General features: G+C 39.5%; 2 long non-coding RNA genes across 6 annotated transcripts; both read left to right on the top strand.

The window, feature by feature from the left end:
* Positions 1 to 53089: 53089 nt before the first annotated feature.
* Positions 53090 to 55537, top strand: LOC110912104. Of its 5 annotated transcripts, none has more exons than XR_004881359.1 (8): positions 53090 to 53347; positions 53493 to 53560; positions 53683 to 54015; positions 54364 to 54539; positions 54670 to 54718; positions 54837 to 54912; positions 55052 to 55110; positions 55216 to 55537. It is a non-coding gene; the product is annotated as an uncharacterized LOC110912104 (long non-coding RNA). The 5 variants fall into 5 exon arrangements; XR_002577701.2 differs by having other exon boundaries at positions 53094 to 53347; positions 53520 to 53560; positions 54341 to 54539; XR_002577700.2 differs by having other exon boundaries at positions 53094 to 53347; positions 54341 to 54539; positions 54849 to 54912.
* Positions 55538 to 56546: 1009 nt separating this feature from the next.
* Positions 56547 to 58397, top strand: LOC118487318. The gene is made up of 3 exons (XR_004881358.1): positions 56547 to 56747; positions 57260 to 57326; positions 58156 to 58397. It is a non-coding gene; the product is annotated as an uncharacterized LOC118487318 (long non-coding RNA).
* Positions 58398 to 72089: the final 13692 nt, after the last annotated feature.

The raw sequence follows: 72089 nt of genomic DNA, 5'->3' as shown, positions 1-72089 counted from the left end.
CCCCTGAAGATATGATATCCCGTTTACCGTGATCCACGTTAATGCACCGTAAGAATGTCAGGTCCGTATAAATAGTATTCTCCACAATCAGAAAATCTTCATCGGAAAAACAAATCATCGGGAATGTAATCCGATCTTCGAAGCATTCGTCCACAATCAGATTCATCTCCTCGGATAATCTAGATCTCAAAAGCTATCATCCACGCTCACTCTCAGATCTCTGATGCTTTCGTCCACGATCAGATATCAACACCTCGGATCATCTTGATCTTGGAAGCTTACACCCTCGATCAGATTCACATTCCCCCTGACAATTGGAAGTCGAAACTACCCGAATACAGTTGCAGTGTCACGAATTTTAAAAAATGCCGGAATTTCAACATACGACAGTGAAATTTTTATTCCCCCTCATTTCTGCAAATTCTGACGTCTTTATCCCCGAATTCCCCCTCAAACTGAATTCAGTTTTCAATTCTCTTCTCCAAAAAACTTGACCAAACTAGAATATCACAATGTTCGCCACAATTGTCAATTTTTCGTCTTTGCGGATTATACGTTTTGGCCCATAAATAGTCAGATACCCCGAAAGATAAAATTTCTGCACCAGTATCATGACTACCCCACTAATTTTCACAATCCGTGATCGCATCATCAAATCTGTACACTGAAGCCCCAAACGGTGTCCCCGAACAACCGAGCTTGTTCGTTAAAAACTCGAAAAAATTGTCAATCACCAATTTTTTTCTGCAAACTCTCCTCGTCGTTGCATTCAAAAAATGCCTTTTTTAGGCATTTGATCATCTGGTCGAATGGCATGGATTGGATGATCATCTGATCGGATTGCCATCCGATCGGATTGTCATTCAATCGAAGGACAAAGTGGGTAAACATGTGTTTTTGGATCGGATGTTCATCCGATCCGATTGCCATCCGATTGGATTGTCGTTCGATTAAAAACAGCTTGATATTCAATACGCGTTCAAGCAAGATAGTGATATGGATCGGATGCTCATCCGATCGGATGGTCATCCGAACTGATTGCCATCGGATTGAAAATGTTCTAACAGCTCAAGAACACTCCAAATCACGTTTTTTCGATCCAGAATCTTTATTTTTGTGAATTTCATGATGAAACTTCACAAGATTGTGCGCTATACAATTCCGAACAGAATGATGTCTTCAATTCCAAAATCCATCCGTGAATTGACCTTTATTTTGATGATTTTCTCTGTTTCACGTCAAAACTCCCATTTAACCCAAAATTGATGTTGAGACTAGAGGCTGTCATGATTGTGCTTGTTTGCATGATTTAAACATTAAGTGCAGCGGAAATGAACATCAAACTTTGTAAACACAATCAAAGAGAGAAATAGATTTGATAAACACATGATTTGCATTCGTCGAAAGATTACAAAGTCAATCAAAAGATTACAAAGCATGCTTACAAAAATTAAACTCCCCCTCAGCCTGATGCTCCAAGGTTGATTACACAAGATGAAAGGATTAGACTAGAGGAGAAAAACCCACTCTGTCAATCAAATGTAACAGTACAGAGTACTGCTCCATTTATAGGCAAACCAAACCACTGAGGCATCTCAGCTGACGTCACCATGAAAGTGACATCTAACAAACTAACAAACTCTATTTACTGTTCTATAACAACTGACCATACAGACACTGATTGCATTCTAAACACTGATGTATAAACACTGATTCTCCATTCCACTAATGTAGTCAACCACTGTTGTTTGAGCAACAGTGCTTTCTTCAAAGGATGATCAGACCTTGATTGAGCAGTGCTTTAATTCTTCAGCAGTGCTTGGATTCCATCAGTAGATTGACCTTCAGCCTTTAAACTTCATCAGTGCTTTCGCTTAACAGTAGATTGAGGATCAGCAGTTGTTGATAAGGCAATACTTGGAGCATATCAGATGTTGGAGTCACTGTCAAGGGGAAAGCTTAATGTAGACAGCTGCTTATGACTAATCCACTGTAGTGATCCGGTTTTGGGTTTCATTATCTGTTCCTCTGGTAGGCTTCAATCCCAACAATCTCCCCCTGGAACAGATAATGCCAAAACCCTTCATTATTCTGGATTTTTATTTCTCATCAAAAGTTCCCTTACTTATCTTTTAAAATCTGCTTCAAAGTCCTTGGAACTTGAGTCCTCTTCATCCCTGCATAGTGAAAGTTTAAGGAGATCTTGTAGATCTTCAACACCAAGGCTTAGTGCTTGTCTCCTTGATATGTATTTCACTTCACCATTGGATCTGAGCAAGGTCAATACATGGGTCTTTTGATCAGACATCCACTTTAGTATTTTTGAATCCAATGGGTTTCTTGGGAGAGATTTATTCACTGATGAGATTGGAGATATTGGCCTTGAGAAAAGTTGTGAACTTTCAGCAGACATTTGTTTGAAGGCCATTTCGATGACATCATTTGATGCAGCTATATCTTCTGCAGTCACTTTTTCAATCTGCTCTTGTCTCTTTTGTTGATCTGGCTCAATGTCTGATATTTCTGCTGAGTTATTTGGTGACGATGGTTTGTTCAGAACCTTTTTGGCAAGGTCTTGAAGCTTTGCTGATCTGTCTTTATCTAAGGCCATTTTCTTGATGGCTTCTTCAAAGTATTCATCTTCCTTTTCCTTTTCATCTGCACTGGTCAACAGTTTCCCTTTTTCTTGGTTTATCATAAGGATAGGGTTATCTGCTGATGTGATCAGTGGTTTAAGAGCACTAATCTGCTGTTCTAGCTTTTTGTAGTCAGGCTTCTTTGGAGTGTCTGAGACTGTTATCCTCCTTTTCTTAAGCCTTTCATAAGCCTCATTGGTATACTGCTTGGTCCATTTTGCTATGGCTTCAGCAGTATCTACCTTAGCATCCACCAGCTCCTGCTTCTTTCTTTTGTACTCAGATGTAAGGTCAGCAATGAGCTTTTTGTATTTGTTTCAATTTGGAGCTGTCTTCTTCTTTCTTGGATCATTTTTAATCCTTTCAATTCTGTTTGCCTCATGCTTTAAAGCAACTATTGGCCATTCTTCAAATTGTTTTTCTTCAGCAGGATAGAATTTTTCTTTCATGATGTATGCAAGATATTCTTTTCTCATTTCTTTTCGTAAATCTGCCTTTTCTTTGCTCAGATCTTGTGCATAGTCTTCCATCTGCTTAACTTTAGTGAGCTAGAAATCCAATTTTTCAGAAATGGCTTCGTCACTTTGACCTTCACATTCAATTTTGGCTCTTATCTTAGCCTGCCTTGCTTTGAGCTTGAGATATTCATCCATATTTTCTGGGACTATGAAGCCTATGAGAGAAGGAAATCTTGTATTTGAAGGATCATCGTCGGTGTAGAATTATCTCATCTCATTTTTTATAGCTTCCAGTTCCAGTGGATATTTTGCAGTAATAGGATCATATTTGTCCTCATTTGCCTGAGTAGTTTTCCTTTTTCTGGTGTAAAGCCTTTTTGGAGAAGGGAATTTTGGTTGTGATGTGGAAATATTGAGAGTAGTGGTGGATGGTTGACTGACAGCTGTTGGAACAACTAGTGTTTCAACCTCTGTTGTCATTACAACTACTGATGTGTTAGTAGATGTCTTCTGCTTTTGAGCAGGTGTTGAAATGGCAGTGGTTTGAGTGGTGGAAAGTATCTGACTAACAGGTGTTGAAACAACTGGTGTTTCAACCACTGTTGTCATTACAACAGATGTTGTAACATCTGTTGTCTTCTGCTTTTTGGCAGGAGGAGATGATGGGGTGGCTGTTTTTGGTGGTGAGTTTTGTTTTGGTAGTGGTGATGTGATCATAGATGATGATGGTGGTAGGGCAGTGGTTGTGGTGGTGTGTGGTGATGTGGTGTGTGTTGATACAACAGCTTTGGTTTGGGTATCTTTTTTAGGTTCAATATAGATACCATCTTCAATTCCCTTTTTCTTCCACTTGATCTTCTCCCCCTTTTTGGTATAATCTGGAAAGGGTTCATTCATGAAAAGGACAGTGGGAGGAACTTTTCCAGTGGTACTTTGGATGTGTGCCTTGATAGCTTTAATGTCTGACTGAGTATCTTTAAACCTTGACTCCACCATGTTTGTCAGCATTTGTACATGTATTGCATGCTGCTGATCAGCCATTTGTTTTTGTTTTTCAAGCAAGGGTTAGAATACATTCCAAAGCTCATTTGCAGCAGGTGCAGGTTGTGCAGGTACCTGAGCTGGAACAGCAGTGGATTGTGCTTTTTGTGCTTTTAACAGCTGTTGCACCATATCCTTTATTTTAGCAACTGAAGTTTCAAGATTTTCAACTCTGCCCATCAATTCCTGATATTTTAAATCATCACCCAAGTTAATGGGATCATCTGATTCCCCACCAGCAGTGGTTGTACCAATGTGTGACTTAGGAACTGAATCCCAAAAGTCATTCATTAATGCCCCTTGTTCTTGGTACTGGGGACTTCTTCCTTCAGCACTTGATAACCTTTTGAAGGTACCGGTGGGCATAACCAACTCACTAGTGGTTCTCAGAAGTGCTATTGAAGAAATTGCCTTCAAGGAAGTCTTATGAATGTAACCACTGTCCAAATGTAAACTAGTGGGTTCAACATTTGTAGTGGCTGCTTCACTTGAACTACTGATAGGAGTTACTTGTAACTCCTGCAGTGTAACCTCCTCAGCTGTTGCTGGGATAACAGAGGTATAAACATCAGACGCAGTCACTTGTGGGAGTATACTCTCGGTGATAGGTGATTGAGAGGAACTGGTTTGTATCTGAGCTATATCAACTGCATGCAACAAAGGTAGCATGGATTGTGGTAATGTGAGGGGTGAAGATAAGGGCGTTGAAAGAGACATGTCCTTGGGATCAGGACTGAGGAAAATGGATTCGAGTGGGTCCAGAGCTTCATAATGTGGGGTCCCTGTGTTTACAACCTGGTCCTTTTGTGAGGATGCAGGAGGAGTTTGAGGCAAGGGTGGAGATCTTTCTTCCATCTGCTGTGAGGAAGTAGCAGCAGTGGTTATTGGTGACATTTGTGTTGTCACCGGTAGTGGCTCTGGGATCTCATCTTCCAGAGGTGCCTTTGTTTTGGGTTTGGGGGGCTTTCTGGATGTTTTCTTTTTGGTCTTTTTGGTAATGGCAGGTGTGGGTTTCAAAGCAGTGGTTGTGCTGCTATGATCACCTAGAGCAGTGGGCTCAACAACAGATACCTGAGGAGCAATTGTACCTGTTAAATTCTTTTCAGGCACCTCTGCTTTTTTTTTCAAATGTGTTAACATTCTTGAGAATGTCTCAGGTGTTAAACCATTTATTTGAAAATAAGTACCTTGTTTGAGCAAATTTTTATCTTCTTTTCCAAATTCTTTGTTAGTGCATAAATGTCTATCGCCTTCGTCAATCCGAGCCGTAGCGAGAAACCGAAGAAATCAAGTCTTTATAGTGTCATATCTAGTTAAAAGGCAAGGTGGCAATCTTGTAATTAATGTAAAGTTTCATTAAAGCCTTGACCTTTAAATAGGATAGTTATGACATAAGTTAGAAGACTTTTGCTCCATTTGGTGATTTAGTGATTCAAGTCTAGAGAGAGAAAGTCTAGAGAGAGAAAGTATACTCTCGACGTGATTTTTGCTTGTACACGTCATCTTCATCAATAAAATCACGGTTCTAGTACGTTATTGTGTGTTCGGTCACGCACGTTCACGGATTCCGCACGTCGAAAGTTCGTTATGCAATCGAACGGCGTCAAAACCGGTCCTACAAGTGGTATCAGAGCTAGGAGCTCGATTGCACGATCAAACACATTGATTCGTACCAGATTTCAGCGATTTCAGATCCGAATTTCATCATTTCTTCATCTTCTACCTATTTTTCACGTTTTTTACTGAAAAACGTCAAATTGAACGGGTTTTTACGGTCCGAATCGGCTGAATTTTTGATATGTTGTACGAAAATCTTTGATCTATAACCCTACCAAGTTTCAGTTCAAAATTCCTAGCCGATTAGGAGTAATCGAAGATTTTCTGTAGTTTCGCTTGTGTGGTTCGCTCATAGTGTCATATCCAGTGAGGTCCGCTTATTAGTCAGTATGGTTCGCTCATTTGTCAGGTAATTCAAGGTGATTTGTTGAGCATCGGATACTCACCCGAGAGAATCTCCACTCGATCTGTTGTTGCCTAATTTTTGATACTCAATCGGATAATCATTTGTTTGTGTGAAATTTTGAATTGTTTGAAAATTTGTTGTTGTGTATTTTTCAATACCAAAGATGGATTCTGAAATTTATATTGCACGGAACAAATTTGATAATTTTACAGGTATCAAGGGAGAATCAACTGATGAGTTGATCGAAATGTATGTCAAGTTATATTTAGAGATGGAGAGATTGAAGATAACCAAGACCAATGAGGAATTGAAAGACAAATTGGCAAACACATTGCTGTATGATGAGTGGAGTACTTACTTGATGATGTTGAAGAACAATTCAAACTATGAATTTTTCAATTTGAGTGCGTTCGTTGAGAAGATTCAAATTCAAGAAATTGAATTCCAAAAGATTAGAAAATTGAAGTCTGATTCAGGAGAAAAGAATCAGAAATCGGCAACTGATGAAGTAAAAGTCAAATCTGAGGAGATTTTTCGAGAGGTAGAGGAGCAGGTTAAAGAAATTTCAGCTATCAAGGTGGAGACGAAAGCTGAAGCTGAAAAGATGATCGGAAAGTGCTTAAATTGTGAAAATCTGAAATCTGAAAATGCCAAACTCTTGAGGGATTTAAAGAGTTTGTCATTAGAAAATGAAAATCTTAAAAAATCAGAAAATGTTTTGAAAAATCAAAAACAAAATTTAGAAAATGAAAAATTAAAAATGAAAAAAGAATTTCAAAATCAAATAAAAATTCTTGAAGATGGGAGAGATGTGTTTAGCTAAAACAACATCGAAAAGCAAAAAATGATAAATTCTCATCTTCAGAAGATTATTCAACTTGAAAAAGAAGGTGAGCAAGCTCGAAAGAAAATCAACGAGCTTGAAACGAAATTGAAAGGTTTTGTGACTTCTTCAGAGTATTTGAATATTCCATGTCCAAAACCGACCAATTCTGTTCCAATAAGTGACGATGTCACAAACTATGACAAAGTCGTAGTTGAAGATTGTGATGAGAAATCTGATGATGAAAATGAGAAAACTGAGAAAAGAAAAATATTTTTAGAATTAAAAGAAAAATTCAAAAATACTGTTTTGCAATCTACTGAAATAGGTGAATGCTCAAAGCAAAAACCTGTTAAGAAGATTGTAGAACAAAAACAAATTGTTAAAAAGCCGAAAAATGTTCAAAACAAAAATAAAAGCTCATCAGATCAATCATCCAATCGCAATCAAAAACCACAAAAATTGAAAAATGAAAACTCAAAAGTTGTTGGTAATAAGTGGTGCAGATCGGACCACAGTGCTCAAAAGTCAAATCCAGCAATCAAGAGGAGAAAGGAGTATCACCAAGCCAAACAATGCTTTGACCTGAGCGTTTGGGTTGAAAATGGTGATTGGTACGATAACAGAGTGTGTTACAGATGCGGCTATCAAGGACACATTGCTGTTAACTGCCAAAATTGGAGGTTTGAATCAAGAATATGCTATAACTGTCAAATCAAAGGCCACATTGCCAGAGATTGCCCAATGAGATCAAATGAAAGATCGAGGGTTGTATCTCAGAAAAGGGTGATGAAGTCAGTCAAAGTCAAAGAAAAGCCCAAGGAACTGAAAGTTTCAGAACAGAAAGTCAAAGAACAGAAGGTTCAAGAACCTAAAGTTCAAGAAAAGAAAGTGAAGCTTTCTCAAGGGTAAAAAGACAAACTGCGAAAGAAGAGGAAGAAGGCCAGAGAGTATCTTGAAAAGATTTCATCCTCGGGTTCTCGGGACAGATCGAATAAGAGTTCTGATGAATCAACTCCCTCGACTGCAAAGTCAAGCAAGACGAATTCATCGGATACAAATCCGAGGACGAAAGAAGAAAAGAAGAAGAAGAAAATGGTCGGCGATGAATCTGACAAGTCAAAGTCAGACAAGCCACCTTCAGGCGATGAATCTGACAGGTCAAAGTCAGACAAGCCATGTGCAGGCAATGATTCTGGTTCGTCAAAGCCAGAGGAGCCATTAGTTGAGGTAAAAGTAGAGAATTCTGGTTTAACAATGGATGATGCAAACTTTCCACCATTGTTGAACAAGAATTCAAAATCACCCAAGGACAGTCAGGTTTGGTGAAACTATTCAAATAGAAAAACCTGACTTGCCGGAGTTCCCAGGTTGGTAAGCGTGGAACATGAATCAGCACATTTCTTGAGAATTTCACTTCGGTGATATTTCGACTTTCAAAAGATAAGTTAAGGACATTAAGTTGTACTTGATTCATCTTTCCTACAAGTGGTAATTTGAAGAACAAGGTGATGAAACCCCTAGTTTATGAAATGACACACAAAATTAATTTTCCGGAAAAACCATTTTGATTAAAACAAACTTAAGTGTTTTGAAATCATAATGGGAAAATAGTTTGTTGTCAGGGGGAGTTCTGATTGTTTACGCCAGGTGGATGGAGAATTGAAGTGATTCTCATCAAGTTGTCAAGTTTGTACAGTTTGTTTCAATTTTTCTCAGAAAATCAAAATTGAAACATATTTTGATTTTAGGGGGAGAAAAATTTTTAAAAAATTAGAAAATTTGAAAATGTCAAAAACATTGAAAAATCAAAATGAGTTTTTGTTGCATAAAAGAGGAAATGATAGTACATCAGTGGTCTATCACAACACGCTAAAGATATGTAATGTTTAAAAGTGATAAACAATCTTACTACGGATGTGTCGGTAGATTTTTGCACACTTAGTAAATTGAAATGAGATATAAACCTAAATTCAAACTTGCTTAATTCGTGGGTAACTATTCTTGGATATATGGGTAACCCCCGAAATCTTGTTTGAAAGATCCCTCTTTCTGAGATAGTAGGTCTTTATACTCAATGATATCTAGGGTATTATTCCGGGACTTCTGCTGTATGGAAATACTGACCTAGTCCCCGAATAATACTTTCTGCAAAATGCTTTGAAATATAAGCGCAGCCCTCAGCAAGTTGATAAAACAATAAAATTGATAGTCACTGCTGTTGTAACAAAAGATCCTCTAAAGGGGACCCACCTTTAAGTCGAAGTCGTCATCTCTCTGCGTATATGGAAGTATCGACCTGAGCTCTCACGGCCCTCGCAATTTACCCCTTAAAAGATATCAGCTGTTGTATACTCACCTGTAAGACTGAACATTGGGATCTGGATTCGGGAGTATATTCAAGTGGAGTGATACACATTTAAGTTCAAGTTTCTAAAACACTAATATCGTATCTCGAATCAATTGAAATTTGTATGAAAATTTAAAGTGGATCAATATACTGACAATCTAGGTAAATTGTTTAAAACTTGAAATGTTTAAAAGCTTAACGGTGTTGGTGATATGTCTCAAAAACTGATATGATCCTCTTGCACAAACTCACAAAAATATGTTTGTACATATTTCATTTCTGCATTTAATTTCTGCTATTGCATTTATGTTTCATAGTATGAAAAATCCAAAAAGATTTTCGACAACTGATGGTGAAAAGCTGATATTCAAAATCTCAAAGGCTAAACAAGATGAACAGTTGGATTGGTTAATTGGTTTGAAATGTTGAATCAGAATTTGGAATGTTTCAAATTTTGTTAAATTTTAAATGTGAAAGATCCTCAAATGTTTAGTTGATTCATTTAGTTGAATCACAATATTGTTTGTTATAATTGTGTGTTTGAGATGTGTAGGTCTCTGATTCTGTTGCTACGGAAAGCCAGGCGTCGATCCCAAAAGCACGGAAGCTTAACAAAAGGGGGAGCCTGAAGAAAGAGACTACCGAAAGGGGGAGCAACGGAAGCTCGAAGACAGATCCACGGGGATTCTGTTCAAGAAAGAGAAAGACAAGACGCTACGAGATTGACTGCGGCAATATCCAAGGGGGAGATTGTTAGTGCATAAATGTCTATCGCCTTCGTCAATCCGAGCCGTAGCGAGAAACCGAAGAAATCAAGTCTTTATAGTGTCATATCTAGTTAAAAGGCAAGGTGGCAATCTTGTAATTAATGTAAAGTTTCATTAAAGCCTTGACCTTTAAATAGGATAGTTATGAGATAAGTTAGAAGACTTTTGCTCCATTTGGTGATTTAGTGATTCAAGTCTAGAGAGAGAAAGTATACTCTCCACCTGATTTTTGCTTGTACACGTCATCTTCATCAATAAAATCACGGTTCTAGTACGTTATTGTGTGTTCGGTCACGCACGTTCACGGATTCCGCACGTCGAACGTTCGTTACGCAATCGAACGGCATCAAAACCGGTCCTACATTTTTGTTCAAAATAGTAACTTAAAAACCTTGGAAAAAGCAAAAATGATTTGCTATCAACATTTTTTACCAAGTCATTAAAGATCTCCTGGGAGTAATTATAATTTTTATTATTTAGAATAGCATATCCCAGACATTGGATCTTCAATGGTATTTCGTTAAAAGCAGTTGTTTTATTTGAAACACACATCAAAAGAGTGTGAAATAGAAACCTTGGTGCAGAAGGGAAATATCCTTTTTGTAAGGTATCTCTTTTTCGTTGTTCTGCATAAAGTTTTACCTTTCTGATCATCGAGTTTAAAGACTTCCGAAATGGATTGTGGAGTAATTTGAATTGCTTTACCCTGTATAGAGGAGTTAATGGCTATGACGATGTCATCTTTTTTTTTAAAGAATGGCATTTTTCCAGAACTCTCTCTGGGTTTGTTGGTAAATGGGAGCATCTGTTGTTAGCAAAGTTTTGTACTTTGATGCAGATAGGGTTTCGATGATGGAGTCGAACGTGTTGGTGGTAGTGGGTTTTGTGAGTAGACCCAAGTAGTTGTGAGGGGCTTTGTATGGTATTTCGATGGGTTCAGCGGCCATTTGAGTGGCGTCTTTGGAAACAGTGGAAGAAGATGATTTTGATTTTGATTTCGATTTCGATTTTGATTTCGTCATTTTGATGAAGAAGATCGAAGAATGATTTTGGAATGAAGAGTGGGAAACTGCTTTGAGAAGAGAATTTTTGGAATTCAATTTGACAGTGAAGCCCTGTTTGGGGTTTTGGTTAGGGTTTTATTTAGGGAAAAAGTGAATGCTGATGTGGCAACGGTTACAACGATCTGATGGCTAAAAACTGAACACATGTCAACCCCAGATGAAAGATTAAATAATGGAGGACAATTGTTTTGAGAGCCACTGATGGATCAACCTTCAGTAGATACAACGGTAACAAATGAAACAGTGGGTGATTTTTACTACCAGTGGATAGCATATCAGTGGATAGAGCACTGATTTTGAACAACAGTGCTTATCAAGAATATGAGAGAGCAGGGGTTGTCTTTTAGCAGTGGACAGACTTTAGAAAGCAGATGTTTGGGCACAACAGTAGTTAAGGGAAAGACAGTGGTAAGAAAATGAAAGACCATTAGCTCAGCAACTGTTAGTGCAACAGTGTTTGAACTTTTGACAATTAAAATTTGAGCATCTGCTTGTTTAGATGTGGAAATTGATTTTGTCTTGTGTAAACATAATATCATGTCCAACACCTGTCAATCTGCTGAAATGCTATACTTAACAAATTACATTTTAGATGCAACTTATCAAGTTTAATTTGTCAGCAGTTTTTCAGGGATTTATGTTCAAGGTTTTACCACATGTTTCCTACAAGATTTGAAACTTTTATAAATTCCTGACAGTGGTTTAGTATCCCAGATGATGAAATTCTTTTTACTAAGGCTACTCATTTTGTGTCTAATTATTTGAATTAGAACATGAGTATCTCAGTAGTTTAAAATCTGTTAGCAACCAATTTTTAGTCTGTGACAAAACAAACTTGAGGTTGATATGACCTTGGTACTAGTACCTTTTCCTTTTGATCAGTTTTTAAGGATAATATCACCTACAAAAATAGAGGTTCTATATCCTGACAGGAGATTGATATTTTTACAATAAAAAACAAGTAAAAATACAAAATATATTATTCTAAAAAATAAAGAATAATATATCCTGTTTTATTGAGAAAAACCTTTTCAAAAATAATTAAAGGTTATTCTGAAAACAATCATCAAAAGGAGTTCTGGTATATTTTCCAATTAAAACTCATAGTCATATCAGTCTCAAGTTTTAAGAAAATGGTCAATGATTTGAAATGACTATTTTGCATGACCATTTCCTTGTTAATTGATTGCAAGAAGAGGAAACATGTGAGGAGATTTGTCTAGTCCTCTTATCAGTTTCATCATTGGTGATACCATTGTTACCTGAACTTCCTTGAATCAATGAATGCACAAAATTGCTTGATGACCACTGTTTACCCAACTTTGGACTCTAAAGTGTTTTATATTTATACTCCTTTCTTTTGACTTCAAAAGTTTTGAGATAAACACACTTTTGAGTTTTGTTAATTTTCTTCTTCCCTTTTTACCATTCTCATTCATAAGTACAAAAATACTTACTGGGAGGTTTTATTGAGGAGATATCCAGACCAGAATCATTTTACAACAATGTTTGGAGAGACTTGGACATTTTTGCATAAACTTATGTCAAATCTCACATCACGTATGATTTAACCTATTTTTCATCTGATTTTCTCGATGTGTTCTTAACAGAATTGATTTGATCCTTTTTAGCAAAAACACTATAGTTTTAATGAAACTAGGTTTTTGTTGACAGGAGGTTCATACCTTAGTATTCAACATGATGGAAATAGCACAAACTTCATATTAACACTTGAAATCAATTATGCAAAGGAATTATACCATAGTTATCGGACATATTTCCAGATCTGAGCACTATAGGTGTTTTATGCATGATATCACTTGTTATGTGAAATTTGTGTGTCTTATGACATCTTGGTTGTTTTACAGAGTTTATGAGTAGTAACTTTGAACGTCCATACTCGTTACTCTGTTTTTCAACAAAATACAAACAACCTTAGTATCAATGAATTTTGAGTTGAACTGTTATGTCAAATTGATTGTTAGATCAAATTTGACTGTCCGAGCTCTGATACCAATTGTTGAGACCAGTGGCTGTCATGATTGTGCTTGTTTGCATGATTTAAACATTAAGTGCAGCAGAAATGAACAACAAACTTTGTAAATGCAATCAGAGAGAGAAATAGATTTGATAAACACATGATTTATATTAGTCGAAAGATAACAAAGTCAATCAAAAGATTACAAAGCATGCTTACAAAAATTAAACTCCCTCTCAGCCTGATGCTCCAAGGTTGATTGCACATGATGAAAGGATTAGACTAGAGGAGAAAAACCCACTCTATCAATCAAATGTAACAGTACAGAGTACTGCTCCATTTATAGGCAAACCAAACCACTCAGGCATCTCAGCTGACGTCACCATGAAAGTGACATCTAACAAACTAACAAACTCTATCTACTGTTCTATAACAACTGACCATACAGACACTGATTGAATTCTAAACACTGATGTATAAACACTGATTCTTCATTCCACTGATGTAGTCAACCACTGTTGTTTAAGCAACAATGCTTTCTTCAAAGGATGATCAGACCTTGAATGAGCAGTGCTTTAATTCTTCAGCAGTGCTTGGATTCCGTCAGTAGATTGAGCTTCAGCCTTTAAACTTCATCAGTGCTTTGGCTTAACAATAGATTGAGGATTAGCAGTTGTTGATAAGGCAGTACTTGGAGCATATCAGATGTTGGAGTCACTGTCAAGGGGAAAGCTTAATGTAGCAGCTGCTTATGACTAATCCACTGTAGTGATCCGGTTTTGGCTTTCATTATCTGTTCCTCTGGTAGGGTTCAATCCCAACAATTGATGAGCTTTGGGTGATTTAACCAACTGTTAGATCGATTAAATCAGTACCGTAGCTCTGATACCACTGCTGATTCCAGGATCCGGCGAGTTTGACGGAGCTTCGGTCCCGAAACAACGTGTTCGTTGCGTTTATTACGACTAAGAAAGGAGTAGAAGATAGATACAACACCGATCAGTCACTTATAATCTGGTCTCTATTGATTATTCAACGTTTACAGCACTACGAAACCAGTTGGACAGCATGTCCCCTCTAGGAACCAAAAGCTTGTCCAAATGGGAACCCTAAGCCCCTATTTATAGACAACTCACACTATGTGTCCATCCGATCGGATTGCCATCCGATCGGATTGCCATCCGATCGGATTGCCATCCGACCGGATGGTCATCCGTCCGGATGGACCTTTACAATATCAAAACCTGTCCAACTTTCTCCTATTCTATACAATATTCAACACACGCTCTATCTAGCTATTCGCACAGTGGCAGACGTACGAAATATGCACCAACATAAACATATTGCACCCAAAAGTATAAAATGAAAAAGGGTGTTCGAGTATACTCACAATATTGCAACAACTTTCCGATTATCCATGTATTGACGAGTTGATGAGAATAGGAAAAATAAGGTGTTTGGGTGTTTGGAGTTTATGGAATGTTTGGGTTCGGAATTAAGTATAAAAGTATATATATCTCGTCTAGACACTTGTTTGGAGACTAAGTTTTAAAGTGTTTTCATGGGTCCTAACGTGCCCATTAGAATCACCTAAGAATCCATTCGGTGAAACTACATGTAGTAGAATACTGAATATCCAAGAAACGACGTTTGCTATCTGTGTTTTTTTTTTAACTTTTTTTTGGCATTTGAAAGTGAGTGGTATATAGGAAACATGGCGTTTGTTTTTGGGTGTGATTAATGGAAGGTGCTGAGACGTTTGTTTTTATAAGATGTTTTGGCACGCAGTTTAGGCGGGATTTCATTATAATAAATGTTAGTAATAAAGTATCAGTCGTTTCAGTTACTGTTTGTATTTACTATTTTGTTCGGCTTTATCTGTTAAGGCTGAAACACGTCCCATCTTTCAAGTTTGGCGTTTTGTAGACCAAGATGATAAAATACTAATATGCACAAAATGCAACATATAAATTACATCAAATATGGCATAAAACTACCCCTTTTTAAGTACTAATGTTGGAAAAAGTGTGCTTTTGTCTTCCTTTTGTATTTTCAGGGTTAAAAGAGCTTAAACGAACAAAAGAAGGAAAAAGACAGCCAAATCCAACATAAATATAAAGAAAAGGAAGAAACGTGGCATGCCCGACTCCTCAACAGCATCTCCCAAAGCAAAAACAAGAAGAAAGCTGAGCATGGGGCTGTGCCCAGCTGAGCATGGGGCTGTGCCCAGCTCAACACGGGGAGTGTCCAGCTCAACACGGGGCGTGCCCAGCGAACACGGGGTCATGGTCAGCCTTGGCACAAAAGACAAACCTATAGAAGCTTCCATCGCCCACTACGGGGTCGTGCTCAGCGTACACGGGGCCGTGGTCAACTTCCTGCAGGCGCATTTATTGTAACTGCGAATTACAATTAATGAAGAGAGAGAGTCAGATGGACACGGGGCCATGCCCATCGGACACGGGGCCGTGCCCAGGCTTCTGTTCAGCCTATAAATAGGAGTGCTTGGAGCTCTTGCAACTCATCCCTTGGCACAACACCTCTCTCACACTTCACCCACCACCATCACAACACCATCATCCACCACCATCATCCATTGTCCATCATAGAGTGTGTGAGTCGTCTCGGGATCCAAGATTGATCGTAAGAGTTCTTGACAATCAAAGGCCATGTTTGCCTAAGTCTCTTACATCACTTGGTGAAGACAAGTGTTTAGTGTAATACTTTTTATTTTTAATCTTTTGCACTTTTTAATTGGTTTTGTATTAATGACTTTAATTACTAGTTTCTTATGTTGAAGGTGATTCTTCCTTATCGTTTGTCCGTGGTGTCTTGGCATTATTTTACTGTCTATATAAAATAAAATATTTTCACCATTCATATCTCCACGGTCTATATAGAGGTATGTTGGCTACCTGGTCGGGGGTTAAGGGAACGATTTGGTAAGAGTCTTGCCATTGTTCAGTGTATAGATCCTGCAAAGGACCTAGGTCAAATTTAGTAGGATCTCCTTCAATACCCAAAGGTATTGGATGGCGGGGGTCCAAACTCTTTGATCCCCTCATAAGTTAAACTACTATTAAAACTTTAACCCAGCTACTTAGGACTGTATCCCTGCTGACTCAGACTACTTAGCTGAGGGTAACGTCGCCTTCAAAAGAGGGGCCTACCACATTATGCATTAATAACTTAATTAATTATCTTTCAATAATCTGACCCTTTAGGATTGTATCCTTCCTGACTCAAACTACTGGGTTGAGGGTAACGTCGCCTTCAAAAGAGGGGCCTACTACAATAACTAAGATAATCTCTTAAACAAGTGCAAAAGTGCGAAAATAATCAAAGGATACACTACACACGAGTCGGATCCAAGTGATTCATCTTGTCTATCTGTTTTATTTTTATTTTATTTTTCAGCATTTTAGTTAGTTTTATTTTCTTAGTTTAAAAGTCTTTTTCTAACATTGTGATTTGATTAGACGTTGAGGATAAACCGGTACTAAAAGCTCTTGTGTCCTTGGACGACCTCGGTATCTTACCAACACTATACTACGTCCACGATGGGTGCACTTGCCCATATGTGTGTTTAGTGTTAGTAAATATCGTGTTTTATAAATTTAAAACATGGCTAAAAAGTGTAAAAAGGGCTTAAAATATACATCTAAACATATACACACTGGCACGCATCAATACACTAACTAAAACACAAAAGAATTACATAGAAAAAATATAGTTTTTTTATTATTTGGCGTTTTGTATTTAATGGCTTTTGTGGCATTTTGGTGTTTTGTAACTAAGGAGAGAAATATAGTATTTTATTATTTGAAAAGTACATAACAAACACAGAAAAAAATACACAAAAGAAAAAAAAATTAAAACTCCTCGTTTCACTCCCCTCGTCTTCTTCTTCGGATTGTTCTTCCGGTCTCTCATCCAAGTCATCAATTTTACTTTCATTGGCTTCTTGTTCTTGAAGATTTTGAAGCCTCCATTTGAACATGTCCTGCAACAACGGCAATTTTAGGTTCATGTCTGTGTTCAAACATGTGGCGTTGTGTAACTCCTCCAGGACCCAAGACCCTTTTTGGTCATGATGTCTTCAAGCATGTAGTCTTCCTGCTCTCTACTGTCACATATAACGGTGACCATGTCTGTGTCACATATAACGGTGACCATGTCTGTGTCTTCATCAAAACGCCATGATGTGATGACTGGGTCCATTTTTGCATTTGCTTTGTTTGGTCCAAATTTTCTGGTTAATCTTCTTATAATCGTATGTGTTTTATCACAGTGGTTATCAAGAGGGACGCCAAGTGATAGGATCCCCCTCTGTACTTCTTCTTCCATGTTCAAAATGGCTTTGATTGTTTTAACAAACACTCTTCTTCTGTTGTCAAAACAGTTCACGAATCTTCTGATTCTGAGGGTGTATCTCCATGAAAAGATGGTTGCCATTTTTCTTCCTTTCAGATTCTTTTTTTTTTTTTTTTTGAATTTGGCGTTTTGACAAAGATGACATTTTAGTATGATCAATGGAAGTGATGATTGAAGCGATAGTAATGTCGTTTATATAATGATGTTTTTGGCGCGTAGTTTAGGAGGGATTTTTTTCGTAACAAATGTTTAGGGCTGTAAACGAGCCGAGTCGAGCCGAGCTCGACCCAGCTTGAGCTCGGCTCGAACTGAATTTGAGCTGGCTCGGCTCGAGCTCGAAATTCAAATCGAGCTGGGATTTGAGGCTCGAGCTCGACTCGATTAAAATTCGAGCTAGCTCGGCTCGGCTCGATCTAGATCGAACTAACAAAAAATCGCAAAATTTACTAAATAAAAAGCCCTAAAAATGAATATTTTCATATACTAAGGGCCATATACGCAATTTAATTTAACCAAATGGCTAAATATGCTAATATAAATAGTTAACTCACTTTGTACATTTTCTTTACCTTCTTTTATAGGGGAAATACTACCTCAGTTTTTGTCTTCTAAGCGATGTGGGACAAAAAAAAAGAAGGATGTAAACCTTATCGAGCTGGCTCACGAGCTCACGAGCCGAGCCAGGCCAAGCTTGAGCTCGGCTCGTTTACAAACCGAGCTGAGCCGAGCTGGCTAGTTTACAACCGAGCCAATTTCGAGCCAAGCTTTTTTCGAACTTTTTTCGAGCGAGTTTCGAGCGAGCTGCGAGCCACGAGTTTTTTGAACACCCCTACAAATGTTAATAATTAACTTTTAGTTACTGTTTGTTCCATTTGGCAGTTAAATCTGCAACGCGTTTTATCACTAAAGCTTGGCGTTTTGTATCAATGGTGTTTTAGTCGTTTAATCTGGAAGTGACTGATGTGTATGGAACGTAGGTTATGGCGGTAATTTTTGAATGGCGTTTTGCTCATTAGTGTGGCGTTTTGAATTAGAGCAGTAAAAAGACCCTTTTACCCTCAATGAAGCATGTCCAAATAATAAAGTTGATGTTATTTACGAAAACGGCACCGCGCCAATGTAGTCCATAGATTGTTTTGATCCAACGGATAAGGGACGTTCTCACCATTTTCACACTTTTAGGCGTTTTCCCTAAATCCTGCCCCTATATATATTATAATAAAACTATAATAACAACTTTTTCATTTATAAATATTTATATATTTCATCCGAAACCATTTTTTTTTTACATTTTATCTTTTTTAATCATTTATATAATATGTATAAATCATTTGTAAAATATATCCACTATATTTAATACTAATATATATTTAGGGGTTGGTTAACGTATAATATTCCTTAACGTACGATGTGAACGAGATGAAATTACGCACGTTATGAAACTCAAAAACCCTAATCACGCATGTTGAAACCCATAATCACGCTTGTACAAAATCAGAAATGATGTATGGGGTAAAAACCCTAATCATGCATGTTATAAAATGAATCACGCAGGTTATATTTTCACAGCGTACGCAGTGTATGTTAACCCATATTGTACAATGCACTTTCTTAATATATATATATATATATATATATGTATATATATATATATGTATATATATATATATATGTGTGTGTGTGTGTGTGTGTGTGTATACTATATATGTCAGGGTATACACACACAACCATAGTCACCATCCTCAACCACTTCAACCACCACCGTCCTAAACCACCGTCACCATCATCTCAAACCACCAACACCGTTCACCACCACTGTTCACCACCACCATCCTAAGCCACCATCACCATCCTCAACCACTTCAACTGTCACACCCCAACCGATGGCGGAATCATCGGGGCGCGGCACTGAGCGAAACAGATTGTCCAGAAGTTTCCACAACAACTATTATTACAAATTCAGTTAAGTGATACGTCCCATACCGTATCCCAAATAAATAAAAAAGTTATCATAGAATACAACTAAACAAACAGTACTATTCCGACAACTCAGATTCAATTTATTACAGACCAAATGATTAAAAGTACTGCCCAGAGTCATTAAGACTCATCCGGACAAGATCTACAGACAACTAATGCCATAGATGCTTGATCGAACAACTCCAACGGCTCCATGGCTAGAGTTTATTCGCTTCTAGAGACCCCTAGGTAGGCTACGACCTACAACTGCTAGATGGGCTCTAAAGCTTTATTATTGCCTCGCTTTCCTAGCAAGCTAACACCTTAAACACCTGTCACATACGTTAAAATAAAGTCAATACATAAAATGTAAAGGTGAGCACACAAGTTTAGTAATAGCATATAGAGTTCGAATAGTTTATGCATAACCAGGCACGTACACAGAGGAAAACAATGCATGTTAATTATTGACATGGGACCATCGATACCAACGACTGCGGGTTGACCGTCCGAGACGGTTCGCAATACATGATTACCACCGTAATCCATGCAAGTATTTGTCCTTAACAACCCCCGTGTGAACGGGTGCTGAGTCCAAACTATAGTACTATGTTGCTAAGGCAGGTAGATAACATTCCACGTGTAAACATAATAAACAGCATTCATTTAGTCAGGTAGCACATGCAAATGGTCAGCGTTCAAATAGTTTGTCTTTGATTGTGATTTGATAGGTAACGTATGTAACACCCAAAAGTGCTAAAAGCAAAAAGGGGTCGAGTATACTCACAGTGATTGATTGTGGATTGAAGGGAGCGCTGATAGTAAGATTAGCCTGAATAGTTCGATAGCATAACAATAAGTAACGCGGAAAAGTAAACAAGTATGGATGGATCGAATGGGCTGGTCGATCGAACGGCAGGTTGGATCGGACGGCCTGTTCGATCGGCTAGTATATCCGATTGGACAGTCCTGTTCGATCGGCCGGTTGGCTCGATCGGGTGGACCATTCGAGTGGATTGTTTCTTCCTCTGGTGTGTTTGTGTTAGAGGATTTGAACTTTTGAAGTTTTTGTTGCAGTATCTGAGAACACTGAAGTGTTCCTACCTTTCAAGTCGGTCGATCGCTCGATCAGCTAGCTCACTCGATCGGCTAGCTCACTCGATCGGCTAGGAGTTTCAGGATTAGTCCTCAACTGAATGTCACTCGATCGAATAGCCTATTCGATCTGCTGGCATTCCCTACTACGATCAAGTTGTGAAAACGATTAAGCGTTGAAGCATAGTATCTCATGATCCGAACAATAATGTTTACCCATCGAGTGACCCATTCGAGTGACCCATTCGATTGATCATTACTTCGTCAATACTATACTTCAAAAGTTTGGAAGTGTGGGACCATGTGCTAACCGATCGGCTGGCCCGGTCGATCGGCTGGCATGTCCGATCGGCTGGGCTGTTCGAATAGCCTAGCCGTTCGGCCAACATTTCTGACCTGGTCGGCCTTTCGTCTAACACTTGGTTGTTTGTTTATTTGTCATTCTTTCAAGGTATCTTGACAACGTGTTGAACTATGATAACCTTCGTTCCTACCTGTTCCCTTGGCTTGAATAGGAATCACCCAAGTCCGGCCGATTGAACGGTTCGGAATGTCGGTTTAGAGTTTAACCCGAAATCGGTGAACCGTGTTCATAGAACCCGAATCTTGAACCTTTTTAATCTATTTGAATGATTAGTTAGCCGGTTCAAGCTCCGTTTCTATCGGTTTGAAAGCATTGAGTGTAAAAGAGTTGAAAGAAAGTCAGAAATCCTTCTTTCAATCCTTCACATCATGAAAATGTTTAGATCTATGATGGATCTTAACTTGTTTATGTGGAAATCGGTTAGATCTAAGCTAATCCTAGTGGAATGAGGCCAAAACATGATGTTCTTTAAGAACACCATGATGACATCACCCAAGAACACTTAGATCTTGGTGATTTCACGGTTAGAATCCAAGTTTTGAAAGATAGAAAGGTGTAGAATCAAGTAATGATCAAGAACGTACAAGAATTAGAGTGAAAACTTACCGGGATTGAGAGAAATCTGAGAAAAGGTGAAGAAGATAGCTGGTTCGGTCAGAGCTTTCCAAAAATGGAAAGTATGATAGTGACAGCCCTATTTATAGGCTTCCAAAAGAGGAAAGTGGCAGCCGATCGGCTGGGAGATCTGATCGAGTGGGCTGCTCGATCGGCTGGCAAGATGCGAGCCGATCGGCTGGCCTGTTCGATCAGGATGTTTCCTGTTCGATCCGCCACGCACTTCGAGTATTTTGCGACGATTTTTGACGCTTCGATTTCGATGGACGGTGATACGGATACGACCGAGTTCCTAGTCAAATTACTTTTAATCCCAACCACTATATCTAACATACAATCTTCCATAAGTCACGTTTCGATGTCGGTTTCGATTGAGTTCGATTGCTTTTCGACTTTCGATTCGATTTTCGATTGATTTACTTGAATACCACACCAAACATAAAGTAAGCACACACAAGTAACACATAAGGCACACACACACGTATAACAATACCACAATTCAATAATTCGAGTCTCAAGTTTGATTGATTGTTAGATCGGTTTGATTACTGATTAGGGTAACTTTTTCGCATTGTTACTTCCTGTCATTCACAGTCGTAGATCGATTCGCCTTAAAACACGTTCGATTACTTCGATTCTTGCTGATTACAACACTTACTCCACATAATACAACTAAAACACAAAATCGAATATCTACAGTCAAAGAAAGTCAAAGTTGACTTGGACTTTGACTTTAACTTTGACGTTCGAAAACACGGGGTGTTACAGCCTCCCCTTGTTTAGGGAATTTCGTCCCGAAATTAGGCTCGAAGGCTACACGACACCGTGATTTACCAATTTGATGCTTCAGGTCTATTTATTTAAACAACTGCGGGTACTTGGCCTTCATGTCGCTTTCGAGTTCCCAAGTGAACTCCGCGCCTCGTTTGCCTTCCCATCGGACCTTCACGATCGGGATGCGAGAGCGCCTGAGCTGCTTGGTTTGGCGATCCATGATTTCGACAGGCTTTTCCACGAATTGTAACGTTTCGTTGACCTGAAGATCGTCGAGTGGTACGATTAGATCATGATCAGCAAGGCATTTTCGGAGGTTAGAGACGTGGAAAGTCGGGTGGATGTTACTGAGTTCCTCCGGTAATTCGAGTCTGTGGGCGACTTTTCCGATTCTTTCCAGAATCCTAAAAGGTCCAACATATCGAGGCGCGAGTTTCCCTCTCTTACCGAATCGGACTACACCCTTCCAAGGTGATACCTTTAGGAGTACGTAGTCACCAACTTCAAATTCAAGGGGCTTGCGTCTTTTATCGGCGTAACTTTTCTGTCTGTTCCGAGCTTTTACCAAATTGTCTCTTATCTGGTGGATTTTTTCAGTCGTTTCTTGTAGAATCTCGGGACCGGTTAGTTGCGAGTGACCGATCTCGTGCCACACAATAGGCGATCGACATCTTCTACCATACAAAGCCTCGAAAGGTGCCATTTGGATGCTGGCATGATAGCTGTTATTGTACGAGAATTCGACCAATGGCAGGTGTTTGTTCCAACTACCACCAAAATCTATAACACACGCTCGGAGCATGTCTTCAAGAGTACGGATCGTTCTTTCAGTCTGTCCGTCGGTTTGAGGATGGAATGCAGTACTTAGATTAAGCGACGTACCAAGGGCCGCTTGAAATGTTTACCACAATCGCGAAGTGAACCGAGCGTCGCGATCTGAAATGATGTCACGAGGCGTACCATGATTACGAATGATCTCGTCGGTGTAGATTTGGGCTAGTCGCTCCACCTTGTAGTCTTCTCGTATAGGCAAAAAGTGGGCTGACTTCGTTAGACGGTCGACTATGACCCAAATACTGTCGTGACCTGATGGCGTGGGCGGGAGCTTTGTTATGAAATCCATAGCTATACTCTCCCACTTCCATATAGTTATCGGCGGTTGTTCGAGTAAGCCAGAAGGTCTTTGATGTTCAGCCTTGACTCTTGCACAAGTTAAACAGCTTCCAACGTACAGAGCGATATCCCTTTTCATACCCGGCCACCAGTACTTATAACGAAGGTCCTGGTACATCTTATCTGCACCGGGATGAATAGAATACCGGGATTTGTGGGCTTCGTTCATGATAATCTTTCGAAAATCGGTCCGCTTAGGGATCCAGATTCGGTCCAGATAATAGAATATCCCATCTGGTTTGCTTACTAACTGAGCTCCATCGTGATAGATCCTTTCTTTCTTCAATGTACGCTCGTTAAAGCAAGCATGTTGAGCTTCTCGGATGAGGGTTTCGAGGTTGTGCCGTGCTTGGATGTTTCGAGTACTGAGCACGTAACTCTTTCTGCTGAGAGCGTCAGCAACCACATTCGCCTTGCCTGGGTGATAACGAATCTCACAGTCGTAATCATTGAGAAGTTCTACCCATCGGCGTTGACGCATATTAAGCTCTCTTTGATTAAAGATGTGTTGTAAACTCCTGTGATCAGTGTAGACTGTACACTTAGTGCCATACAGGTAGTGTCGCCAAATCTTCAATGCAAAGACAACCGCGCCTAGCTCGAGGTCATGGGTTGTATAGTTCTTCTCGTGGATCTTGAGCTGACGAGATGCGTAGGCTATAACCTTGTCTCGCTGCATGAGAACACAGCCGAGACCAAGGTTAGAAGCATCACAGTAGACAATGAAGTTGTCGCTTCCGTCGGGCAGTGTAAGAATCGGTGCGTTGCACAGCATATGTTTAAGGGTTTGAAAGGCAGTCTCTTGTGCGTTTCCCCACACAAAAGGCTTGTCCTTATGGGTAAGAGCGGTAAGCGGTACAGCGATCTTGGAGAATCCTTCGATGAATCATCGATAATAGCCCGCTAGTCCGAGAAAAGAACGAACTTCTGACGGGTTCTTAGGTGTAATCCAGCTTTTGACAGCTTCAATCTTCGCAGGATCGACATGGATACCCCGACTATTCACTATGTGACCCAGAAACTGAACCTCCTCCAGCCAGAATTCGCACTTGGAGAATTTGGCATAGAGTTGGTTCCCCTGAAGTAACTCGAGAACCAAACGTAGATGTTACGTGTGTTCGGCTTTCGATTTGGAATAGATCAAGACGTCGTCGATAAACACGATGACGAAACGGTCAAGATAAGGCTTACACACACGATTTATGAGATCCATGAAAACTGCGGGTGCGTTGGTTAGACCAAAGGGCATGACAACAAATTCGTAATGACCATAACGGGTTCGAAAAACGGTTTTGGGAATGTCCTCCTCTTGAATCCGCAGCTGATGGTATCCTGAACGTAGATTGATCTTAGAGAAGCATGCTGCACCTTGTAGCTGATCAAACAAATCGTCAATTCGTGGCAAAGGGTATCGGTTCTTAATGGTTAGCTTATTCAATTCCCGATAGTCGATGGACATCCGGAACGACCCGTCCTTCTTTTTGACGAAAAGGACTGGCGCGCCCCAAGGAGAGGTGCTTGGGCAAATAAAGCCTTTTTCGAGTAATTCCTGGAGTTGGTTCGAGAGTTCCCGCATTTCGGATGGAGCGAGTCGATAAGGGGCTTTGGCAACGGGGTTAGCTCCAGGAATGAGGTCGATTCGAAAGTCGATATCACGACTTGGTGGTAGTCCGGGAAGATCATCAGGGAATACCTGAGGAAATTCACGAACCACTGGAACATCTTTGACTTCAACTTTCTTTTTCTTTCCCTTCTCCGCTACTACGATGTTGGCCAAGAAGGCTCGGTATTCCTTGCGGAGATACTTGCTGGCTTGGATACACGACATACGCTTAAGCCCTTTCGACGTTGTTTCACCGTAAACACATAAGAGATCACCATTCGCAGGAATCGAATCATCTTTTCAAAGCACACAACTTCAGCATGATTTTCACGAAGAAAGTCCATGCCGATTATGACATCAAAACTTCCAAGTTGCATCGGAATAAGGTCGATCGGAAAGATGTGATTGTTGAGTTCGAGAGTACAATCACGGAGTACTGAGTTAACGGCAATAGTTCTCCCTGTAGCAACTTCGACTTCGAATGACGAGGATAGATAAGAGCGCTTACGACTAAGGAGCTTCTCGAATTCAAATTACACAAAGCAGTTATCGGCTCCAGTATCAAACAAACATGATGCATAAACACCATTCACAAGGAACGTACCATTAACCACGTTGTTATCCGCCTGAGCCTGGCGGGCATTGATGTTGAAAGTTCGGGCATGGGCTGCTTGCTGCTGCTGCTGAGGCTGCTGTTGTTGCTGTTGTTGCTGGGGCTCTTGCTTAACTACCCTGTTCGGGCATCTGTTGGTAAAGTGGTTAGGGTCACCACATGCAAAGCAGACTCGAGCATTGACTGCTGGTGCTGGAGCTGCTGGTTGGCCTTGAGGAGCAGGGAGTAGAGCTTGGTTGACAGTAGCTTGAGCTGGGGCTTGGCGAGGACCATAGCGGCAGTTCGCAGTGAAATGACCGTAGAGGTTGCAGTGAGCGCAAAATCGACAAGCTAGACCCACTGGATGATGATACGAACATGTCGGGCAGAGTGGGTGAGGGCCTGTGTATGCACGCTTTGCTGGCGGTGCATTGATCACTGGAGTTGAACGCTGGTGCTGCTGCTGTTGAGCTGGTACAGATTGTAGGGGAGTAGCGGTGGTTGCGGCAGCACAGCTCTTGTTGCTGGAGCTGTTGTTGTTGTTGTTCTTCTTCTTCCTTCTTGAAGACTTGGAGGATTGAGCAGATGAGTCGGTGGGTGTTGCAGTGACTTGATGCGGAGACATGGTTTGCTTATCCCAAAAACCAGACTTTACTCGCTTATCGTTGATCTCAGCGGCGAGTAGGTAGGTTTCCTCGATCGTTGCTGGCTTGGCGGCGTGAACAAAGTCGGCTACACAGTCGGGTAGGGCTCGGATATACTTCTTGATGGCTTGATCTGAGGTCTTGACTTAATCAGGACAGATAATGCTAAGCTGCTTGAAGCGAGCAGTGAGAGCAGCGTTGTCACCGTCCTTTTGCTTGATTCCCCAGAACTCGTCCTCCAGCTTTTGGCGCTCATGAGGAGGGCAGAATTCTACGATCATAATCGCTTTCAACTCCTTCCATGATAGCCCGTAAGCTGCATCATTTCCGCGCTTGTTTCGTTCGGCCGTCCACCAGTCTAGAGCACGGGACTGGAAGACGCCTGTTGCATTGAGTGTGCGGAGATGCTTAGGACATCCGCTCTGGCGCAGAGTGACTTCGACCGAGTCGAACCAGTGAAACATGGCTGTCGGACCATCTTCGCCAGTAAACTCTTTTGGCCCGCATGCTTTGAACTGCTTGAAGCTGAAAGCAGCCTTGTTTGAATCCTTAGGGATTTCAGCTCGTGATTCTTCAGACGACTTGCTAGCGTTCTCATACACCTCACTCACAGCTTTCGCCACAGTTTTGGAGATGATAGCAGCGAGACGTCTGTCCCTCTTTTCCTGGCGGGTAAGTGGGGCTCGAGGTCGGGATCCAGACGACGACATGGTCTGCATTAGACATCGTCACGAGTCTCAACATCTAAAGCTTAGAATCACGTCGAAACACATATCACGTAAACATATATGCACAAAACCACAGATGCACGTAAGCACAGAAGCACATAAACACAGAGGCACATAAACACGAAAACACGTAACCATTTAATCACAGAAGCAGGTAGCATCACGTAATTCCCTTACAAGCACATATAGTTTTCTGACTGCCTCAAGATCCTATCATTCAAAGCTTGCGTGTCGTTCGAATATTGCATCGAATAACCTAACTTAGTCGTATAGCACAATATGATAACGTCTAGATTCGCGATAGCTGGGTGTCGATTAGGGATAGAATAACAGTACGAGTCGCGTGGTGTGGATTAAAATGATAGCAGAATCCAAATAAAACAGAGGAGCAAATATAAACACAAAACAGAGAAAGCACACATAAACAAATAAAATCAACAAGTGTACCTGATGATTTGTCAAATTCGAGGATATAAAATCGAGAGATAGATTGTCTGCGGCTAATAGACATCGACTAACCAAGGCAACTCAACTATTCACAGTAGACTTGTCATCACTTCCGACTCTAGTGGTTGTGTTTCTGCCTCGATTCTTGGGCATTCCACACGCGCCTCCTAGGTCATACTTGTGAGTTCAGGTCGTTGGAGTCCATCGAAGCCTTGGTGAGATAAATAAAATCCAGAACAAACTGCCAAGGTCAGGGTTTCACCCCTTGGCTTAGCAATTTCTTCCTTGTTTTTGATAAAATAAAGGAGGTTATTCGTCAAAATATGGATTTCACTCCTGATTTGGCATAACCTCCTTGGTTTGTTGGTGAAAATAATGAGGTGAGCATGAATAAACGAATAGAATTAGCATAAGTCAGGCAGCTTGGTCAGGAATTTGTGGCTTTCACACCTATTCTCAACTAAATCTACCGACTTTTATTTGAAAACTCGAGTGCAGTGATAGGAAAAGAATTACAGAATAAGGCACACAAACTGGGTCTGATGGTTCCTAACTATAGTCTAGGTCTCTAAGACAGCGACCCGGACTAGGTCGTGTCTGCCTAAAACCCTATAGTTATGGCTCTGATACCAATCTGTCACACCCCAACCGATGGCGGAATCATCGGGGCGCGGCACTGAGCGAAACAGATTGTCCAGAAGTTTCCACAACAACTATTATTACAAATTCAGTTAAGTGATACGTCCCATATCGTATCCCAAATAAATAAACAAGTTATCATAGAATACAACTAAACAAACAGTACTGTTCCGACAACTCAGATTCAATTTATTACAGACCAAATGTTTAAAAGTACTTCCCAGAGTCATTAAGACTCATCCGGGCAAGATCTACAGACAACTAATGCCATAGATGCTTGATCGAACAACTCCAACGGCTCCATGGCTAGAGTTTATTCGCTTCTAGAGACCCCTAGGTAGGCTACGACCTACAACTGCTAGATGGGCTCTAAAGCTTTATTATTGCCTCGCTTTCCTAGCAAGCTAACACCTTAAACACCTGTCATATACGTTAAAATAAAGTCAATACATAAAATGTAAAGGTGAGCACACAAGTTTAGTAATAGCATATAGAGTTCGAATAGTTTACGCATAACCAGGCACGTACACAGAGGAAAACGATGCATGTTAATTATCGACATGGGACCATCGATACCAACGACTGCGGGTTGACCGTCCGAGACGGTTCGCAATACATGATTACCACCGTATGCAAGTATTTGTCCTTAACAACCCCCGTGTGAACGGGTGCTGAGTCCAAACTATAGTACTATGTTGCTAAGGCAGGTAGATAGCATTCCACGTGTAAATATAGTAAACAGCATTCATTTAGTCAGGTAGCACATGCAAATGGTCAGCGTTCAAATAGTTTGTGTTTGATTGTGATTTGATAGGTAACGTATGTAACACCCAAAAGTGCTAAAAGCAAAAAGGGGTCGAGTATACTCACAGTGATTGATTGTGGATTGAAGGGAGCGCTGAGAGTAAGATTAGCCTGAATAGTTCGATAGCATAACGATAAGTAACGCGGAAAAGTAAACAAGTATGGATGGATCGAATGGGTTGGTCGATCGAACGGCAGGTTCGATCGGACGGCCTGTTCGATCGGCTAGTATATCCGATTGGACAGTCCTGTTCGATCGGCCGGTTGGCTCGATCGGCTGGACCATTCGAGTGGATTGTTTCTTCCTCTGGTCTGTTTGTGTTAGAGGATTTGAACTTTTGAAGTTTTTGTTGCAGTATCTGAGAACACTGAAGTGTTCATACCTTTCAAGTCGGTCGATTGAGCGGTTTGCTCGATCGGCTAGCTCACTCGATCGGCTAGGAGTTTCAGGATTAGTCCTCAACTGAATGTCACTCGATCGAATAGTCTATTCGATCGGCTGGCATTCCCTACTACGATCAAGTTGTGAAAACGATTAAGCGTTGAAGCATAGTATCTCATGATCCGAACAGTAATGTTTACCAATCGAGTGACCCATTCGATTGATCATTACTTCGTCAATACTATACTTCAAAAGTTTGGAAGTGTGGGACCATGTGCTAACTGATCGGTTGGCCCGGTCGATCGGCTGGCATGTCCAATCGGCTGGGCTGTTCGAACAGCCTAGCCGTTCGGCCAGCATTTCTGACCTGGTCGGCCTTTCGTCTAACACTTGGTTGTTTGTTTATTTGTCATTCTTTCAAGGTATCTTGACAACGTGTTGAACTATGATAACCTTCGTTCTTACCTGTTCCCTTGGCTCGAACAGGAATCACCCAAGTTCGGCCGGTTGAACGGTTCGGAATGTCGGTTTAGAGTTTAACCCGAAATCGGTGAACCTTGTTCATAGAACCCGAATCTTGAACCTTTTTAATCTATTTGAATGATTAGTTAGCCGGTTCAAGCTCCGTTTCTACCGGTTTGAAAGCATTGAGTGTAAAAGAGTTGAAAGAAAGTCGGAAATCCTTCTTTCAATCCTTCAGATCATGAAAATGTTTAGATCTATGATGGATCTTAACTTGTTTATGTGGAAATCAGTTAGATCTAAGCTAATCCTAGTGGAATGAGGCCAAAACATGATGTTCTTTAAGAACACCATGATGACATCACCCAAGAACACTTAGATCTTGGTGATTTCACGGTTAGAATCCAAGTTTTGAAAGATAGAAAGGTGTAGAATCAAGTAATGATCAAGAACGTACAAGAATTAGAGTGAAAACTTACCGGGATTGAGAGAAATCTGAGAAAAGGTGAAGAAGATAGCTGGTTAGGTCAGAGCTTTCCAAAAATGGAAAGTATGATAGTGACAGCCTTATTTATAGGCTTCCAAAAGAGGAAAGTGGTAGCCGATCGGCTGGGATATCTGATCGAGTGGGCTGCTCGATCGGCTGGCAAGATGCTAGCCGATCGGCTGGCCTGTTCGATCAGGATGCTTCCTGTTCGATCCGCCACGCACTGCGAGTATTTTGCGACGATTTTTGACGTTTCGATTTTGATGGACGGTGATACGGATACGACCGAGTTCCTAGTCAAATTACTTTTAATCCCAACCATTATATCTAACATACAATCTTCCATAAGTCACGTTTCGATGTCAGTTTCGATTGAGTTCGATTGCTTTTCGAGTTTCGATTCGATTTTCGATTGATTTGCTTGAATACCACACCAAACATAAAGTAAGCACACACAAGTAACACATAAGGCACACACACACGTATAACAATACCACAATTCAATAATTCGAGTCTCGAGTTTGATTGATTGTTAGATCGGTTTGATTACTGATTAGGTTAACTTTATCGCATTGTTACTTCCTATCATTCACAGTCGTAGATCGGTTCGCCTTAAAACACGTTCGATTACTTCGATTCTTGCTGATTACAACACTTACTCCACATAATACAACTAAAACACAAAATCGACTATCTACAGTCAAAGAAAGTCAAGGTTGACTTGGACTTTGACTTTGACTTTGACGTTAGAAAACACGGGGTGTTACATCAACCACCATCGTCGTTCACTATCCTCAACTTGTCACACCCTAACCGGTGGCGGAATCATCGGGGCGTGACACTAGGCGAATCAGATTGCTCAAGAGAATCCATAACAACTATTTAGTGACAATATTTAAAGCGTTCATTATCCCATACTAATAAACAATATATCAGTAAACACTCATACAGATTGCATGTTCTCTCAAATAATACAAATCCGACAACCTAGATTTATTGTGAGTTTCTAGATTTCCTAGCTTGATTTCGAGATAGCCTGCGATTAATCTGCAACATACTTTAAAACGACGTCAATCCAAAAAGTATTGGCGAGTATACAGGTTTGAAATAGTATAAAGTAGATAAAAGGGCTGCGAATTTCCACATACATAAAGGAGATACACAACATATACACTACAAAACACATACTACCAGCTAAGTCACTCGAGGCTAGCTAAAGTGGGACGTCACGACTAGGAGTCCTAGCACATATGTATCAAGCATCACGTGTAAATATGTACGTTAGTAATTCACATGTGATAATAGTTTATAGTATAGACTGCGTTTTGATAAGTGTGTTTTAGATATGAACGTATGTTACACCCCAAAGTATGTTTAAAGCGTTTAAAAGGGGATCAAGTATACTCACAGTAGGTGTTTAACAAGTAAACACAAATTGATGGGATTGATTGGGAGCACGTCTGAGTTAGCCTGTGAACAATTGCGTAAGTCGTTGAACAGTGTGTAACCAGCGGGTCGGCTGAGATAAGTGTCGAATGGTGAGTCGATCAGGTGAGTACCCATTCGTTCGGATGGTCATCCGAGCGGATGACCATTCGGACAGATGGCCATTTGAGTGTGATGTGAGTGTTTGTAAATTGTTTCAAAGTTTTTAAAGTTTTCGTTGTGGTATTAAAACAAGTCATCGGGTCGGATGGTCATCTGGATGGATGGCCATTCGATCGGATGGCTATTCGATTAAGAGTTTGGTAGTGTGAAGTTTTGATCAAATCGTCTTGAAAAGTAGTGGTGTAAAGGACAGTTCACATGGTCGAATGGTCATTCAATCGGATGGTCATCCGATCGGATGATCATTCGAGTGGGCGATCTGTTCGCTAGGAAACTTTGTAAAATTTCTCAGTTAAAAGTTTGTAGTTTAATGGAGACGGCATGACGACGTGTCAAACAACGAAAACCGTACCAAGTCCAACTTAGTCGATCGGATGGGAACCACCCCATTCGATCAGACGAACTGTTCATGATGAAGTTTCATGTTCGACCCATGAATCGGTCGTCTTCTTTGGTGGAAAGCTGTTCTCAGACCGGTCCTCCACTAGAGAACGAGTAGAGAGCCTGAACAAGTCCAGATTTCACCGGTTTTGAGTATAAAATGAGGAAAAGTTGAAGAAAAGTTTGAATCAGTTGAAAAGTGTTTAGATCTTGTCGAAATCAGTGTAAAAACGTGTAGAAATCCGTTAGATCCGGACAAATCTTGATGAGATGAGGTCACACAACAGTTTCCATCGGAAACCGAGATGACTTCACCCTCAAAGAGTCCAAATTAGGTGATTTCATGGTGAAAAAGTATGATTTCAGTGGAGAGGATGATGAAAATGTGTGCATTGATGATGGAAGTACAAGATTTAGGAAGAAAACTTACGGAAATAGCCTTGAATCGAGTGAAAAGTTCTTGTGTTGGTCGGATAGAGCTACCACATCAATGACTGATGGTGTGACAGGTGAGTATTAATGGGTCGGATGGCCTGTCGATCGGATGGTCATCCGATCGTATGGTCATCCGATCGGATGGTCATCCGGACGGATGATCATTCGACCGAATTGTCATTTGATCAGACGAATAGTGCGAGTTGGTTTTCCAACTTTCGTTTCGTTTGACGTGTTTTGTTACGTTAACCATTGTGGATACTTTAAGCGTTATATCGAGATAAGTAGCGTCGTGTTAGGTTGCGTTTCAGTGCGATAAATTGAGTTACGCATGCCAGAGAGTGGGCGTTTAGATAGTTTCAACACTTTTATTATTAATATTATTATTATTATTATTATTATTATTATTATTATTATTATTATTATTATTATTATTATTATTATATATAACAGGTCATAGCATAAGTAATTGCATTTTCGAGTTTGCGTTAACGTTGCGTCGCATCACGACCATTGAGGGGAACAGCTTAAGTACTCACGTGATGTCGTCGTTAGCGTGATTGCGTTGCATCACGACGATCGAGGGGAGTAGTTTAAGTGTTCACCCGTTGTATTAGTATTAGTATGTATGCGTTGTGATGTGCGATATAACGTGTTGAAAGTATGCGAGTATATGCGAAAATATGTGAAGTAGCGTTGTAAGTGAAATAGTTACATTATGATCCGAATCCTCGGGTGCTAGGCGTAACGAGTGTAACGAGAGTAACAAGCACGAAAGTGCGGGTTGTTACAGTCTCCCATGCGTTAGGAAATTTCATCCCGAAATTAATCCACAAGGAGGGCTGCGGGAATTGATGCGGGAGCGAGTAGCGAGTATTGACACGAGTAAGCGGCAAATAAGCGAAGAGCGAACAAGTGATTGATCGAGGACTGACTAGCGAGAGCATCTCGACGGCATAGGGAAAGCGTTTAGTAAGGCGATTCATTTGACTAAAGGATGGTAATGCACGAGTTAGCGATCCAAAAATGCTTTGAGTTCTCGAAAAGTTTTATGGCAATAAGATTTTAAAGAAAAGTTTGGTTTTAGGAAAATTTTCGTACGGTGTGGCGTTGAACTTGAGTCGATGTTCATACCAGCATTGCCGAAAAAGGTTTTGTTGACTTATCAAAAGATCTTATGGAAAACTTGGTTTTTACGAAAAGTTTCGTATGACGTGGTGTTAACCTGAGTCGATTGTTAAACCAACGTTACAAGAGAGTTTTGTTTGTCAAAAAGGGTTTTAATTAAAATTTTCAGAAAATTTCCTTTTATTCTCAAAAAATTTTGTTTTCACAAAAACTTTTAAATGGTCCAAAAAGTTTTAATTAGCATCGAGCCCCACATGGCACCTTTCCACGAAAGTTTGTCACTATGGCTAAAACACTTATATATAGGAAGTACCAGCGGCGTATCCACCATGTTTTAGCCATATTGCCTCTGTCCCGTGAAGCAATGTCGTGTGTGTCGATATGATACGGATATATTTTGCGTCCTCGGTCCAAGTTTGGAAGGAAGTTTGAGTAAACTGAGTGATGAAGTTGTTTTCAAACTCAGTTTAGCGATGAGAGTGTGCGTCGAAGTAGTGCGAGCGTCAAGTGCGAAGAGCAAGAGATAGTAAGCAAAAAAGCAAAAAGCGTTAAGTTATCTGCGATAAACGGTAAGCGACAAGTGTTAGGCGACGAGCGTTAGGCGACGAGCGTTAGGCGATAGGCAGCGAGCAAGAAGCGTAAATCGATCAGCGATAAGCGATGAGCGGAAAGCGAAAGGAGATAAGTGATAAGTGAACAGCGAACAACGATACGCGACGAGCGATAAGCGAATAGCGAGTCGGCGATGCGCGTTAAGCGATAAGCAATAAGCGATGCGAGTATTGAAACGTTGAGATTGACACATGCGATAAGCGTTTAAGCGATTGCGAATGTGAGTTAGATTCCAGCGAAGATGCGATTGCGTACATGTAGACTTGCGAAAAGTCTAGCGATGACGCGTTCGAGTTGCGATGAGATGTTACGCCTTGCGCATGAGTATAGCGTGTTGAAAATAGTCTCAATAGTATAAGAGGTCTAATAACGTTCAACTCCACATGGCACTTTCTTCACGAGAAATTGGTTAGCATGGCGAAGCACTTATATATAGGAAGTACCAGCGGCGTATCCACCATGCTTCCACCACACACCTCCGTCCCATGAATAGGTGTCAGACTTCCTCGACATGGTTAAGACGCTTATATATAGGAAGTACCAGCGGCGTATCCACCACGCTTAACCATGCTTTTAACGTTATGGCATCATTGAACTTACTACGATCTCTGTGTACTGACCAAAATAATCCCGTGTGCACCCGTGATTAGGTTGTTCCTTGCATGTTTATCGTAACTTATTTGAAGGACGCATAGTGAGGGTAAAACACATTACATCGTGATATAGTATATAGTATTAGTATTATTGTGTTGTGCGAACCTAGACTAAGTGCAAGAACGAGGGAGACAGAGAGTCAACGTTGCATCGAGTAATAGGATAAGTACACAAGATTTTTCATCGAGTATAGCATCATTACAACATTAATCTACGCCTGGTTGGTGTTTGGTGTTGTAGACTCCTGCTGGGATTGCGGTTGTTGCTGGAGCTGTGGTCTGCGTTGGCGGTGTGGGGGAGTACTAGCATGCCTTAAGTTCGCGGCCCTGTGCGGCAGTGATGGGTATGGTGAACATAACAGTTGCAATTGATGCAATAGTGACAGCCAGTTTCCGCCTAGTGGTGATAGGTACACTTGTGACACAGGGGAAGTGTTCCAGTGTAGGCACGCCTTGAGCGAACTAGAACTACTGGGAGAGGGTCTGGTTGCGACAGTTTAGTTGTTGAAGAGTTTAGGCTTGGGCTCTTCCTTTTGCGGCTAGCCTGAGCGTCTTGTGGTGGCGTATTATCATCTGAGGATTCGTCTGAGGGTTCGCCTGAGGATTCGTCTGAAGATCCGTCGGAGGAGTTGTCAGAGGATTCGATGACGATTGCTTGATTAACCTTCCTAGTGGACTCTTTGGAGAAGAATCCCGCCAAGACTCGCTTGTCATTGATTTCTGCGGGCACGTGATAGGTTTCTTCGATGGTAGCAGGTTTTGCAGCTTCGACAAAATTGCCCACACACTCGGGCAAAGCACGGATGTACTTCTTGATAGCCTTTTCGGGAGTGTCGACCTGACTTGGGCAAATAATGCTAAGCTGTTTGAACCTTGCTGTGAGATCGTGATTGTCACCGTCGATTTGCTTGATTTCCCAAAATTCGTTTGCTAGTTTCTGGACCTCGTGGGGAGGTCAGTACTCATGAGCTCCTTCAGCTCGTTCCAGGAGAGGGCGTAGGCAGCATCGTTTCCATGTTTGTTAAGCTCGACTGTCCACCAGTCGAGGGCTCTTGTTTGAAATACTCCTGTAGGGCATGTGGTACGAAAATGCTCGGGGTACCCACTCTGACGAAGGGTAACCTCGATGGCATCAAACCACTGGAGTAGTTGAGGTACACCTCCTTCACATGTGAAAACCATCGGGTCACAGGCTCTGAAGTGTTTGTAGATGAAGGTACTTTGCGGAGCGTTGGTCTTAGAGTCTTCCGAGGTTATAGAGATTGCTGAGAGATTGAACCTGTGCAACGATTTGAGGAATGACCCTGGCCACTTCCTCAGCCATGAGTGAGGCGATCCTCTTATCGGCGCTTCGTCTAGCTCTTCTCTTGGTTGTACGTCTCGAGGTGGAATCGTTCGAAGACATCTAAACGAAGAGAGATTTGGAGTGAGATTCGATCATAATGATTTTGAGTATACGATGCGATTGAGCGCGTTTAAAATTTTGTTGCGGGTGGTATAGTAATACGTATTCATATTGGAGCCACATAGGAGACACAAGATTCCTAGTTTCTCACGTAGAACACATACAATCGTATAATATATATATATATATATATATATACTTACATATATATTTGTGTAGAGTACGCGAGGACGCGATGAGGAGAGAGAGAGAGAGCGAGTTATTAGTCTTTAGTTTTGTTGCGTACATTCGTCTTTTGTTTTAGATTGAGATGGCTGTGCGAGTTGTGCGTATAAAGCGGGGAACGAAACGCGACAAATCGATAAAGCGGTAAAGTCGAAAATCGAAAAGTATAAAATCGTAAACTTGTAAAATTCGTTGCCGCGTAAAAATCAACGATTGCGGCATAAAATAGATGGAGCGTCTGGGGTGTTAGACATCGACTACCCAAAGTAGTTCAATTATTCCTACAAGTTCGAGCACACGCGTTGGCCTAGTGGACTATGCTCTCACCGGGATGCGACTACAGCTTTCGTCCTTCCAGTCACAACGCGGCTCGAGTTGTTGGTATAGTCGTGACTTTGGTGAGAGCTTTTGAAAATCATTTTAGGGAGTGGAACAGGTTATTAAGATGTGGGTTTCACCCCTGACTTAACAACTTCGCTCCTAGCTGTGGTTGTGCTCACCGAACAACTTCGGGAGTTCCAATAGATAGAAATGGAGATTTCCGTTGAGGTGTGGATATCACCCCTGACTTAACAAAAGGTTCTCATGCTAAGAATAATGCGCTGAGTGAGCGATCTCATCGAGAGTTCTTGGTTTTCACACCTAATCTCGACACAATCACTCGGTTGTGGTATGCGAGTATCGTCAAGCGTGTGTATTGTGTTAGCCTTAGGAAAGGCAAAAGTATGTTTTCAGCCTAGGAAAGGCTCCTTCATATGAAGCTGTATGTGCGGTAATTCGTACGAAGATGTAGTTTCGCGAGTTCGAATGAGAGTATAACAACTTTTTGGTTCGTTCAAAAACCCTACCGGGTTCGCACGAAGCAATAGGCCAGCTGTTCAAAGGTAGGTACTTAGACTATAGACTAGGTCAATTCTAAGACATCAAAACCTGGACTAGGTCGTGTCTTTCCTAGTTTCCTACAGTTATGGCTCTGATACCAATCTGTCACACCCCAACTGGTGGCGGAATCATCGGGGCGCGGCACTAAGCGAATCGGATTGCTTAAGAGAATCCATAACAACTATTTAGTGACAATATTTAAAGCGTTCATTATCCCATACTAATAAACAATATATCAGTAAACAGTCATACAGATTGCATGTTCTCTCAAACAATACAAATCCGACAACCTAGATTTATTGTGAGTTTCTAGACTTCCTAGCTTGATTTCGAGATAGCCAGCGATTAACCTGCAACATACGTTAAAACGACGTCAATACAAAAAGTATTGGCGAGTATACAGGTTTGAAATAGTATAAAGTAGATAAAAGCACTGCGAGTTTCCACATACATAAACGAAATACACAACATATACACTACAGAACACATACTACCAGCTAAGTCACTCGAGGCTAGCTAAGGTGGGACGTCGTGAGTAAGAGTCCTAGCACATATGTATCAAGCATCACGTGTAAATATGTACGTTAATAATTCTCTTGTGATAATAGTTTAGAGTATAGACTGCGTTTTGATAAGTGCGTTTTAGATATGAACGTACGTTACACCCCAAAGTGTGTTTAAAGCGTTTAAAAGGGGCTCAAGTATACTCACCGTAGGTGTTTAACAGGTAAACATAACTTGAAGGGATTGACTGGGAGCGCGTCTGAGTTAGCCTGTGAACAGTTGCGTAAGTCGTTGAACAGTGTGTAACCAGCGGGTCGGATTAGATAAGTGTCGAATGGTGAGTCGATCGGGTGAGTACCCATTCGATCGGATGGACATCTGAGCGAATGACCATTCGGACGGATGGCCATTCGAGTGTGATGTGAGTGTTTGTAAATTGTTTCAAAGTTTTTGAAGTTTTCGTTGTGGTATTAAAACAAGTCATCCGGTCGGATGGTCATCCGGACGGATGGCCATTTGAGCAAATCGTCTTGAGCAAGTAGTGGTGTAAAGGACAGTTCACCTGGTCGAATGGTCATTCGATCGGATGGTCATCCGATCGGATGATCATTCAAGTGGGCGATCTGTTCGCTAGGAAACTTTGTAAAATTTCTCAGTTAAAAGTTTGTACTTTAACGGAGACGGCATGACGACGTGTCAAACAACGGAAACCGTACCAAGTCCAGCCCAGTCGATCGGATGGGAAACACCCCATTCGATCAGACGAACTGTTCATGATGAAGTTTCATGTTCGTCCCGTGAATCCGTCGTCTTCTTTGGTGGAAAACTGTTCTCAGACCGGTCCTCCACTAGAGAACGAGTAGAGAGCCTGAACGAGTCTAGATTTCACCGGTTTTGAGTATAAAATGAAGAAAAGTTGAAGAAAATTTTGCATCAGTTGAAAAGTGTTTAGATCTTGTCGAAATCAGTGTAAAAACGTGTAGAAATCCGTTAGATCCGGACAAATCTTGATGAGATGAGGTTACACAACAGTTTCCATCGGAAACCAAGATGACATCACCCTCAAGAAGTCCAAATCAGGTGATTTAATGGTGAAAAAGTATGATTTCAGTGGAGAAGATGATGAAGATGTGTGCATTGATGATGGAAGTACAAGATTTAGGAAGAAAACTTACGGAAATAGCCTTGAATCCAGTGAAAAGTGCTTGAGAATGACTGAAAGCGTGTTGGTCGGATACAGTTGTCACATCAGTGACTGATGATGTGACAGGTGAGTATTTATAAGTGAGAGAGAAAGATGAGGCGGTGGACTAATGGGTCGGATGGCCAGTCGATCGGATGGTCATCCGGACGGATGATCATTCAACCGAATGGTCATTCGATCAGACGAATGGTGCGAGTTGGTTTTCCAACTTTCGTTTCGTTCTACATGTTTTGTTGCGTTAATCATTGTGGATGCTTTAAGCGTTATATCGAGATAAGTAGTGTCGTGTTAGGTTGCGTTTCAGTGCGATAAATTGAGTTGCGCGTGCCACAGAGTGTGCGTTTAGATAGTTTCAACACTTTTATTATTATTATTATTATTATTATTATTATTATTATTATTATTATTATTATTATTATTATTATTATTATTATTATTATTATTATTATTATTATTATTATTATTATTATTATTATTATTATTATATATAACAGGTCAAAGCATAAGTAATTGCGTTTTCAAGTTTGCGTTAGCGTTGCGTCGCATCACGACGATCGAGGGGAACAGCTGAAGTACTCACGCGGTGTCGTCGTTAGCGTGATTGCGTTGCATCACGACGATCGAGGGGAGTAGTTTAAGTGTTCACACGGTGTCATCTTTAGCGTTAGTGTATGCGTTGTGATGTGCGATATAGCGTGTTGAAAGTATGCGAGTATATGCGAAAATATGCGAAGTAGCGTTGTAAGCGGTATAGGTACATTATGATCTGAATCTCGGGTGCTAGGTGTAACGAGTGTAACGGGAGTAACAAGCACGAAAGTGCGGGTTATTACACAACCACCGGAACCTCCACCGTCGCCACCACCATCCTAAACCACTGGAACCATCACCGTCCTCCAACACCGCCTACAATCTCCCCGATAACCTTTGGCTTCACCGAAAGCATCAGGAAACTACCTAACCGTCTTCTCGAATGACGTTAATACCCCTATTTCTTCCGCTCCGATTTCCACCAGCAATACTAACTTAATGTCCTCCCCATTGCTTCTTGCCAACTCGACTTTAGATTTAGCTTCAATCAAATCATATTACTTTCAGTTTCCTAGGTACAATTCAATTCGTTTTTCACCCTAATTAACCTTTAGGTTTGTTTTATTTTGGGTTTTTGGTTGTCGGATTGATTTTGGGTTATTGGTGGTGAATAGTGGTGCTAATGGCTGTAGTGGTGGCGTTGGTGTTGTTCTAGTCGCCGGAAATGTGAAGGGGGCGGTGGGGGGTTATTAGATCTGATGGTAAACGGTTGGGTGGTGTTGGTCGTGGTGGAGTTAGAGGGCTCGATGGTGGTTGTCGCAGGTGGACGTGGACTCGGTGGTGGTGGTGGTGCTAATAGGTCGCCAGAGTTTTTAGCTTGGGGTGGGGGGGGGGGGTCTCCAGCAGTAGCTGCATTTGATGAAGGGGAGAGTGGTGGTGGGTCCCACTAATAATAATAATAATAATAATAATAATAATAATAATAATAATAATAATAATAATAATAATAATAATAATAATAATAACATTAATTTTTTAATGTAAAATAAGTGTTGGACTAAAACGGCAATTTAGAAACCATTTTTTGTTAATGCCAAAGATACCCCTAGTTATAACTAGGTTTTTAGACTGAGTTAGGTAATGTGATCAAAATGGCAAAAAAATAGAAAAAGACAGGACCCAGAGGAGAAAAAAACCTATTTGGACTAAAATGACAATTTAGGATAAAATTCAGGGACGAAAATGGCGATTTACTCAATTTAGAATTATTTATATAAAAAGTAGCATTTGCTGTAGGGATGGCAAAAATAGTCGAGCCCAACGGGTATACCCGAAACCCGACACATATGGGACGGGTATACTCGATACCCGACAGGTATTGGGCCGGGTATGGGATTAGTTTTCAAAATTTTCGCTGGTATGGGATTAGGTGATACCCGATTCGATTACCCGAAACCACATACCCATTTATCCGAATTATATATCCGAAGTTTTTAATTTATATTTTATTTTCCATTAACCCTTATCTATTAGTGATTTATTTTAGTATGTTCATAACTTGAAAAAATAAATTTTCTTTTAGCATATGTATTTGATAATAGTATTTATATTTTGTATGTTGTGAAGTGTATACATATAAGTGTATAATATTATAAAGTTATTATTAATTTGTGATAAAACTTATATGTATGTAATATATATGTTTAATTTATAATAGTTGTTGCATAAATAAAATTACATAATAATTATAATAGTAAAAAATGTATTTGGAAATCCCAATGTATATCTTTTAACAAACTAATGGGTATACCCGATACCTGCGGGTATACCCAGTACCCGACGGGTAATTACCCAACGAATACCCGATGGGTATTGGGTCAGGTATGGGACATGATTTTACAACCGGTATGGTTATGGGATTATTACCAATACCTGACCCAAACCCGACCCATTGCCATCCCTAGTTTACTGTTAAAAAACATTATAAAAAAGTAGGATTTGCTGTAAAAACATAGTGGAGTTGTAATAATTGTCAAAGCAAAACATTTGGAAAACCAAATTTTTATTTTCTGAAAGTTGAAAAGATATATACTATGTGAAGTTTAGTCGTGTGATTTCCCATCATCAAACTCTTATCTAATTTTTAAGGGACATGGTTATGTGTGTATGCCTATGTCGTTGTGCCTGTAATCCAACACTTGGCGTATTTGGCGCAACAAAGGGGAGATTATGCTAAATTCAGCAAGTAAGTGGTTAGGAAAGAAGATTTGATGTATTCTCAGTTTAGGTAACACAAAATTCCCATCTTAGTAAGGAAAAGAAAAGACTCAAAACCCTTTGTTCTTGTGTTCTATCATCAAAATATATATTGACGCAACACAAATCATATGCATCTCGAGATTTAAAAATACCATAATGACATAAGTAGTCCTCCATGTAAGATTAACTCAGACTTTGACCACATTATTGGATATTTACGGTGTTTATTCCTAATTTAATATTTCTCTACATTTATTTATTTCAATTTTAGGATAATTAAACTGAACTTGTGTTTAAATGAGAATTTATAAATACTTTATAAAATTAAATATTCCCAAATTAATATACTGAAAACAAAGATGTTGCATAATCACACCTTGGGATTGAATTGGGTCGAGTATGAGACATGTTTTGGTAATCATATTCGATTTCCTGATAATCAAAGTGGTATCCAGGTTTGTTGGTTTACCCCTCGATCGAATATGTCAAAGGTCACATATACTTGATGTGTTCCAACAATCCATCAAATGTTATAAACTTCACTTTCCATAATAGACATATTATTCATAGTAACACATTGGATGGTAAGGTAATCTCATGTTTGAAAGCATTTAATGGCTGTTGGTGAAGAATTATTTGATTATGGTATCTGTCAAAGCTTAGGCATGGTTGCTGTTAGCATAGCTGCTGATATGATTACACAAATGCTTCCTTTATAAACTTTATTTTCATTACAGCTGTGCGCATTGCATGTAGCCAAAAAACACAATCTGGTGTACGTATGCATGCTGCGAACTGTTGTACTGATTGGTTTGTTGAGATTTTCGATATGTACAATCACATACAGCTGGTTCCCATCCCATGCATGCGGGAGATGTGGTATTATTGGAAAAGACAATCTATTTCATCTTTATATTTGTATTACTAACCAATATATGATTATTTCTCATTTTAAAATAATTATTTTTCACCCAAATTTGGATTTATAGCTGTGAAAAGCTTCAATTATTAAAGTGGATTTTCCCTTTTTAACCCTATGATTCTATTGATGGTCTTTTGCACCTACTCCATCCTCTTTTTCAAGTAAACATCTTGATTTCTATAAATTTTTCACTTTCACTTAAGTTAACTTATGTAAAATCAAGTCTCTTTAACTTCAATATAACAAGTTGTGTAAAGAGAAATACTTCTTGTCTAGAGTCGATTAGTCGTATTTTAAACATGCATGTTTATGTAGCTTAAGAACAAACACAATAGTTTTCGATATATGACAGATAATGAATTTACTAAAATCGTATGTCAATCACATATATGCTCATTCTAATTCACAAGTGGATATGAAACAAGTTAGGAATCCAACAGGTAAAAATAGGTCATAATTCAAAACACGTCTTTTCCTTTACCCGACTCATGACACAAACCACATCCCATCGTGTCCCATCTCAACTTGGTAGCCAACCCTTCATTTGGAAAAAAGCAAACATGCCCAAAATTTATTCACTTGGACATTCAAGAAACAACTTGTATTATCACTACAAAGATTCTTGGGTAGAGGTTATAGCGTAGGCCGTAGGGGCCGAGTCTAGCATATAAATTGGGTTCGGGTTCAATTGTTTCTCGGTTTTGAATTTAAAATTAAAGTTATAAACAGTCATGTGTTTAAAGAAGTGTTCTTTGTAAAAAATGTACTTTTGTTCTCAAGTAAGAAATTCAATGGTATATGCCCTAACATATGCATATATGTCGTTGCTATTATGCACTCATTAGCAACAATAAATACATCGATCATAATTATAATCAAACCAGATTAGTGTTTAATATTAACGCGGTGACAATTTCATAATTAATTGAAAGATAGTAGCGATTATAAGGTGTAAAAGAGAGAATTCGCCACTTCTATTTACTTTTTTGCGTTAGATGCTAGCTCCACCAATTTTTAAACTTAGATAACTTTTATGTACGTTATTACATATAAAAAAGAACTTATCCACATGAATTCTTTTTCTTTTTATTACTAGTATAATATTTTATATTGCTTTTTCTTTAAATGACATCTTTAAAAGTTGTGATCCCTCGTACGACTATAACATTTATATGGTAAACTTATATCATTTTAGTTACATAATATGGATATGTGTATATGGTACACTTATACATTTTAGTTACATAATGTGGATGTGTGTAAACAAATTTATACGGTGTGGATGTGTGCAGTGCGGTCTCCGAGAAATCTCAAAACGTTTTGGGTCTGGAGCCACTAAAGATAAATCGGGCCCATATAATTTAAACAAAATAATCATATATAAAAAAACTATAATATGACACTAATTGTTAAAACAATCATCAAAATAAAAGTATTGTACCAAAATAAACAAAATCGTTGCTGCTGAACAAGGAACTAACCTGTAACGCGATTCCGAATCACTGATTTCGTGGCCGCTGCGCTGCTGAACAGTGAACCGATTTCAGATTTCTGGTTGCTTTGTGTGTGCGCTACCTGTTAAACCTCTGTCGTCGCTTCGTATTCTATTCCGGATTCCCGCTTATTACGTATATACGTCAATCACAGATTCACAGATGAAGGCTGATTATTATAATTAGGTTAACAGTTTAGGCCCAATAACAAAAACATATAGTATATAGGATATTTTTTAAAAACTTTGGGCCCTCAAAGTCTTTGGGCCTGGTTCCATTGCCCTACTTGCCCACATTTATCACCGGGCCTGGATGTGTGCCTATTTCTGATATAGGTTTTGATTACACTTTAACAAGGTTCAGTTATATCATTTTACACAGTCTTGACTCTAGTATGTATGTCGTAAACCTGTGTATATAAATGGAAGCAAATACCCCACACCCATTAAAGGCACTCATGTACACGCATCGTCACATCATTGTATCCGTTTCTTAGGCGAAATTTGCTTTGAACTGAAAATAGACTTCTCTACACACATATATTCCTTTGTTTTGTAACAAAGAGGTCTCAGGTTCAAGCCTTCCATATCTTGTTTTTTATTTGTTTTTTTAAGGTCCAATTGTAACTAAGGCTTTTAAACAAAAGGTAATACAACAAACAAAATCTAATTAAAAACTAGGGTTTTATTGTTTGTTTTCTAATGAGTAATACTATATATTATTACAACCACGGGGTGTCAATCCAGTGGCCACCGGCAACCATCTAAAACCGGTTCGGGAGTCCAATGTGGTGTGGGTTCGAATCCTACTTGCAGGCTCTTCACTCCCCTCGAACTCGGCTGGGTATTCACCACTAGGCAGCGTTGCCGGGTCGCTAGCTTGGGAAGAGAGATCCCTTCCGCGGTCAGGGGTACCGTGCAATTACCCTTTTTTACTATATATTATTATTATAATACTGTATTTTTTTATGTTCTTCGTCTCGTCCATGGGCGAAGCTTTTAAGGGGCGGGAGGGGGTGGCCGACCACCCGAACTTTTCGCTCAGTAGTGGAGTGTATGTAGTTTTCGTATAAATTTTTTTGGGTATATACGTTTTCGACCCCCGGTTTTATAAAAAAAATTTAGGTCCAGTGATTTCCGCCCTCAGATCGAAAATCTCAAACTTCACCACTGGTCCTGTCCCGACCTGAATGACGACCGGTCCCCTTTTTATAGTGTTCAACAAAAATGGTTTCTAACAGTCGCACACAGGGTCACACAAACTGTGAATTAATAATAAATAAAATTTGGATAAACAGGCCCACACTTTATTGCTATTCACCAGAAAATAGTTATAATAGCTTTGCATAATAGTCGAAATAATAAACAATTGAAATACATGACTTTTTATCTGGTGAAACTCGAACCCCACCAATAATACGTAAAGAATGGTATATTTAATGTTCTACGATGAAATGGCAGGAGGCCAGGCCATTAATTATGTGGGCCTGCGAGCTCAGTTTAACGGGCCTGGGTCATAAATATTCTAGTAATAACAGCCTAGTAGATTACTAGAGGAGTCCATAAGATCGGATCTTTCAAGGCAGCAAGAATCTTCAAGGGTTCCGTCGGCAACAACTCACTTACTCACGTGCGGGTACAATATTCAAAAGTGTAGGCAGCCGTTGGCATAATCTACAAAGATCATGTGGACGAGTCTGGTACACAACCACCAAACCTAAAAAAACGCGCCACAATTTTTTTTAAGGGCGAAACTTCTATAAAAAAAAAAGATATAAAAAAGGTGAGCTAACAAGAAGCTGAACCCGAATTACACTATTACATCTCGAATATTAAAGTCAGTCCACCTATCCCAGTTGAGATTACAAAATTTAGATCTAGAACTAATCAAAATAAAAGTGATCTCCTTGATAGATTCCGTCGTTCTATTAAAATTGATTTGCCAATTATTAAAAGTCTTCTCATTTCTTGCTTTCCAAATCTCCTAAGCCGTCACTTGAAAGACCGCTCCAATAATCTTCTTCCGTTGTTTCGATCCATTCATCTCCGACACCGTTCCCAAAATCTGGCTGATAGACTCCACATGAGTTGGAAACGGGATTAATTTGGGATTTGGGTTGGGAATTGTTGCTGGTGATCCTGATGTTTATGCAGAAGCAATGACCGTTACAATTAGGAAAAATGGAATTTGGGTTCAGCGGGTTCAACGTAGGTAAAAGGAAGTGACACTCTCTCATTCGTGGATTAATTTGGGTTTATTAGGTGAAGGCTAATTCCTTCTAACGCTATAAGGTGTGGTGATGGTCCTAATCATCATCACCACCCTCCATGTTATCGCTACATCACTTCATCCTCCATCACCAATGTATATGGTGTGGTGATGGTTCTCTACATCCAATTTCTATTTTTTATTTATTTTATAATCTAAAATTAATTTAACTTAATTTAATTTGATAAACAACAAATAAAACAAAATTATTTTATTTAATAACTAAATAATAAAACTCCCTAATATTAAAACAAGGAAATATGTTCAAAAAACTACGAAGAAAACTAATTGTCGGTGTCGATCCAATCGGCAAATATGTTCAATCAAATTCGTACAGAGGTTGTTATGTGTAGCCTCATTGTATAATACCCACATATTAGACTCTTGCTACCCTTCGGTACAACATTCTCATCAATGTTGTTTTCATCGTATTAACATATGGCGTTAACTTCGTCTTCGATAATCATGTTATACAACAAGATACAAGCATACATACAGTATTTCAATTGTTTGGGTTAAAATGCGCATGTAGGGTTTGCCACGATGTGCTATTTTTGTTGTAGAACCCCAAATAGTCGTCCAACATCCTTTCTAGCAAATTCTTGACATTTGACAAATTTCTTTCTTTTATCATCTTCCGGATACGATATAGTTTCAATAATCGTTGTGTAGCTTGGGTATAATCCATCGGCTAGATAATACCCGTGTTTGTATTCTACTACCAATACCATAAACCTCGAATCGGGTCTAGTACCGTTAATGATGTTATCCGACTGACCAACAAGGTTTAAGTCATTATTTGAACTAGGATCACTAAAGAAGGCATGCCAAACCCATAGATCATGTGAAGCTACGACTTCTAGAATTAATGTGGGGTGACCATGATCAACTCGCGTAAATGGACCTCGCCATGCGTTAGGGAAATTACTGTTAAATTGGTATGGAAAATGATCACAAGATTGCACAAAAAAAATAAACACAACAGAGATTTTGAGCGATCAAAGGCTACTCTTTTTCTTGATAGATAAAACTGAAAAACAACGTACACAAATCGGAAAATAGAACGTGTATCTACCACTACTCAACAATACTTACAATTAGCTAACAAACCAAAAACTCAAGACCCACTACTCCTGACTTATTCAACCTACAAAACGTAAACAAAACTAATGTAGTCCACCTAAGCTGCCACATCAGCTATTGTGACATTGACTTTCAACATCAACTCTCAATGTCATAGTTCACTAGCCACATCCTTGCACCATGCTTCAAAAGTTTTACTCCAGCTAAACTTTTAGTTAATGCATCTGTAACCTGCTCTTCTAAATCAACTGCTTTCAGTTCAGTTTCACCTCTTAAGACATTTTCTCTAATAAAATGATAATGAATTTCAATGTGCTTCGTTATTGTGTGGAACACTAGATTTTGAGCTAATTTGATTGCTGAGATATTATCACACCATAACTAAGCTGGATAGTTTACCTTCTAATCATATTCTTCTCTTCCTTAGACCAACCATCTATCTAGTTAGCCTCCTCGGTGAAAAAAAAGGAAAGAATTTTGAATATTAGCTCTTCTGGAGCACTCTCTTAGCTTTACTATCTACTAGGGAATCTTATCTAAAGCCTACGATATTTGTATCAAGTCAGGTATCCCAAGCTTTAGAAAAAAGAAAAGAAAATTGTGGTCTCATATCCAAGTTGCATCAATCAAGTCAGGGAAAGATTTTGAACATATAGAATACTCCTAATCGGAATCATGAATTGGATTCGAACCAATATCTCTATGCGACTTTCCCTTTAGTCGATCATGATGGGAAGATCTCGGTGCCTAGGATCTCGGCACCCCTTCCACCTTTCAGTGAGATATTAGCCTGACAAATTCAACTATTTCCCCAACTTGAATCTCGTTCAACCCATAAACACGTGCAATCCCATCTCCAACTAAGACCACTCGACCAATCTCATCCACTTGAAAATTCATTCAACTAGCCAATCACACTCCTAGGCTGCCATGGCTATAGCCCGACACTCTTCCCTAGTCATCGATAGTGATACGGTTGGTTGAAGTTTACTACACCTGGATATTAAACTTGACCCATATAGAAACACGTACCATGTAGTAGATCTTCTCTCGTCGAAATGTCCATCGTAATCAACATTAATAATAACCAAACATCTTGGGCTCATTTTTTTTTCTAAAACAAATTCCCTTACCAACAATTGCTTTGAGGTACTTTAGAACAATTTTTATAGCTATAAAATGTGGCTCTTTTGGGTCTTGTATAAACCGACTAAGGACTCCGACTACAAATGCAATGTCGGGTCTAGTCAAGATTATACAGATTAGGCTAGCTACTGTTTTGGTCAAAAATCACACAAGGATATAATATAACCAAATCTGATTTTTGGGAGGTTAAGTGCTTGGTTTAATGAACAAATGTATGAACAATTATCAAAAGAAAATGACAATGAACACAAGAATTTAAACGAGGAAAAAGCCCTTGATCTTTATGAGATCTCCGTCATAAAAAACCTTGGGTGATGGAAACTACCGATCACCGAATGTATAGCAAAGAATAACAATATATCAAGTACAACTTCGGAAGATAACGAGCTCAGTACAATGATTTGCTAAAGTGTATGTTTTTTGCGATTGAGTATCAAAGTGTTATGTGTTTTTGTGTTATATTCGACTTCTGCCTAAAATGAGCTCGTTTTCCCCTTTAAAGATAGAAAATATCACATAACTAACTTTTCGAAAAATATGCAAGTCACCCATGTTCTCCAAAACGGTTATTTTTCATCAAGCATGTGCTCTATATGAAGCATATTCGATGAGATTCCAGTAAAGACTAAGTCCATGTTGTCCATTCCCTTTATATAATAAGCATTAAAAACATGACAATTGTTAGAAATCATAAGTACTGTTAAGGATCCTTGATCCTCCGAGTTCCTGCACCATCCGCTAAGGATAAGTGATCCAGGCTACGCTTCAGGATACATGATCCATAACTATAAAAATCTATGCCCTAACACCTACCATCTTCCTGTAGTTGGTTGGATTCTGCCTTCAGTAGCATATATTTTTGTGCATCGGTCCATTAGAGTTGTTGCCGGGTTGCATGGCACCATCTCAAACTTGTGTAGTAAATCAACAGTATACTTACTCTAATGTAACACCATTGCATCTGAACTGTAGCTCAGCTCCAGGCCCAAGAAATGCTGAAGTTTTCCTAGATCCTTCGACTTGAACCGAGTACATAAATTACACCCGATTAATTCAATTTCTTCTTCGACATCACCTGAAATTATCAAATCATCTACATACACAAGAATAAACACTACTTTTTCACCAATAGGTTTGACAAATAGACTTGCATCAACGGAAGTAACTTGGTACCCATTCTGCTCTAAAAATTCTGTTATTTTACCAAACCATGCCCTTGGTGATTGCTTCAATCCATAGATGGCTTTTTTCAACTTGCAAACATATTCGGGATGTTCTTGACTTTCAAACCCCATTGGTTGCAACGTATGAATAACATGATCTAGTTCTCCATAAAATCGTGTTATTAACGTCCATTTGCCATAACTTTTAGTCTTTACAAGTTGCTAAGGCTAGAAGTACCCATACGGTTGTAATCTTGGCTACTAGACTGAAAGTCTCTTCACAGTCTAACCCATATTGTTTGAGAGAAACCGCAAGCTACCAGGTGTGCCTTGTACCTCTTAATTGTCTTATCATCATTTTGTTTCACCTTGTAAACCCATTTACAAATGATCGGAACAACACCTTATGGTTTTGGCACTAACTCTCATGTTTGGTTACGAGTAAGAGCTTCCATTTCAGCTTGCATCGCCTTTACCCATTCTACCATTTGGCTATACCTTTTAAACATTTCTTGTTCACAAATTTTGTCTTCAACTATAGCTACCCGAGCATACATTTGTGCATACCTGGGATTGGGTCGTTTTTCTCTTTGTGACCTTCGTAACCTTGTTCCTGTTTCTGATCTCAGTGGTTCAACTTGTTCATAAACCTGCTCCTCTTCTACAAGTGTTTCTTCACCATCACTGGCTTCGTCTATCGCTAGCCATCTGACTAGTAATGTATCTAACTTCTGAGCCAGCTTTTTAGTGTCTTCCAATAGTGAATTATCAGCCCCCCACCATGAAGATGTTTTGTCAAATACCACATTTCTCGACACATAATTCTTTTCCGTTATTAGGATTACAACATCTCTAGCCCTTTCTCTTCGGGTCATACCCTACAAATACACATCGTAGTTCCAATTTATGTCAGAGATGACTAGGCACAAACACGTAGCAAAATTTCTAAAATAAGGCAATCAGGCAACGACCGGGGGGGGGGCAACAAAATTTCGAAAACAAGGGGTAAGGGTGCCAGCGCCCACAAACCATAGAGGGTAAAATTGCAGTTTACTCAAAGTCTAAAAATGACTTTTCCTATTCTTATTCTTGAACAACCTCACCTTCATTATTTCTTCATTTCTATCCCCTAAAACACCATTTCACTTTTAGTTTAAATCTCATCCTCATTTTTCTCTGTATCCCTTTCAAAATTTAATCGTTTATTCTCTACCATCGAACCCAAATAATAAATGTGTTATGTGGGTTGAAGAATCAAGAATAGTTCATCTTGAAGGGTCATTGGAATGAAATTTTGTGAACATACCGATCGAACCCCCGAACCGGCTAAAGCGCTTAATCGTCTAATCATTACGAAGCGACCGATTTTTCATAGGTTAACGATCCGCCAGAACCGGACCGCTACCAGGAACGATTTCCGATCGAACCGGCCAGTCCGATTTGGTCTAAAAAAGGTTGCATTTAATCGATGCTACCAAGCATTCCGTAAAAGCATGTTTACTTTCGTTCGCGTCATACAACTTTAGGATGTCATTCTTTGTTGGTTTTCGCTAATACCTCTTACGGGATAGCTTGTCCACACCTTTGCAAAATTTGTACAAACTCTCTCGTGACGTTCTATCAGACATCTTCAAATATTCATCCCATGCATCACTAGTTGTACCGTAAGCTAATTAACGAATTACCAATGTACATTTTTGTAAAGTAGTAAATCCCCTTTTGTCTCTAGCATCCCACTTTAATGTACAAAACGGGTCAAAATTTGCCAAATCATCAGCCATACGCAGGAAAAGACGACGACTCATTCGAAACCAACGCCTAGATAGTTCATCGGTGTATTTTGAGTTTTCGACAAAGTAATCGACCACCGTCCTCTCGTGAACACCTATATATTGAATATAGATATTGACCACTATCCTATTGTGAACACCTATATATTGAATATAAATATTAGTTACACAAAAATTATCAATTACTTAAAAATTTGTAATTACCTTAAAAAAATTATTAGTTACACTAACAAATAGTAAGTAGACGAAAAAGATTAGGCTATAGGGCGTGGTCATGACCCTCATGACCACCATGACCCTCCATGCTAGTGTCATGTAACCTACCTCTAATCCAGCATCCAAAACCACTACCCTAAGGGTGTGGTCATGACCCAAACCACTAGCCCCTTATTTATTTTAATTTATCTTTGTCTAAAGAAAAAGGAAATGATTTGTTGAAAAATGGAAAGGAGGACCATGGTTGTGATGGTTTAATCCATGCAAACCATGGTGGATCAATCAAGGGGGTGGTGTAGCCTTCCATTCATGTTCATAGGTGGCAAATCATGTCCCAACCATTACCCTCACACCCTATAGCCTTAGTAATTGCACATAAGGCTATAGGGTGTGGTCATGACCCTCCATGTTAGTGCCATGTAACTTATCTCTAATCCACCATCCAAAACCACTACCCTAAGGGTATGGTCATGACCCAAACCATTAGCCCCTTATTTATTATCTTTGTCTAAACAAAAAGGAAATGATTTGTTGAAAAATGGAAAGGAGGACCATGGTTGCCATGGTTTAATCCATGCAAACCATGGTGGATCAATCAAGGGGGTGGTGTAGCCTTCCATTTATGTTTAAATAGATGTAAAATAGGATTTTCTTTTTTTTTTGTTGTATAAATCGGATCGTTGTCAAACTGTTAAATAATTAAATTCATCAAACCTGGATTGCGGAGAACGTGGGACGGATCGTTTGCAAACGGTCAAATAATTAAATTCCTTTAGATGCTTTACGTGTTTATCCCGTTTGCTTTTGATACTTTTGGTTTTCTGGCGCCAGAGGCCATGGATCTACTTAGTCGAGTTCAAAGGGTCATGCATAGTAATGTTATGACCTCGAGATCTATGGACGTAGTTTTCAAAATACTTAGTTTTGCTATTCAAAAAGGGGTAACGGTGCAGCTTGTTGTCCGTTTACCAACTATCTCCATGTAAAAAAAATTTTATAAAAAAAGTTTGTAGCATTCAAGATTCTGTACATATCAATGTTGTTATGCATTGTAGGCTTTTTGTGGTTTGTTTAAGTTTTTGATTTCTATTGGAAACAATGATATGAGTATATGACATTGTTGCATTTTTTGGTTTTGCTGATTTTCAGATTGTTTGTTAATCTGTTTGCTGTTTAGAAGAGAAGGCTTTTGAGGCGTAGAAAGAAGAACAATCCGGGTTAGTTGTCAATCTTAGTTGCCTTCCTTTATTTATTTATTTATTTTTTCATATTTTTTCAGCTCTGTAATGAGTTGAAATGTTCTAATGTGTTTTGTTTATTTTGGTATGTACTTGGAATGGCATTTGTTTTCGTAATTTGTAGTCGTCTTGAAATTCGTTTGTAATATAGGCCTGTTGATTTCCCCGTTTGATACCCGTTATTCTGAACAGGTATGTCGGCATTTTTTTTATTAATTTTATTAGAAATGTAGACTGCTTAGTGTTTGTTTTGAGTTGTGTTGTTACGTCAGTTTTGAATGGTTGTTTTGATCTGAAAATTTTTTGAAAATCAGCATGTCTTCACGGCAATAAATCTGATCCCAATGGAATGATTAGTGGTTGGCTGGTGCATGGGATCCTGTAGTTGGTCCACGTTTATCTGGAATGTTGATACTACTACGCGTGTAAAGGAGGTGCAGATTTTAGGGTAGAGAAACTGAAGACAGCAACAACAAAGAAAGAGAGAGACATAGTGCGAGAGAGCGTAAAGACAGAAAGTGAGACAATGGTGGTTGTTCTGACTCCGCCTGCCACCGGTGACCATTTCGTCAAGGAAACCATACGTCTTCCGTCCTCCACGAGAACAGGCGACGACTGTTAGGCAGTAGGTTCCAGTTTGAGCCTTGGTAAGGCCGTTTTTGGGCTTTATTTTTAATATATTTCTCAGCACGTTTTTTCCGGTTAGCATTGTTGTTTGTTGTAATGCGTTGTTTGAAAATGAGAAAATTCTGTTTTCTGATATTGTTAATTTCGTGTCATAATTCATTCGTTGTTGATTATTGTGTTTGGATTATGTATATTTAAAAAGGTAGATTGGCCATGATTTTGTTTATTACTGATGTCGATGTCGATTCCCTCACGCTTCACCATCTGATCTATATTAGTGTACTAATAGAAGGAGGAACTTAATTGAGTTGTTTATTACTGATGTATATGTTTTTTTTACGGTAGGTTTGTTTCCATTTGTTCATCAGACTTCAACTTATGGGGAGATCTGACACATACCCAAGGGGGAGGTCTGTGGCCAAATGTAAGTGTCCATTTTGAGACCATCATTGTAGAGAGAGAAAGGGTGAACAGAGCCACCATCGTCCTCCTCTGCACCATGCCAACCATTATCTAACGCTGGATATAAATACTAAAACTTTGGGTATAGTTTTAATTCTCTTTAAACTGTTTGGCCCATTTGTTTTGTACCTAGCTTTTCGGTTGTATCCATCTGACCTTTTATTAATATAAACGTATTCTCCCTTTTCGGTGTCCATTGTTCCATTTTGCAGTTCAGTTGGCCTCACGCAACCATTACTTTGCTACTATTTTTGCTTAGAGGTAAACCCTTACATTTGTGTGTTTTAATTTTTTGTGTTTTTTTTGGAGTTTTGCATTTTTAGTTAACGTTCAATTTTTGTTTGCAATTTGGTTTAAGAAACCTTTCAAAAACTGACAGTTGGCTTGGCAGTAGGCTTTATTAAGATGGAGCTTTGTGCCGACATCATAGTGATGGGAAGAGACCATCAACAAGGGTATATAGGTTTACTTGATACATGCATATTTAGACGATTTTAACTACAAAAAACATATCATTTTGGTGAAACATGAACATTTCTGCACAATTTTGAGGGTATGTTTTCGTCTCTGTAATTTTTTTCCCGTTGTTTCCAGGTCTTGAAATGCGGGTATGCTATTCGTGGTCAAAGTGTATCACTGGCTCAGCCGCTCAGGTAATGAAATGAATTGCTACAGTTATAAACCAAAATTTAACAAAGAATGATTATCATTAATTATGTATGTTCATATTCTTAATTTCTGCCCGTAATTATATGAAGTTTATACATTGGATTAAGGAGCAGTCGATGATCATCATCAATCACCCACATTGAATTCAACCCTCACTGGCTATTCTTTTGTTTACTATAATACCAAGTGAACTCTGTGTAATTTTCAAATGATGAGATCCCTGTACCGGCCAGCCCTATCAAGATTTGAAACCGAAGATGAGCTTGAAAATCATCAGATAATCATGTCAATTGTAAGACAATAAAAGGATGAGTTTCGATCGTTGGGAAATATTTTTAGCATGTATTTATATGATACTTATCATACAGAAAGCAAGTCTAATTATTTAATAGCACACCTTCTTTATGGCTACTTTCAAAAATCTGCCTCCTTTATGTCTATTGTAAAAAAATCTCATGTTTCTTTTTTTCGTTATTGCAAAAAGCTAAAGTTCTTTTAAAATGTAGTTTATTAAGTATAATTTAAAATAATAACATCTCTCTATATGTTATAAGACGTTACAACACCATTTTACATTTTACATTTCTAGTGCTAAAGAAAAAACATTTTTACAATATCGTTCCCTTAGCAATCGTTTTGGTTTTGATGTTGGAATAGCCAGTGAATTAATACTCTGAAGTTCAGTCTTGAATCTTTGTTGTATCGCAATTCGCAAGCCAGGGAACTGATTCTTAGCTCACTAGCTTCATCAGTACTTCCTAGCCGACTAGTAGGGGTTGAACTAGTTGAATGAACGAAGGGAAAGTACGCTCTTTCATATCACAATTAGTCTATCTGCAGAACCCTAGTGTTTGGAGATGGGGATGAATATGGGGTATTTACGACCCTTGTAACCCATTTATAGCCTATAACTTGTTTACAACCCGTCAAATGTTTAACATGTTAAGGTTTACACGATTTTTAAATGTGTGTGTGGATTCAAAGGGAGCCTTTATGTAAAAGATTTCCCAATGTCTTCAAACTGGTTAAAGATAAAGTGGGTATTATCTCCAATGTCTTCAAAATGGGATTCGGTATGTGTAACACCCCGAAAATGGGATTGGTAATTGAAACATGTTAATAATAATGAACAGTAAAATACTATTAGTAGTAAAATTAACCCGGTGAATATTAGGATTTAAACAAATAATCCTAATATTAATTAAAAAGGAGAATAAAAGCTTTGAGAAAAGTAAGTTTATAAGAAGCCGAGTTAACGGGACTTAAAATAAAGCGGGTTATAACTCCCGGAACCCACTAAATAACTAGGAATATCAACCTAGTTAGTCTAATGTTTTAAAATAATGAGGGAACTTGATGTAGTAACCTTTATAAACCCGGGTAAATTTGAGGGAATAAAATGGTTAAAATGAGAAATGGGTTTTTATTAATTAAAACTAAAAACACCAACACACACACACACACCTTTGTGTGTGTTCTGGTCGCACAAAACACAGGAGCCAAGAAGGGCTCTCAAGCTCAAACCCTAACAAGCATAAAATCAACAAATTAAAGGGGTAAATCTAACCCAAATCGAAATCCAGACACGAATTCGTGATCACCTCGGTGAAGGGATCATAAGGTATGCCAAATTTCATTATTTAGTTCCATCTTGTATTCTTGGTGAACATATGAAATCGAAAATTTGGCTTGCATGATTGAAGTTTGGATGAAATTAGGATGAAATCATGTCTAGGAGCAAACCCTAGTCAATAACTTGTTGAATTAGTGTTTATAGATATGCAGTCCATAACCATCCATTTATTTGTTAAATGGGTTTTGTAGACAGATGATGAACACTAGAATTATGATTATCAATCTAGTGTTATTTGAGCTCCATGAAATAAGTCTAGGTGTTGATGTGTAAACTAGACATTTGAATTTGTGAAAAATGCTCAAAATTGGCTAAATAACTAGTCATGAAACTTGGTTAATGATTTTGCAAAATTATGCCCTTTAGGTGTTTGTTGAAATGCCTAAAAGAAAACTAGATGTGGAAATTTTGAGTAAAAACGCATATTTGAATGTTATGGTGAATTATGCGTTATATGAAATAATAAGAGTTCTAAACAAATCGTTGATTGAACTCTATAGGCAAATGAATTAAATCTTCAAGCGGACAAGTCGGAGTTAATACGCGCTTGAAGGAAGAGCACCAAAGGTACGCGACCTATGGTTTCGTTACATTATGTTATTTATTTATTCTAGTTAGTCGTATTGGAATTTAGCCAAACAGGAAAACCCGTTAAGTCACGGAAGTGACGAAGTGCCCTAGACAAATAAAACGGGTCAAAACATGAGTTACAAATAGAGTTTGGAATGTCTTGAAATGGTGGTCTCAATTTGGCATCCAAACGGGTCAAAACAAGTTGAGGCGAAAGCCGTGAAGCGGACACGCTAACTTGTTGCAAAAACATGAACCCTTGTAGAGGGATTAAAGTTCAGAATTTTTACTTGTCAAATGTTTTAGAAAAGCATGTTTAAATCCTTGAAAACAAGCGTGATGATTATTGCGTAAGTTTCCCTCTTGAAGGGAGCGAAACGCTATAGTGGGTAAACCCGGGATTGGGTAAAATGGCCGAAGACATGAGATGACACAAAACAAGTTGTTGAACTTGTAAACAAACGGGTCAAAATAAAGCAAAGCGTAAACCGGGTAACGGGAGCGTAAACTATATGAATAATGGATCTGGGTAATGGATGATAGCTTAGACATGTTAAGAAACGAACCCCAAGCGATTAAAATGAGTTTGGATAGGTTTGGATGTAAATTGAGTGAAAAATTAACGTGCGGAGTAGACACGGGCGGGTGAACTTTTGACACGGTCGGGTGAAGGGGCTGTGAAAAATACATGTTTAGCTGACACGGCCGGGTGAACTTTTGACATGGCCGGGTGAAGGGGCTGAAAACAAAATATATAATTTCTTGTGTTTAATTATTTTGTTCAAATGCTTTGATTTCTAATCATTTAAATGAAATTGTATGATAGGTAAAGATGCACTTTAGACCCTGGAGGATGATTAAGCCATGTCAAGGACCGAACACACCAAACAAAGCTTCCGCATTTTGTCTATTTTGTTTTAGTGACATGTAAACACTTGAAATTATGTTTTGAAAGTTTATCTAGTAGGATGTAGACTTGAATGTTATGATCAAGTATGATCTTAAAACTAAAAAGATTTTTTTGTAAACTCGGAATTTTTGTACTAAATGCATGTTATATACTATTAATTCTATACTTTAAAGATGGGTGTTACAAGTTGGTATCAGAGCTCAAGGTTGTTAACAAAGTGTGTTCGGTTCAAGCTTGATCAAACGTCCGGTAAGAATTAGTTACTTTAGTAGATTTTATTAAATGTTAGAAAAAGAAAGGTGAATGGACGTGCACGGGAAGAGCGTGTTAACACACTCAAACCCGGAAAGTGCACTAAACATGAATGGTTTAAGTAAGTTACAAACTTGGCTAAATCAAAATGAAAGATGCAAGTGATAATGAAACGAAATGTTTGACAATTGATATAAACATTTCAGATTCGAGATGTCTAGTGTTGGTAAAAAAAAACATAATTAAGTAGTATGAATCCTAATCATAGATTGATTGTAAAATAAGTACTTGTAAAGTAAGTATACTTGAATGTCTCATATAACAATACGGGCAACATTGAATAGCAAGATTAGTAATAAATTGGAAATGTTCGAATGATATGATGACCGCATCTGAAGATGACGGGGGATAAATAATCTAAAGAGCGGAAGGTTCGGAAGCATGACAAAGAACATGCTAGCAAAGAACCTAAATCAAGTGATGACTTGAGATAACGGAGTACATCAGGGCGAGTATCAATCAGGTACACGTTCTGAATTACGATAAGACAAGTAGAATGCAACAATTCACACAATGAACGATAGTTGCATATGGGCATATGTGATTAGCGAAATGAATGGATTATGTAAAAGAAAAATATATATGTATGTATATATATAAATAAATAAATAAATAATGGCGAGTATGTGAAACCGGGGTAAAAGTAATCTCGATAAATAATTCAATGGGAAGGAGTGCTCGTACACTCGAACCCGAGAATGCAATGAAAGACACGTGTCGTAATGGGAAGGAGTGCGCGTACACTCGAACCCGGGAAACTTAATAAAGTAAATAAATGATGTATTGGGAAGGAGTGTAATTACACCCGAACCCGGAAATTTGAAATAGTAATAGATGACAAGGGCAAGGTTATATACTTGGCCAAACCAAATAAAACATGTAGAAATATCGTTTATATCAATAAACGATGTGGATAAATTGCATACAATGATATGGAATAATAAAATGAAATGAATTGATTTTGTTATTATTACTGTCACACCCCAACCGATGGCAGAATCATCGGGGCATGACACTGAGCGAAACAGATTGTCCAGAAGTTTCTACAACAACTATCATTACTATTCAGTTTAAATAATACGTCCCATACCGTATCCCAAATAGTAAAATAAATTATTACAGATAACAACTAGTCAAATATTCTGTTCAATTGCCTCTAGAGACTCGATCTGCAAGATCTACAGACAACTATGCTCTAGACGTTTATTCTAAGCTCGCCTTCCTAGCAGATAAGCATCCTAATTGCCTGTCACATACGTTAAAATAAAGTCAATACATAAAATGTAAAGGTAAGCATACAAGTTTGATAATAGCATATAGAGTTCGATATAGTTTACGCATAACCAGCACGCACACAGAGGAAAACGAAGCATGTTAATTTTCGACATGGATCTATCAATACCAATGACTGCGGGTTGACTGCCCGAGGCAGTTCGCAATACATGATTACCACCATAATCCATGCAAGTAATTGTCCTTAACAACCCCCGTGTGAACGGGTGCTGAGTCCAAACTATAGTACTATCGTCGTTAAGGCAGGTAGACAGCATTCCACGTGTAAACATAACAACAAGCATTCATTTAGTCACGTAATACATGCAGAACGGTTAGCGTTTTAAATAGTTGAGTAGTGTGTTCGATTGTGGTTTAGATAAGTAACGTATGTAACACCCAAAAGTGCTAAGGCAAAAAGGGATCGAGTATACTCACAGCGATTGATGGATTGAAGGGAGCGCTTGAGAGTAGGGTTAGCCTAAATAGTTCGATAGCATAGCGATGAGTAACGCGTAAAACGAAAACAAGTGTTAGTGGGTCGAACAGCCTGGTCGATCGAACGGTAGGTTCGATCGGACGGGTTGTTTGTTCGGTTTGACAGTCTGTTCGGACGGTCTGTTCGGTCGGCCGGTAGGCACGATCGGTTGGACTGTTCGAGTGAATTGTTTCTTCCTTTTGAGTAGGATGTGTTTGTGTATGATGGCTTGACCTTTTGAATTTTTCGTTGTAGTGTTTGAGAACATGGAAGTATCCTTACCTTTCAGGTCGATCGATCGAACGGGTCGGCCGGCTTAACCGATCGGTTAGATACTTCAGTAGTAAGTCCTCAGCAGGATGTCACCTGATCGGACAGCATGTTCGATCGGGTGGCACTCCAATACGTCGAACGAGTTGAAAAATCGATTAAGTGTTGAAGCATAGTATCTCATGATCCGAAGAGTAATTCAACCCAAACCGTAGTTCGATCGAACAGCCCTTCGTTCAATACTAGACTTCATGAAATTGTCAAAGTGTGGGGCCATGTGCTAGCCGATCGGCTGGCCTGGTCGATCGGCTGACATGTCCGACCGGCTGGGCTGTTCGTTCGAACAGCCTGTTCGATCGGTCAGCATCTTGACCTGGTCGGCCTGTTCGTCTAACACTTGGCTGTTCTGATGGTTTAACGTTATATCGAAGTGTTTGGACAATGAGTTGAACCATGGAACCTTCGTTCTTACTTGTTTCCCCTGCTCGGACAGGAACCACCCAAGTCCGGTCGGTGAATGGTTCGGAATGGAGTTTATAGTTTAACCAGAAATCGGTGAACCTCGTAGATAGAATCCGAATCTTGAACCACACAACTATTAGAATGATTAGTGGGTTGGCTCAAGCTCCGTTTCTACCGGTTTGATGGCATTGAGTGTAAAAGAGTTGAAAGAAAGTTGGAAAATCCATCTTTCAATCCTTTACATTGTGTAACGTTTAGATCTACAACAGATCTTTGTTTATTTATGTGGAAATCGGCTGGATCCAAGTGATTCTTGGTGGATTGAAGCCAAAACATGAAGTTCTTCAAGAACCCATGATGACATCATCCTAGAACACTTAGATCTCGATGATTTCACGGTTAAAAGTTAAGATTTGAAACATAGAAGGTGTAGGAGTGTGTATTGATCAAGAAAGTAAAAGATTTAGGATGAAATCTTATCGGGATTGAGAGAAATCTGAGAAATAGTGAAGAACACAAGCTGGTCGGTCAGAGAGTTTCCAAAAGTGGAAAGAATGACAATGACAGGGCTATTTATAGGCTTCCCAAAGAGGAAAGGGCTGGCCGATCGGCCAGGCATCCCGATCGGACAGCCTGCTCGATCGGACAGTCCGTCCGATCGGCTGGGCTGTTCGATCGGCTAGGAGCCTGATCGATCAACAGCCTGTTTTGAACGTTCGGCGCGACGATTTCTGATATTTCGATTTCGATTGAAGGCGATATGAATACGATAGAATTTTCTATTCAAATTACTTTTAATCCCAACCACTATATCTACATACAAGCATCTACATCTTGCACTGACTCTTCTCCACCAATTATCATGATTCGATTTCGATTGAGTTTGATTGAGTTTCAAGTTTCGATTCGATTTGATTGATTACCACACACATAACATAAATAAACATGCACAAGTAACACATAAGGCACACACACATGTAAAATAACACCAAGTTGCATAATTTGAGTTTCGAGTTTGATGATGATTCGATTAGCTTGATTATTGATTGATTGACTTTATCGCATTGTTACTTCCTACTATTCACAGTCGTAAAGCGTTTCGCGTCGATTAAACATTCGATTACTTCGATTCCTTTGATTAATAACACTTACTCCACATAATACAACTATTAAAACATGAAATAAACTAAATTCAGTCAAAGGAGTCAATCTTGACTTGGACTTGACTTTGAATTTGACATTCGAAAACACGGAGTGTTACAGCCTCCCCTTGTTTAGGGAATTTCGTCCTGAAATTAGGCTGAAAGCTGTACAGCACCGTGAATCATCTTGGAGCATTTTCTTTCTCTAGACTTTCACTTGAAAAACTGCGGGTACTTCGCCTTCATGTCGCTTTCGAGTTCCCAAGTGAACTTTGCGCCTCGTTTGCCTTCCCATAGGACTTTCACGATAGGGATGCGTGAGTGTCTGAGTTGCTTGGTTTGGCGATCCATGATTTCGATAGGCTTTTCCACGAAGTGTAGCGTTTCGTTTACTTGAAGGTCATCGAGAGGTACAATCAGATCATGGTCAGCTAGATACTTTCGGAAGTTCGACACATGGAAAGTTGGGTGGACGTTACTAAGTTCCTCCAGTAGTTCGAGTCTGTAGGCGACTTTTCCGATTCTTTCCAGAATCTTAAAAGGTCCAACATATCGAGGCGCTAGTTTCCCTTTCTTGCCGAATCTGACCACACCCTTCCAAGGTGATACCTTTAGGAGTACGTAGTCGCCAACGTCAAATTCAAGGGGCTTGCGTCTTCTGTCGGCGTAACTTTTCTGTCTATCCTTGGCTTTCTACAAGTTGTCTCGAATCTGGAGGATTTTGTCAGTCGTTTCTTGTAGTAGCTCGGGGCCGGTTAGTTGCGAATGACCGATCTCGTGCCACACAATAGGTGAACGACATCTTCTTCCGTATAAGGCCTCGAATGGTGCCATTTGTATGCTGGCATGATAGCTGTTGTTGTTCGAGAATTCGACTAACGGTAGGTATTTGTTCCAACTACCACCGAAATCTATGACACACGCGCGGAGCATGTCTTCAAGAGTACGGATCGTTCTTTCAGTCTGTCCGTCGGTTTGAGGATGGAATGCGGTACTTAGGTTAAGCGACGTACCGAGAGCTGCTTGAAACTTTTCCACAATCGCGAGGTAAACCGAGCAACACAGTCAGAGATGATGTCACGAGGCGTACCATGATTACAAATGATCTCGTCGGTGTAGATTCGGGCTAGTCGTTCTACCTTGTAGTCTTCCCGTATTGGCAAGAAGTGGGCTGATTTGGTCAGACGATCAACTATAACCCAAATGTTGTCGTGACCTGATGGCGTGGGCGGAAGTTTGGTTATGAAATCCATAGCTATACTCTCCCACTTCCATATAGGGATTGGAGGTTGTTCGAGTAAGCCAGAAGGTCGTTGATGTTCGGCCCTAACTCTTGCACAAGTTAGGCAACTTCCAACATAGAGAGCAATATCCCGTTTCATGCCCGGCCACCCGTACTTGTAACGAAGGTCCTGGTACATTTTATCGGCACCGGGATGAATAGGGTATCGGGATTTGTGGGCTTCGTCCATAAGAATTGTGACAACCCGGAATCTCAAGGTCCTTTTCCATGTACAACTCGCTATCACGATTCGCTTTTATGTCATAACATGAGAGCGTTATGTGAACGATGAAATATTTGTTATGTTTGGGTTGATATTTCCCGGTGCCCAACCCGATCACATGCACACACATAGTTATACCACGATCATGTTTGGACCATGCAAAGCCCAAACAAAGTGTGGATGTGGGCCGGTTGTATGGGATTAGTATGTGGGCCAGTCGTTTAGATTTTATGGATATATTCAAGTACATATTATAATTATATGTTAAGGTAAATCTCTATTGTATTACGTAAGTGATATTTCTTCATAACACAATTCCTAAACAAAACCCTATTCTTCTTCCTTATATGCGTGCGGCAGTTCCTTTACCCCCACCCCCCCATCGTTTTACCATCAATGGAAGTTATCAACTATAACTCCTTCAAGTCCTTGGTCATGTTCTCAACCTTGCACCCTCCCAGTTCATCTAAACAACAAACCTCGCCATGAATATCTTCCCGTTATCGGAATATCGTCGGAACTGGTGATGTGCCGGGGTCCGCGGAGGATCACGGCAAGAACACCAACACCCTCCCAGATTCGGAGATTACCTCTTGCCTAGCTAATCCGCTACTCGGTCAGTGTGATCTTCCTTGTATTATTCATGGATTGATTGTCTCTTGTTACGTGTAGATTTATTTGATTTAAGGTGACTATTAGATATATCGATGTTAGTAACCATGCGTTCTATGGTGGGTTAGATCTCATGTTAATAGAACTCGGAATTATGAATGGTTTACAATCTGTGATTTTGTTGAGTGCCGATAATTATTGACTGTATTGGTTATTATATGATGGATATTGGTTGGTTAATGCGATTATAGAATAGAACTGGCATACGAGTTGGGGATTCATATGCACAAAAGTGATCTGATATGAATGTGTTGAGTTGTTAATCACTGTTTTGAGATCCATGCTAGTAAATGTTGCTGCTGTTAATATAACTGTTCCAATTCAATTTATGAGAATAATATGGTTATAATAATAATAATGTTAGGGTTGCAATATCGATGTTATGGTTATAATAATGATGAATACTTGTTAGTGGATAATGATGGATCAATAATCTGTAGTATGAATTGATGTCCATAAACTCGATGACATGTGATACATGCTGGATTCGATGTTAACGTATGATAAACAATTGCTAGTGGATAATTAGGGTTATATGATAGTATAGGATGTTATTATAAAACTGAAACTATTCTATGTGGATAAGCAATGGTTTGGTAAATTATGTGCGGCACATATACAAGATGAATTGGTAGTGACGTTTTGTGGGGATAACTGGAAGCCAAGATTTAAGAATGGGTAATTATAAGTTGCATATTTTATTAAACGTGATTGCTTTAATTGGGCCGTAGACATATATGTTGGATCGCATTCGGTTGAGATCGATGATTTCAAAAAGTGATCATGCAAACAAATGGATATATAATGACTTATAAGATGTTAAATTGGGCTCCCTAAATTGAACAAATGCTGCTTGAATATGGTTGGGCCACATAACAGACTTCGAAACAAACATGCACTCGAAGTGGGCTGGGCTCGGGTGAGTCAGCCGTCCTTTTAGTCTATGATAATGTGGGGTTATAAATTAGTAGATTTATAAAAGATGTTGCATGTTTATGGGCCCCTACATTGATTTGTTTAAGGGTTGTATGTTGTTTGTGGTTTGTTGTTCAAATAACTGAGGAGTACATAAGTTACCAAAAATGTATGATGGATGTCATGTGATAAGTTTTAGTGCGAAACGTTGAGCATGGTCCTAACTGTTGTGAGTAATTGAAAATAGGACACGGTTGATTAAAGTTAAGCATATGACTAATCTAACCGAGCAACCAAAGGTGAGTTCACTGCTCTTTTTCCAAGCATGCATCCCGGGAGGGATATCGGGTAACGTTCCAGGGAGGAATGCTAGTTATTGGGATGTTTGTTATTATCACTCAGTTTCTATCACATAAGACCCCTTACATCTACCGACAGTTGCCGAGGAGGCAACGAGGTTATTAGTTGATAGCGCTATTAGGTTTGGCACCCTCACACCGTACCAGGGTGGTCGGGCGTGAACTAAACTGTTTTGTACATATATCTGGTAATCGAGTTAATAACAACATCAAATCAATTTGTTAAACTGTTTTGTACATATATCTGGTAACTAAACTCGGTAACAAAACATTGAACTCACCAGCGTTGTCTGACACACTTGTTTGCATGCTTGTAGGTCGTTAGATGGTTTGCATTGGAACTTGCTGTCTGGAGTAGCTGAAGTGGTTATGGGTCGACTGGAGGGATCTATGTTATTGATTTCTTGATACTACTTATGGGTTTGAAACTATTTAACTTTGATTAACTTTGCTTCCCCTGAACACTTTGGTTTTCACTTAAACTTGTTGATGGTATTTTTTATTAATATTTGAGAATTTTATTTTGAGACATGTATGGGTTCAGTGTAATTAGTGGCTCGTGGTTGGTATGTCACACGCCTAATAGGGACATTCCCTAGGTGGTGTTTTGGGGGTGTGACAAGAATCTTTCGCAAATCGGTCCGCTTAGGGACCCAAATTCAATCTAGATAGTAGAAGATCCCATTTGATTTGCTTACAAGCTGAGCTCCATCATGATAGATTCTCTCTTTCTTCAAGGTGCGTTCATTAAAACAAGCATGTTGGGCTTCGCGGATAAGGGTTTCGAGGTCACGCTGGGCTTGAGTATTGCGAATACTGAGCAAATAACTCCGTCTGCTGAGCGCGTCGGCAACAACATTGGCTTTGCGTGGGTGATAACGAATCTCACAGTCGTAATCGTTAAGAAGTTCTACCCATCGGTGTTGACGCATGTTAAGTTCTTTCTGATTAAAGATGTGTTGTAAACTCCTGTGATCGGTGAAGATCGTACACTTGGTACCATACAGGTAGTGTCGCCAAATCTTCAATGCAAAAACAACTGCGCCTAGCTCGAGATCATGGGTTGTATAGTTCTTCTCATGGATTTTGAGCTGACGAGATGCGTAAGCTATAACCTTGTCCCGCTGCATGAGAACGCAACCAAGACCAAGGTTGGAAGCATCACAATAGACAATGAAATCATTGTTTCCATCGGGCAACGTGAGAATAGGAGCATTGCAAAGCATATGCTTGAGGGTTTGAAATGCAAACTCTTGTTCAGTTCCCCAAACAAAAGGCTTGTCTTTTCTGAGTAAGGGTGGTAAGCGGCACAGCGATCTTCGAGAATCCTTCGATAAATCGTCGATAATAGCCCGCTAGTCCGAGAAAAGAACGGACTTCAGACGGGTTCTTAGGCGTAATCCAGCTCTTAACTGCTTCAATCTTCGCGGGATCGACATGAATACCTTGACTATTAACGATGTGACCCAGAAACTGAACCTCCTCCAGCCAGAATTCACACTTGGAGAACTTGGCATAGATTTGATTCCCCTGGAGTAGCTCGAGAACCAAACGTAGATGTTGCGCGTGTTCGGCTTTCGATTTAGAATAGATCAAGACATCGTCGATGAACACGATGACGAAACGGTCTAGAAATGGCTTGCACACGCGATTCATCAGATCCATGAAAACCGTGGGTGCGTTAGTTAAACCAAAAGGCATAACAACGAATTCATAATGGCCATAACGAGTACGAAAAGCGGTTTTAGGTATGTCTTCCTCTTGAATGCGTAATTGATGATAGCCTGAATGTAGATCGATCTTCGAGAAACACTTAGCACCTTGTAGCTGATCAAATAAGTCATCGATTCGAGGCAAAGGGTAACGGTTCTTGTTGGTTAGCTTATTCAGTTCCCGATAATCGATGCACATCCTAAACGACCCATCCTTCTTTTTAACGAAAAGGATTGGTGTGCCCCAAGGAGAGGTGCTCGGGCGAATAAAGCCATTTTCAAGTAACTCCTGAAGTTGGTTCGAGAGTTCCCGCATTTCAGATGGAGCGAGTCGATAAGGGGCTTATGCAACGGGGTTAGCTCCAGGAATGAGGTCGATACGAAAGTCGATATCACGACTTGGCGGTAGTCCTGGAAGATCATCATGGAACACCTGGGGAAATTCACGGACCACTGGAACGTCTTTAACTTCGGCCTTCTTTTTCTTTTCCTTCTCCGCTACTACAATGTTGGCCAAGAAAGCTCTGTATTCCTTGTGGAGATACTTGCTAGCTTGGATGCATGACATGAGCTTGAGACCTTTCGAAGCTGTTTCACCGTATACACATAATAGATCACCATTCGCGAGCGAGAATCGAATCATTTTATCAAAACACACAACTTCAGCATGGTTTTCGCGAAGAAAGTCCATGCCTACTATGACGTCGAAACTTCCGAGCTGCATCGGAATAAGGTCGATTGGGAAGATGTGATGATTGAGCTCGAGAGTACAATCACGGAGAACAGAATTAACGGCGACAGTTCTTCCCGTAGCGACTTCAACTTCGAATGACGAGGGGAGATAAGAACGCTTACGACTAAGGAGCTTCTCAAATTCAAACGACACAAAGCAGTTATCGGCTCCAGTATCAAACAAACACGATGCATAAATACCATTCACAAGGAACGTACCATTAACCACGTTGTTGTCAGCCTGGGCTTGATGGGCATTGATGTTGAAGGTTCTAGCACGGGCTGCTTGTTGCTGCTGCTGGGGTTCTTGTTTCACAACCCTGTTCGGGCATATGTTTGCAAAATGGTTTAGATCACCACATGCAAAGCAGACTCGAGCATTGACCGCGGGTGCTTGAGCTGCTGTTTGCCTTGAGGGGCTGGGAGTAGAGCTTGATGAGCAGTGGCTTGAACTGGGGCTTGACGAGGACCATAGCGACAGTTAGCAGTGAAATGACCGTAAAGATTGCAATGAGCACAGAAACGACAGGCAAGTCCCACCGGATGGTGATATGAGCATGTCGGGCAGAGCGGGTGGGGACCTGTGTAAGTGGAAAGAATGATAATGACAGGGCTATTTATAGGCTTCCCAAAGAGGAAAGGGCTGGCCGATCGGCCAGGCATCTCGATCGGACAGCCTGCTCGATCGGACAGTCCGTCCGATCGGCTGGGCTGTTCGATCTGCTAGGAGCCTAATCGATCAACAGCCTGTTTTGAACGTTTGGCGCGACGATTTCTGATATTTCGATTTCGATTGAAGGCGATATGAATACGATAGAATTTCCTATTCAAATTACTTTTAATCCCAACCACTATATCTACATATAAGCATCTACATCTTGCACTGTCTATTCTCCACCAATTATCATGATTCGATTTCGATTGAGTTTGATTGAGTTTCGAGTTTCGATTCGATTTGATTGATTACCACACACATAACATAAGTAAACATGCACAAGTAACACATAAGGCACACACACACGTAAAATAACACCAAGTTGCATAATTTAAGTTTTGAGTTTGATGATGATTCGATTAGCTTGATTATTGATTGATTGACTTTATCGCATTGTTACTTCCTACTATTCACAGTCGTAAAGCGTTTCGCGTCGATTAAACATTCGATTATTTTGAGTCCTTTGATTAATAACACTTACTCCACATAATACAACTATTAAAACATGAAATAAACTAAATTCAGTCAAAGGAGTCAATCTTGACTTGGATTTGACATTCGAAAACACGGGGTGTTACAATTACAATGGACTAAAGTAAAAAAATTAAGAAATTGAGACTTGGATAAAAAATATCCTCGAGAAAGAAGCTAACTGGATGATACATATTTTTCGCTACTGCGAATAACGAAGTACCAATAAATGCGGATTTAGAAATGTTGGTGCATATTTGTGACAACAGCTTAGATTTGGTCTTTGGATATCTTGTAATTAGTTAAACGATAAACAGTTAGCGGGTTTAGCTTTGTAATAGTTAGTTGTAATGTTTGGGCTAACTAAACCCAAGGAATTGGGTGATGGGGGCGAATTGGGCCTGTCCAATTCGCAGCCCAGGAGTCTTTAACCTAGCCCACTTGTAAACCTTGTGTTATATAAACAAGGTTAGACATTAGGGTTAAGGTTAATCAGCCAAAACAGTTTGTGAGAGACATAATTTCGTGAGAGTGCTTGCTTTGACGAAATTAGGGTTTGTGGTTAGGGTTTGATTGATTGTAATCAGTCTTGATAGATAATCAATAAAACCCGGTTTGAAAGTGATTTGCTGTTTCTGTTTCCTACACGTTTTCTGCTAATTCTGATCAAGAGGATTCCGCACTCTTGATTGGAAAGACGATTCTGTGAAGATCCATAAGACTCAAAGGGACCTACAATTGGTATCAGAGCTTTAGGCTCTTGATTGCTCGGTTCAGAATTGTTTGCTGCAGAAACAAGGAGTAAAATTTCGAAATTTTTGAAACCCGATAATTAGGGTTTTTAAAATTTTCGAAATTTTGGTGTGTTTTGATTCTGATTTTTTATTTTTGTTGGCTGTTTTGATATTCTGGTTTGTTTGATTGCTGTTTTGCAGGTTTTAGGGTTTGCAGGACTGTTTTTGGTTGATTGTTTGAAGGATTTTGGCTGGAAACACTTGAAGATTCGAAGACTGTTCTTCGTGTTCTTCGCGTTCTTCGTTCTGTTTCTTGTTGATTTTCGAAAATCACTGATAATTTGCTTGTTTTGATTTTGCAGAAAGTTGTTAGGAGAATCAGAAAATCATCAAGTATTTTGATCAGATTGAGTTTCCAAAGTTACCGGGCGAATTTGACTGTTTTTGGCGAATTTGATTAATTTTGCTGACTGACCAGTGAAATTAACACCTGGAGAATTTGGGACTAAATAACTCGGTCATCGGCGAACTTAAATCCAAAGGCGACTTTGGTGATCGTATAACTTTCCACAGCGAAGTTATTACGATTCTCGGCGAATTTACTGTTCGTCGTATTCGCGAAATAGAGCAGCGAAAATAAACCAGCGAACCTCATCACCGAAATTGACTATTAAACTACATCAGCGAAATTAAAGAAACATTAGTCCAGCAAAATAACCTTTAACCAGCGAATTTAGCAACAAAATTAAGAGGTGGAATTTCAGTTGGCAAGCGTCGGAAAATTTTCAGTGTTTCGCAAATAGAAATTGATCCGTAGCTCGTTTGACAGAACCGTTTGGACCGTTGAACTCGTGTGATTTTTAGGACAAAAAAAAAAGTCTGGAAAATCCCGAATTCGGTTTTTGACATTATATATCATTGGATTCGTCTTTTCGAGACGATTCTAACGGTGTAATTTGGTAACCACTGTTTTCGGACGACTTTTGTACGGTTTTCTCAGTCTGTTAACGTTAAAATGTCAAACATGTCTACTTTGAACGAGTTGTTAAAGATGGAGCATGAGGTTGGTACTACCAACAAACCACCTAAGATGATGAAGGTGGAAAATTATCTGACATGGAAGGATCGTTTTCAGTCCTTCATTGAATATCAGGATACGCGCATGTGGATATGCATCGAAGATGGGTACGTGAATCCTACACACGACTTTGAGGGCAGACCACGTAGAACAGAATATGTGAACATGCAAGATAATGATAAAAAGATGTATGAGGCTGAAAAGAGAGCCTTGGCTGCAATCAAAATGTCGTTACCTGATAGCATCAAACATACCTTCAAAAAGTACACTAACTCAAAGGATATGTGGGATGCTTTGGAGAAAAGATACGCTGGTAATGCTGATGTCAAGAAGAACAAGATTGATCTACTGAAGAAGTAGTTTGCTGTTTTCAAGTACATGAAGCATGAGTCACTTGAAGACGTCATCACTCGTTACTACCATCTGATGTCAGAAATGGACAATTATGAGATCGATTGCTATTCTGACGTAGAGAAGAATGACAAGCTGCTAGATGCTTTGCCTACTAAGTGGGATATCTACACTTTAATGATCAAGGGTGAAGCAGATTATGAAACAAAAGAGCTTGAAGAGGTTGTAGGAAAGTTGAGAGCTTATGAGCTCAGCATGAAGAAGAAAGATACAGGATATGATCAGGTTCAAGATCCGGCAGTGTACAATGGGCTTACATCTTCTTCATCTCACAACGCTTCTAGCGACTCTGCTACTGCGTTTTTATCATGTGAGAATGAGCAGGTTATGGTGAATCAGGATGGTGATGTGTGTTTTGTTGCTGCTTCAGGAGGATCATCAGGAGTTAAGAAATCGTCAGCTTCTAAGCAGAGTACTAGTGCTAAGTCAATGCCAATGAGTGTGAAGTCTGCTGAAGAGCATCTGGCTCTACTTGCTTCGTTTGTTGCTTCCTATGAAAACTATATTCAGGGAAAGATTTCTGATCCTGCTACTTTAGATGAAGACTATGATCAGATTGACCCTGATGATCTTGAAGAGATGGATTTGCAATGGCAAATGGCCATGATTT

Source organism: Helianthus annuus, chromosome 15 (genome assembly GCF_002127325.2).
Source record: "Helianthus annuus cultivar XRQ/B chromosome 15, HanXRQr2.0-SUNRISE, whole genome shotgun sequence".
NCBI classification, from domain to species: Eukaryota; Viridiplantae; Streptophyta; class Magnoliopsida; order Asterales; family Asteraceae; genus Helianthus; species Helianthus annuus.
This window is presented reverse-complemented; position numbering and strand designations above follow the sequence as displayed.